Source organism: Staurois parvus, unplaced genomic scaffold, assembly GCF_062004578.1.
Source record: "Staurois parvus isolate SC_StPar_1 unplaced genomic scaffold, SC_StPar_1.0 ptg000468l, whole genome shotgun sequence".
NCBI lineage: Eukaryota > Metazoa > Chordata > Amphibia > Anura > Ranidae > Staurois > Staurois parvus.
Window position 1 is genome coordinate 2,517,222 of NW_028318264.1, and position 72,089 is coordinate 2,589,310.

At 41.4% G+C, this 72,089-nt stretch overlaps 1 protein-coding gene across 1 annotated transcript; it reads left to right on the forward strand.

The window, feature by feature from the left end:
- Positions 1-397: 397 nt before the first annotated feature.
- ZNF830 (zinc finger protein 830) lies at positions 398-55,066 on the forward strand. Its single transcript, XM_089689052.1, has 10 exons — positions 398-793; positions 4,143-4,242; positions 7,164-7,287; positions 8,448-8,487; positions 14,789-15,018; positions 20,759-20,840; positions 42,832-42,895; positions 44,665-44,745; positions 48,165-48,241; positions 53,313-55,066. Exons 1-10 carry the CDS (start codon positions 681-683, stop codon positions 53,485-53,487), a joined length of 1,086 nt encoding a protein of 361 aa, XP_089545178.1. The 5' UTR covers positions 398-680; the 3' UTR covers positions 53,488-55,066.
- Positions 55,067-72,089: the final 17,023 nt, after the last annotated feature.

The following is a 72,089-nucleotide window of genomic DNA, read 5'->3' on the forward strand; positions in this document are numbered from 1 at the left end:
CACACCCACTAGCAGTTGGCGCTGCGTCTGTCGCACTTTCATTTTCTCCCAATCATTTCTATAATGGCAGCTAGGTAGGTAGGTAGTATATTTTACCATTAGACCAATAAGAGGGACAACTAAGGAAAGAAGAGGACGGGGATTTGGCCCCAAGACACAGCTGGAAGCCATTGATGTCTGAAAACAAAGCTCCACATCCGTGTGAATTATCTGCCATTGTGATGACACGCCATCTGCTGGGTGATATGAAGTAGGACAGCTGCCTCCCTGTATAGTCCCAGTCGAGGATTAGTCTTGGCGCATTCGAAACTAGAGACACTGCGCCACCTAGTGACCATGTGAAATATCACACTGCCCGCTGTGAGTTCCCGCAAGCCGCCTCCTGTGGATGACCTCACACAGGACAGTTGACTGTCACTTTTCGAAGCTCATTTCTTTCAGAACTGTTCAGTAGAGCTTAAAAGGAAATCGTGCTAAAAAAGCGAGCGGCATCTCCTGACTTTGGGAACTCTCAGTGAATGCTGCTACCCATAGGACGCGCCTGACTGTCACACATACACAGCAAATGAACAGCGTCCTTCTGCTTCATCCGGAACTCTTCCTTCAGCACGTGTAAACTCCGGGAAGCGCATGTGACGGACAGGAAGTGACGCCTTTGACAGGCGACGTGCTGGGAAAAGATGGCGGCGCCCGGGAAGAAGAAATTGGTCCAGCAAGAGGAGCTGCGGCGGCTGATGAAAGCAAAGCAGAGGGAGACAGCGAGCAAGAGCCGGATCGAGTCCCCTCTGGCTAAATATCCTTTGTGTCCTGTGTGGCCTCCCCACCCTCATCCTCTACACCAGACCTCCATTATGGAGCTTACAGTTTGTTTGGACTGGATGGGACTTTGCCTCCCTCACACCCACATGGATGTATAACCTCTTCCCGCCCATGATGTGGCAGCAGGAAAAGTGGGCTTCAACGCCCAGCCCCTATACATTTGTTTCCATGGTGATGTGAGCGTCTCTCTGACAGCTGTCAGTCATGGCGTAGGATGGGGAACAATTGGCACAGGCTCCTGATCTTGTGATTGATGTGAGTGATAACATGATTGGGAAGCTGCTCTGTGCCCCGGCGTTAAAGTGGTTCTAAAGGCTCATGTGCTTTTTATTTACCTTTGTGACTTCTATGCACGAAGGTAAAGAACTCTCTGTTTGCAGCAACCCCCCCCCCCAATCCTTACGAGCCCCCTCCAGTCCAGTAATGTTCATAATAGCCTCAGCTGTATGGGGACTCTCCCTTCTCATTGGCTGAGACAGCAGTGGGAGCCCGTTGGCTCCCGCTGCTATCAATCACAGCCAGTGAGGCAATGAGGAGAGAGCTGTGGGCGGGGCTGAGTCACGGCTCTATGTGTCTTATGGACGCATAGCACAGCGGCACCCCCAGGGCAAGCAGTTTTCTCTGGGGGCACTGCTCAAGGAGGAGGAGCCAGGAGCACCAGCGGTGGACATAGGGTTGCCACCTCATCCCTTTTAACCCGAACACATATTAATTACACAGGTTCTGCGGCTACTTTATTGCAGACAGGGCATTACGTGAGTTGAAAGTATTATTAAACCCACAATAGTAAAATCAGTCTGTATATGCAGTAAAGCATGCTTGTTGTACTCACTGTGGAACCTAAGGGGTTAATCCTCTGTAATGTGTAAAAAGGCAGTTTGATCCTTTTTTCTGTGTTCCTCCCCTTTTTCAAGCAACCACCTCTTATCTCCTGATAAGACAGACTGAACTGTAGGCATTTTGCACATGCTCAGTTTGGTGAGTGTTGCTAGAGGTTTTTTTTTTTTCTTGGGAGAGTGTATCTGATCCCAGGGACAATCAGCAATGGTTAGACAGAGGTCAGGGGTTCTGTATTCTCTTAGAGCAGAAAGAAAACTCCTCCTACAAGCTTTAGCTAGTGCTTGGCTGAACACTGATAGAAGTCACAAGACTGCTCTAATTTCTGATGAGAAAAGGTATTTAGCAGTTTATATTTACTAAAATAATTTCATTTCCATGTTCTGTGTACTGTGGGAGACCAGATGCAGTGAGTGCAGGGTTCTGGGTTTAGTAACACTTTAATTACCACCTTAATCAGCCACAGAACCTGTGTAATCAATATGTGTTTGGGTTTAAAGGGATGAGGTGGCAACTCTAGGTTGACCTGAAAAGAAGAGGATCGGGGCAGCTGTGTGCAAACCTACTACACAGAGCAGGTAAGTATGACATAGTATACAAAACAAGTATATATATATATAACAAAGCTTTAGTATCACTTTAAAGCCCAATAAACTGGTTGTAAAGGCAGAATGTTTTTCTCCATACATTCTATGCATGAAGGATAATAAACCTGCTGATTGCAGACTCCAGAGGAACGGGAGAGGATGGGAACCACCGCGGGTGTTGCTAGAGGACATACACTTTCAGAGCCCCCCTGATCACTTTTTCTAAGACATGCTGGTAGGTTAATTGGTTCCTGACTAAATTGTCCCTAGTATGTATATGTATGAATGTGAGTTAGGGACCTTAGATTGTACGCCCCTTGAGGGTTAGGGACTGATGTGAATGTACAATATATATGGAAAGCGTTGTGTAAATTGATGGCGCTATATAAGTACCTGAAATAAATAATAAAAGCTCTTCATCAAAAAAAAAAGAGGGTAATCAAATAGGAAGTAGGGGCCGTGGGCTTGTCTTAACCCCTGCACTGTATATTCAGATGCTGACAGGCTCCTGTAGATCTACTGCTATACAGGATTCTGCATTTCTGGGTAGGGAGTGCGTGCATTCCTGCCCTTTCCACCCAGCTATACTTTGATTTGTCACAGCACATACTGATCACCGGGTCCTGGCCAGTGACTGACACCTGCCGATCGGCTCTGAGTCTCATGGAAAACAGCTTTGTGAGTGTAAACAACATAGAGCTGTGTTCAGTGACAGGGGAACTAGTTGGATTTTCATTCTCTGCTAAGAAGGGAATGAAAACAACTAGATACCCAGTTAAATCAGCACAAAGTAAACACAGAAACACGTGTTAGGCTCTTATTTAACCCCTTGATAACCCTAGATGTTAACCCAGGGGTGGGCAAACTTTTTGACTTGAGTGCCGCAATGGGTTCATATATTGGACCCAGGGGCCGGACTAGCTGCTGGCCGGCCCAGCCACTACCATGCCATCCATAGTAAGTATAGTAATATTCCCCCATAGTAAGCATAGTAATTCATCCCCCCTATAGAAATTCATCCCCCCTATAGTAATTCATCCCCCCTATAGTAATTCATCCCCCCTATAGTAATTCATCCCCCCTATAGTAATTCATCCCCCATATAATAATTCATCCCCCATAGTAATTCATCCCCCCTATAGTAATTCATTTCCCCCTATAGTAATTCATTCCCCATATTGTGTCAATTCACTTACCTTTGCTCCGCGCGTTCCTCTCGCCGTGTTCCCGCGCCGTTCTGGTCTTCAGGGCGGACTGTGAGAGGAGAGGAGTTCGTCACGCTGCCCCGCCTACATCCTGACAGCCAATGTTTGCCACGCTCCGCGGGCCGGATTAAAAGGTCCGCCGGGCCGTAGTTTGCCCATTGCTGTGTTAACCCCTTCCTGCCAAGTGCATATTCGCACTGATCACTCTAATAATGGCACTAGTGATATCAGTGGCAGTTAGTTCCCACAAAGTGGCAGTTAGTGTCAGAATGCCCACTGCATTATTGCAGTTCTGTTATAAGTCGCCTGTTATAAGTACTAGTATAAAAAAATAAATAAATGAAAATTCTAGTATATACCCCATAGTCTTTACACGCTATAACTTTCACACAGACCAATCAATATACACTTATTAACTTCAAGGTCAACATTTCCTAAGTCAGATATCATGTAACAGTGAGAGTTTTTTGCTTTCTTTTTTATGTAAGCTTTTGTCTGAATGTTTAGCTGTCTCCAGTAGGAAGAACAGAAGATCCTCAACTGATATAGTAAGGTGTCAAATTCAACCCCCCAGTATATTATTATAGTTGTTGTACTGCTTTGACTTATATATGGTTTTCAAAGTTTCAGCCAGTGTTTTCTGAAAACATCCTTAGATGTACACATATGCATTCCTTAACAATGTGTTTTCTACATATAACAGTCTTGGTCATTTGTCCTGTGCTGTGTGTAATGTACCAATTAAAAGTGAATTACTATGGCAAGCACACATTCTTGGAAAACAACATAAAGAGGTGAGGCTAATATTATTTATTAAAATTCTTTATACTGTGAACATTGTTAGGAAGTATGCCAATGTTGAACATGTTGTACTAGATAACAAAATGGCAATTATAGTTCCCAGGCACTGGATTGAAGTTAATGCAATCACTGTTGCCAGTGGAAAGATTTTGATAATGGACACTGACTGGTGTGTGTGTGTGTATATGTATATGTGTATGTATATGTGTATATATATATATATGACACACACACACACATACACTATGTTGCCAAAAGTATTGGGACGCCCCTCCAAATCGTTGTATTCAGGTCTTCCAATCGCCTCCATTACCAAAGGTGTATAAAATCAAGCACCTAGGCATGCAGACTGTGTCTATAAATATTTGTGAAAGAATAGGTTGCTCTCAGGAGCTCAGTGAATTCAGGCGCGCTACCATGATAGGTTGCCACCTGTGCAATTAGTACATGCGTGAAATTTCTTTGCTACTAAATATTCCACGGTCAACTGTTAGTGGTATTATAGCAAAGTGGAAGCAACTGGTGTGCAGTCATGTTGGAACAGGAAGGGGCCATCCCCAAACTGTTCCCACAAAGTTGGGAGCATGAATTTGTCGAAAATGTCTTGGTATGCTGATAAAGAGTTCCCGACACTGGAATAAAGGGGACAAGCCCAACCCCTGAAAAACAACCCCACACCATAATCCCCCCTCTCCCAAATGTTGCACTTGGCACAATGCAGTCAGGCAAGTACCGTTCTCTTGGCAACCACCAAACCCAGACACGTCCATCGGATTGCCACACAGAGAAGCGTGATTCATCACTCCAGAAAACATGTCTCCACTGCTCTAGAGTCCAGTGGCAGTGTGCTTTACACCACTGCATCCGACGCTGTGCATTGTACTTGGTGATGTAATGCTGGGATGCAGCTGCTCGGTCATGGAAACCCATTCCATGAAGTTCTCTATACAGTTTTTGTGCTAATCTGAAGGCCACATGAAGTTTGGAGGTCTTTAGCTATTGAGTCTACAGACAGTTGGCGACTTCTGCGCGCTTCAGCATGCGCTGACCCCGCTCTGTCATTTTATGTGGCCTACCACTTCCTGGCTGAATTACTGTTGTTCTCAGTTGCTTCCACTTTGTTATAATCCCACTAACAGTTGACTGTGGAATATTTAGTAGCAAGGAAATTTCATGGATGGACTTATTGCACAGTTGGCCACCTATCGCGTTACTGAGCTTGAATTCACTGATCTCCTGAGAGTGACACATTCTTTCACAAATGTTTGTAGAAGTAGTCTGCCTGCCTAGATGCTTGATTTTATACACCTTTGGCCATGGAGGTGATTGGAACACCTGAATCCAGTGATTTGGAGGGGTGTCCCAATACTTTTGGCAATATAGTGTATATGATGCTCTTTGTCTACTCACTGGAATTGTGTGAAGTAACAGAATACTATAGTTTGCATGAATGCAATCAATTCTATATTATTGGTTCTGTTATTGCATACAGCTGGAGTCTCCATGTGTTGATATGCCAGTGAACTCCAGACAAACAGCTTAATATACATACACAGATGATGAAAATATATACAGTAGATTGGATTGTTATACCTAGCAAAGGATTCCAATTTTTGTGTATCCAGTTCTGAGATTTACAAAAGTGCGCCATACATCACAGCCATGTCTGGAAGGATGGGAGACACGCTTTTTCACTTCTGTGATTAAGGTACATTTAAATGTCTTGTCCCTCCTCAGCCTGTGATTGGACAGTGAAAGCACACTTAAGGAAAACTCCAAGAAAAAGAGCCCAAGAGTAAGAGCAGCTTCAGCCCAACTCCTCCAAGGCCATGTCCCCAATGCATTTTTCCCCACATACAGGCCTTAGGCTGGCCATTATACAAGTTTCTTTACAAGTTGTTTACAATTTCCTTTAGATATACCTTCCAGTGTGTAGTGCAAGGGACTGCCTAACTGGATACAATGGAAAGTGTTGTTTAGGTTTGACCTCTTATTATATGATTTTTGGTAAATCTAAAGAAAAATTGTACAAGAAAATTGTATAATCTATGGCCAGCCTTAGTCATAAGGGACTGGGGGTGGGGCAAAACACGGGAGTGTGACCTGGGAAGAGTTGGGCTGAAGCTTCTCTTATTCAATACAACTGGGCTGTTTTCTTGGAGTGCAGTGTCTCATCCTCTTTCCTTAAGTGTGTACACCAGACCAGGACCGGCTCTCTTAGTGCTGGCATCAAGAATCAATGTGAGTCACTGGAGTATCACAGGATGACAGCTTGGAGCAGCACTCATAGTTTGGTCTATGGACAGTGAAAGCAAAAGCAGCACACTGATGAGCTTAAAGTGAAACTTAATGGAGCTGAAACTTACCCTATCCTCCAATGGTTCTGTCACTCGCAAGCGCTGACATTTTCTCCTGTGCTCCAGTTTTCGGCAGTCTTCATTGGCCAGCACAGGATGACATCATTCTAGCACACACAGACCAGACCACTGCTGTAAGCTTAGCTGCGCATGCGTGGCTCAGTTTAAATTGCCAGAGAAGACAGCAAGCAGGCAGATAGGTGCATTTTATTGCAGAAGAGACATTGCACTTCAGTTCCACCTTAACTCTCTTCCACTCTGCTGTCTCCTCCCATCACCTTGATAGCATTTGAGCACTGCAACACAACTGATTGGCTCCTTGTGCTGCTTTTCTCTTTTCTAGTCTGGTTTGTGCTGTGCACAAGATTGATGTCAGGCCAAGTTTAGGTACACTACTTTCAATTAAAAATACATTTATTGATGTATTCTTAAATTGTATGCTGCATTATTGATGTATTCATCTGCATAGAGTTCAGCTTTTATTGTACTAAACAAGTTTCACTATCTTCTAATTTTACATTTAATGGAAAATATATTTTCTCAATATTCATTTTCAGAAAGTTGCACAACTGAAAGGCACAAAAGTAAACACCAGTAGTCCTTCTGTGTCTGCACCGACCTCACAAGTGACTAAAAGGAAAGGGCCAAGTGTAGAGAGTCAGGATATAAAGAGAGTAAGAGGTAAGATTTGAAGCCCAGAAAAGACACTTTACCAAGCCCCTTCCCATCAGACTGGGGCAGTGGGATTATACATTTTAAAGTCTACAGACAGCCTGTTGCCTTGTTTAGATTTTATGACAGATTATAACTGATCCTTTGTTCAGTATAGTAATAAGTGATATGCAGGTTTTAATTTGATTTGGACTTAGCATATTTTGTATGAAATGACAAGGATTGCTCAACTTTACTTTTCCATTATTGTTTAAGTGTTCATATTTACACAATTTATTTTACTTTCACTGCATTTGCTACACTAAGGGGGGCATTTATAACAAATGTCACTATCCACCCTCTGCTATATATCACAATGTATTTTTACACCACACCCTGCATTTTATGACTTGTTCATAAAGTGCAGCCCAAAACCAGGAGCCTGCAGTGTCCTACGGAGTTTTCTTTCACTACCCAAATGCAGGATGTCTTCGGTAGGATTTTTTTTTTTAACTATGCTGTTAGGAAGAATAGCAATCCATATAGATTAAGAGCGAGATCGTGTGAAACGCGTTAACAAGTCCTATATTCATGTCCTGGTGTTTTGTGTGTCCTAAGGATCAATAAATACACACTATATTCATCTATCCTCGGGTGTGCGGCTGACCCCTTTTTCCTATTGCATCGTTTGTGATGGCAAGCCAGAGCCTGCACCTGTTGATCTAGATTGTTTGCCTGAGTGGTATACATCTGTTCTTTGGATTTATACATTAGTACTATGCTTGCTTCAGGACTGCTAAGCACAATTGTACAGCACCTTGCTGTATCTTTTTTTTTTTTTTTTTTTCACACTAGTATGGATGTACCACTGCTTTCATAAGTAGGCCCCTAGGTCTTTTTTTATACACATGATGATAATTTAAATGCATATAGGAAGTATACAGGTGTATATCAGAAGACATTTTTGCTATTCCCTTGTAATTTTCAAACAATTTTATAAAATATTGTTAGATCAGGCTGTGGACACTCTGAAGTTTGTTATATTATTACCTATAAAATGTATTCTACATTTATTTCTGTTTGATGCACTTCTAATGCATTGTTTTCTTTCTGATAAAGTTTCTAAGCTGCGCATTAAAAACAAACTCAAAGCACTTGCATATTCAATTGTTTTTGTGGCCTTTCCCTAGACTCAGAGGAACAGACTTCAGCTTCATCAACCACTTCTGCGTAAGTGTTAGCCACACTGTTGTAGCCGTTGTTAAAATGAATTAGTTCTTAATTAATAGAAATGCACCCAGATAAAGAGAAATCAAATAGAGACTTGGAACTGAAAAACCAAATCCCCAGAAAAATAAGTGATTCTAACCAAATGCAAATTATATCCTGCGGTAGGAGAGGAACACTCTCGTTTGACTCCTTAACCACTTGCCGTCCGCCTGTTGTTTTTAAACGGCAGGGCGGTGGCACTCCAGGGGCGGGTTGCCGTTCATAAACGGCACCCACTATTTCTAGTTGTGCGCGCTCCCTGGGAGCGCGCAGCACCGCGATCCGGTGCCGATCATGTGATCACTGATTGGCCAATCAGTGATCACATGCAAAGTAGTAAGCAAGATGTCACTTGTGACATCATTGCTTACTACGGGTGAAATCTGTGAATGATCACAGAGGTCACATGGTACAAGGCTATTCACAACAGCCTTGTACCATGTGACAAGCTCTGACCAATCACAGCTCACACAGTATTTCTCAATGGCTGCAAGAATGCAGACAGAGAGAAAGAGAAATGATTGCTTTTACATTCTATATGGGTGTAAAAGCAATCACTGTAAAAAAAAAAAAATCTTCATCACCCCCCACAAGTAGTACAGTGTCACCATGGTGAAACTGCACTGCTAGGGTGACGGTATGTAAAAAAAACAAAAAAAAAATAAAATTAAAAATGTAAAAATAAAATGTTTAAAAATTATAATTTTTGGTTATAACTAATTTGGTGTATTTTTTTTTTTTTTTTTACTAAAAAATGGAATAAATTTTGGCCAAGATTTATGATGAAATATTATTTATTTGCAAAATCTTATAAGAAAAACACTTTTTTCAAAATTGTTTGAACTTTTTCATTTATATAGCAAAAAAAATAAAAATCCCAGTGGTGAATAAATACCACCAAAATAAAGGTTTATCTGTCTCAAAAAAATGGTAAAAAATTCATATGGGTACAGTGTTGCATGACCGCACAATTGTCATTCAAAGTGTGATAGCGCTGAAAATTGCCCTGGACAGGAAGGGGGTGAAAGTGTCCGGACAGGAAGTGGTTAACAAAATCCTGTTACAGTTTATAGAAATAACAGTGTCCACTGTGTGAAAGCACATATGGTCTACTTTTTTTCAATTTGCTTTGCAAAATATTTCAACATTCGTGCAAAATGAATGAATAATACTGATAATGTTTGGAATATGTGTGTAATAGCTTCTTTTTTGCTTTTCTCTGGGTGAATGTAACATTCCCTAACATGAGATCCTAGGAGGAAAAAAGACCTAAGAACGCTATAGACTAAGAACATTTAACCAGCAGGAGAAAGAATATGCAAGAGACCTCTGCATTGTGTAGTCTATGGAGATTCCTGTGTGATCAGCCATACAAATGGGTGTTCCACTGAGCGAACCTTCAGCTGCAGTGTGAATTGAAACATTTAGTGGTGGTATTATTACTAATGCTTAATGTGACAGCTTTCTTCTGGTTGTTAGGGAGCTGGCATCCCTAACAACCAGTGACTCATCCCTGCCTGGCACATTCAGCTGTCAGTTGGGTATTCTTGACTGACAGATGAATGTCAATAAACAGAGAGGATAGTTTAAAGAAAAAAAACAGCATGGGGTTCCCCCCAAATTCCCTTTTAGACCCTATGAATCTGATATGGATTTTTAAGGGGGATCCCCCACACAGAAAAAGGGAAAGAAAGCAATGGAGTCTCCCCCAAAATCTATACCAGACACTTATCTGAGCACACAACCTAGGTGGCCAGAAAAGGTGGTGGGGGGAATGGATGTGCACCTCCTTCTCCCTTAACCATGCCAGGCAACATGCCCTCAACATGGGGGTGATACCATAGTAGTGGGGACCCCCTGGCAAAGCACCTTGTTCCTATATTAAGGACAGAACCACATCCATAACCAGCCCAGGGTTGTGGGTAGTTTGTGGGAATGGGGCTTATCAGAATCTGGAAGAAAAATATGGGGGCCCCCAGATACTGCCTCGCTTGCAGTGTACAATTTGCCATAAATCCCATTGTCCAGTGATGCAAATGCTTGTCTGTCACGATGACTGACAGCTGCCAACCTGCCGAATGGAAAAAAAAAATCGCCAAACCCTTTCGAACATTGCTCCCGCAATGTAGGCAGAGGGGTGGGGTCTCCAGGTGAGCCATTGACATGAGCACATTTGGTCATTGACCTCATAGTATTTCTGGCCATTGGGCATCATGATTGACATAGATCTGCATTGCTTGACAATGTAATTAATGGTGAATTTACATGGGACAATTTTCTGGCAGACTTAACTGTGACACAGCTATTGGAGCTGTTAGTGCCTGGGTTGCCATAATACCAGACACGCTGAACCCCCATAATCCACATACATTCTGTGATTACCCTGAAGGACCCTCACTAGGCATTGGAGGATTATAGGTGCTTATGAACAGGAACACATGGGACAGACAGCAGTGTGTCCACTGCAGGCCTGAAGGAAATGCCAAGTTCTTTTCAAGTTGTTAGCAGTGCCATTGTTCAAGAGTAAGGTCTAACACCAACACTGCTCCAGCCCTATCACTCAAGTTCCCTTACAGGCGCTCAACATGCAGCCTTTTTGACTAAGGCAGAGTTTACAGCCACTATGTTTGACTAATTATAGAGGCTATCTCTGCTTCTGGAATCAGAGGGCGCTATCGGCTTTAAGAATTCCTTTGCCTCTCTGTACCCTGACTATAATTCTAGCCTAAAACCAGAATTGCTTAATACACATTATAGTGGAGGCGCCCCAAGATTTTTTTCCACCACAGTTTGTGAAAGTTACATCCTTACCCTCTTGCCTTATGTTGGCTACTGTAAATTCATTGACCTAGTCTTTTGATAGGTGCGGCTAGCGCTGCACAGTCCCTCGTGTTCGAAAACGCTAAACATAAAAAAGAGGGCCTTCTGTAGAAATCCCTTTTCCACTCTGGATCAGGCAAGTTGAGACTTAGGGAATGATTGGCTGAGCTCAGAGAAGTTATTCCCCCAACTTCGAAGCCTTTTATCCTATGGATGCATGCTTTAACAAAAAATGGTTCACCTCACTGTGGATCTGGCAATTCTTTCCCTGATTTGCTCAATCTACCATTCCTGTCAAGGGCACTCTCTCCTGATATAGATAATCTGAATCTTTATTAAAATGTACAGCTCTTGCTCTTGGCCCTACTATTCTGTGTAGATTCTAGGGAGAATGAGATTCATCAGATCTCCAGAATGTCTTTGATTTTTGTGCATATGTGCAGAGTCCTAAGGCTTAAAGCTTGTGTGAATTATCCATTGTGGAAAAGGTGCCTTTTGTCTTGCAAGGGCAAACTTCTTTTAGGCAGTTCTCTTTGGCAATTCTCTTCATGAACACTTTAAAAGAGCTATTGACAGGAGACGGTTCAGACCCCATTATCCAATTTCACAATTTCCCTTGGAATGGGTATCCCCTACTTTATAGATTAGATCTGATTGTCTCCCTCAGGCAAAATTATTATCTATTTTGAGCCCTTCCGGTTATGACAAACTTCTAAGCCCTTTGAAACAGCTTAAAAGCATTCCTCATACAGAAGATTTGCCCCCATTACAGAGCTGAAAGGGTAGTCTACCTACACATATCACAACTTAGGGAAAGGACTTCTGGAGCTTTTCTTTATTTTTCTTTTTACACAGGGTGGCTAATTAACCTTAATTGCTAATTGCCTTCCTTCTAGTTTCTATTTTTTCCTGCTACTTGGGCAAAAACAAGACTTCTCTAATCTCATTCTGACCTTACAGGTCTCTCCTTCCTGCTTGGGAAACTTTTCCCTATTCTATTACCAGCTCTCCTTTTCTAAATGAACTTTATATACCAAGATCCATTGGCATAAAATAATTCAGTAATTGGATTCCCATGAGGGCTCCTCTGACCCAGCCTTTACCCAGCCTGTCTACTCTACAGTTAGGCATTGCCAAAACTTCTGTATACCTGTGGCTAGATCTCTTCTGTCATTCAATTTCTTTCCTTCTTGCAAAGGCAGTGTGATGGGTTATACTTCCCCCTCGTCCATGTATCCCTGTAAGCTTTTTCTTTCTGACAAGATCAAAATGTTCAAATTTTGTGTTGCTGGATTATGTTTCCTCAACTCCTGAGACAACCAGGGGATCACTCTGAGTCTTGTGGTCATAGACCTCCTAAACCTGTTCCCTGGCATCCAGTACCTGACAATTGCTGCTCTCCATACTCCCTTAAGGGCGTGCCAATGCCCTACCATGATTGTTTTCTATCGGTTGCCCAGTTCCTTCCAGACACACTCCTCCAGTACGACTTTCTAGTCTATGCCTGATCCATGCTACAGAAAATTAAACAAAAAGTGTCCTTGTCAGTGCTATGTGCTGTTCAGTTCAGTTCTGATAGGGCACCTCATCCTGAGTTACTTATTAGTCCTTCAGCCTGGCCCAGTTTATAGTGTCTAAATTTGTACTCTGTTAGTCTTGGTTTCCTTTTCTTTTACAGAGTAGCCTGGTAGCTGTTTCCTCCTTGCATCCATTGTGCTTCTTATTGTCATTTGAGAACATCTATTCTTTGTCCACCATGTACTGCAGGACGGCACAGCATTGTAGTTTTTTGTCTCCTTTAGGGGTCAGGCAGGAGTTCTATTGCTAGTTGCCATGTTTCCTTTAGAACCTGCCCCCCTTTTCTGTTAATTCTTTACTGGAAGGGTCTCCTGGGGTTTCCTACCCCTTTCATCTACCTAGATTTTTTTTGCCTTTTAACAGCGCTTATGCCTTTATGAGAATGAGTATTTCCTTCCCAGCCATTCTCCCATTGAGGTCCGGTTTTGAGGCCTATACAGCGTCTAAAAATTCTCCTGTGAGCAGAGCCACTGCCTAAATTCTGTTTCACATGTCTCCCAAACTGTTGGTTACCAGGCGACTGTTGAGTCTCTACTGTAGCTTCCTCTGGCAGCAAAGTGTTCTACAGTTAAGTTTATTTGGGTCTGTTGACCCTTCTTGCTCCTTCCAAATCGGCCTTTTCTGGCTGTTTAAGCTGTATTGTTGTCCATCCCTCAATTACTGCTTGGGGACATTCCATGGTCTATGCATCAATCCCTGTGTCCTCTACTGTATGATGAAAACAAGAGGAATTCTGATGCACCTGTAAATTCCATATTTCTGAGTAATATACAGGATGCAGGTCCCTTCCCTCCCTTTTGTATGTTCTTTATATTGCATGCTAACAAAACTGGAACCTCACGAATTTAGCAGGGTTATATGGAGACACCCCCAGCTAAGTTTTTGCCAGTGCCCATTCACCTGAAGGTAGCAGCATGTAACCCATGGTCTGTGAATCCATTCCTGTGTCTTGTAATGTATTCAATGGGGACACAGCAGTAAAAAGTTGACAGAGGCTGTAACTGTTATCTACTTTTATACAAGAGTGGTCCAGAGTAATCTATAAAAAAAGTGTGGCATTATACTTTAACACATTGCGAGGTTTGGAACTTAAAAGTTGTTTACTAATAATTAAATGCAATAAACGTATGCAGTTGGATAGTTATACATGTAATGAAAAGGTTAATTACCAGCTTTGGGTGACCAATAAAATCATTTAGGTACCTTTCTAGTACTATCCTGGACACAACCAATACAAGAAATCCTTCATGTCACTGTTCTCTGCAGTTTTTGTTTAGGAACCATTCACACCAACAGCAACTGAAAAAAGACAGACAACACTAACATTTCTAAGAAGAATCAAAGTTGCCTTTTTGCCACTGTTGTACAAACATTTTATAAGTGTCCTGAGTATATTTCTATAATTAAGAATGTTTAAAGAAAATTACAATGAGTGTTATGAGCACTTTACTGTCCCTGAGCATAGTTCTCCTGGGTGGTACCTCGGGCTATGAGGCATGACCCGGTCTGCTGACTATGTCTTAAGGGAGCAGGAAGAATACAGTATTAGGAGATACCTTCTGATTGACTTGGGCAGAAGTGGTGTTGGGAGAAACGAAGATCACTGGAAATAGTGTTGCATGAGCAGATAATTAAAAAAACTGTCCTGTTACTGAAGATGGCTAGAGGTAATGCCCTCTGTGCGTTGATGTGGCCTACAGAAACTAAAGCACACAGGTCACTGCCTGGGTTAAATTGTAAAATCCAGCAAGGCATGTGTCTTGCTTGAACGGCATACCAAAGCCCTGACCTGGAGCTTTGTCATGGTCTGCCTGCTGAAAGCACCTGTTGTAGGAAAACCTTGAGCTCTGTCTTTTCATCCTAGGCTTCCAACTGGCTTTTTTGAGAAGTCCGATCAACCATCTCATAAACAGACTACAGTTAATGTTGCAAGTCTTCAGTTGTTGGCAGGGGATTATGATGATGATAATAATGAGGACGAGGCGAAAGATGAGAAGCAAGAGGAAACAAGCTCAGCAGCACCATCCCCTATCATACACAAATCCGCAGAAATCCCATTGCCTCCACCAACAGCACATGATGGCCTCCCACCAGGTGTTTCTTATTTATATGTATATTACTGAAATACAGTTCTAGCCTTTAATATTTGTAATGTTTTGTAGGCAATGTAAGCTTGCAATTATCTGTAGTATTATCTTCTCTCACCTACACAAGTCATGTTTAACTAACATATTAAATGGCATATTGCACTGCTGGGCACAGGTGTTCTCCAGCATTCCTCTTATTCACAAATTTCTAACAAATTGGCTATATGCTAAACTCCTTTACAGTACGATAATATATTGTCATACTTCAAACAACATCAATCCTTGGAAAGAATAAACGTATTTTGTATGCAGCAAGGAAGTCAGCACTTTGACAAGTGTGAGAACTATGGATATTGGCAGATCAGTATATGGCTGTTTACGCTGGTTGATGGGAGTAGAGTGGATGGACACTGGTTTCAATGCCATACACATCATGTTCATCCATCTGCATGACTTCTAATAGAGGTGTGTAGAAGTGAATACGAGTTGAGTAGTGATTTGTCTCAATTCAGATCTATTTTATATGATGCAATAGGGACCTGCCTCTGTAAATCGTACATAGTGAAATTGAGCTGCACTTGATTATAGATGATTCATTTAATGCCATTTGAGGATGGATACTCAAAAAGTTTGTCTAATGTATATTGTGGATTAACAACTGAAATTGTTAGAAGTATGACAACATATTAGAGGGTTGTATTAGGGCTTGGTTTTAAAGGGTATGTGTAGCCAAAGTAAAAAACACAAAAATCGGCACAAGGGACATGACATGATTTACAGTCAGTAGGATTTGTCCCTTGTACCAATATTAGGTGATATTTTCCTCTTTCCATGCTCCTGCCACCCTCATCACCATAATCTTCTGGTGCGGTGGGGGTTAATAGAACTGTGGGCGCTCTCACTGGCTCTCCTCAAGAGTGCCCGACTATGCCCACATTTTATGCTCAGCACCAGCATTCATAGTAGCTTCTATGAATGAAACTTGATCTATGGATGGAGGATGGGTGGATGATAGCCCCACCCCCTCCATACGTAGGTCACACTTCATTCATAGAAGCTGTAGTATGGCTTATATGGATGGAGCAGCTGTGTGGAAAGGCTGGCCATTGTCGGGGACTCTTGATGAAAGCCTGCGACAATGGCTACAGTTTTATTAACCCCCACCACACCAGAAAGATTACAGTGGCATGGGTGGGGGGATTGGACAGATTTAGATTTCACCAAACAGTAGAGGCATCAACACAAGGGACAAATCCTACTGACTGTAAGTTATATTCTTTATGCTGATTTTTGTGTTTTTGGTATTTTGTTTTTCATTTTGGCTACACTTATACTTTTATATATACACAGTGTGTGTGTATGTATTTGTGTGTGATATACAGTTGTGTTCAAAATAATAGCAGTGTGTTGAAAAAAGTGAATAAAGCTCAAAATGTCTAATAGCTTTTATTTCCATCCACACAAATGCATTGGGAACACGACACATTCTATTCCAAATCAAAACGTGAAGAAAATATATCAAATTTGTGTTGTTCCTCTAAAAAAATGGAAGAAAAGTGAACATAAGACTGTTCAAAAAAATTGCCGTGTTTGTATTCTTCTTTACAAACTCAAACATTCACTATATAAACTGAAAAATGTTTGAAGATTTTGCTTTCCTTTGAATCACTTAATGAATATTTGGTTGTAGTCGCACTGTTTCTGAGAACTGCTGTACATCTGTGTTGCATGGAGTCAACCAACTTCTGGCACCTGTGATCAGGTATTCCAGCCCAGGATGATTGGACTACATTCCACAGTTCTTCTCTATTTCTTGGTTTTGCCTCAGAAACTGCATTTTTGATGTCACTCCACAAGTTTTCTATTGGATTAAGATCCGGGGATTTGGCTGGCCACTCCATAACGTCAATCTTGTTGGTCTGGAACCAAGATGTTGCATGTTTCCTGGTGTGTTTGGGGTCGTTGTCTTGTTGGAACACCCATTTCAAGGGCATTTCCTCTTCAGCATAAGGCAGCATGACCTCTTCAAGTATTCTGATGTATTCAAACTGATCCATGATCCCTGGTATGCGATAAATAGGCCCAACACCATAGTATGAGAAACATCCCCATATCATGATGTTTGCACCACCATGCTTCACTGTCTTCACAGTGTACTGTGGCTTGAATTCAGTGTTTGGGGGTCGTCTGACAAACTGTCTGCAGCCACTAGACCCAAAAAGAACAATCTTACTTTCATCAGTCCACAAAATGTTGCGTCATTTCTCTTTAGGCCAGTCAATGTGCTCGTTGGCAAATTGTAACCTCTTCAGCACATGTCTTTTTTTCAACAGTGGGACTTTGCGGGGGCTTCTTGCAGATAGCTTGGCTTCACATAGGCGTCTTCTAATTGTAACAGTACTCACAGGTAACTTTACACCTTCTTTGATCTTCCTGGAGCTGATTGTTGGCTGAGTCCTTGCCATTTTGGCTATTCTTCTATACATTCGAATGGTAGTTTTTCGCTTTCTTCCACGTCTTTCAGGTTTTGGTTGCCATTTTAAAGCATTTGCGATCATTTTAGCTGAGCAGCCTATCATTTTCTGCACTTCTTTATATGTTTTCCCCTCTCCAATCAACTTTTTAATCAAGGTACGCTGTTCTTCTGAACAATGTCTGGAACGACCCATTTTCCTCAGAATTTCAGAGAGAAATGCACTGTAACCAGCATGTACAACATTTGCTGCCTTCCTTCCTTAAATAAGGGCAATAATTGCCACTTGTTTTTCAAAGAATGAATGACCTCACTAATAGAACTCCACACTGCTATTATTTTGAACATGCCCCTTTCAATTAGTGATTCAATTACACAGAATCAGCAGCATGCATGTCATGACTATTGGGTCTGTTGGATTTCTATTACTCTACTACACCTGCTAGTAAATTATTTGCCATGTAGAAATATAATTTCTACCAAAAACAGTGATCAGGTTAGTGATGTCTGACTGCTGTTATTTTGAACACAACTGTATATTACTGATCAACCATAACATTATGACCACTGACAAGTAAACTGAATAACATTGATTATCTTGTTAAAATGGCACTTAAACCATGTGAGGGATATATTAGACAGCAGGTGAACATATTGTCTCTGAAGCGGAAGGATTTGAGTGACTTTGACAAGCACCAAATTGTAATTGCTAGACGACTGGGTCAAAAGCATCTCCAAAATGGTGGTTCTTGTGGACCCTACCAAAAGTGGTCCAAGGAAGGAAAACTGGTGACATGGTCATGGGCAGCTAAGGTTTATTGATGCAGGTAGGTAGCAAAGGCAAGCCTGTGTAGTCTGATCTGATAGAAGAACTACTGTAGCTCAAATTACTGAAAATGTTAATGCTGCTTTCAGTAGAAAGGTGTCAGAACACAGTTTGTTGTGTATGGGGCTGCGTAGTTGCAGAACCTTCAGGGTGCCCATGCTGACCCATGTGCACAGCCAAAAGTGCCTACAATGGGCATGTAAGCATCCAAACTAGACCACAGAGTAATGAAATGTGTCTGGGTTTCATGAATTCGAGAATAGTTTAGGGAACACAACTACAGGTTCAAGGTGTTGACTTAGCCTCCGAAGTCTTCAGATCTCTGTCCAGTCAAGTATCTTTGGGATGCACAGGAAAAACAAGATCCATGGAAGCCCTACCTTGCAACTTGACGGCTTGGTGCAAGATACCACAGCATGCCTTCAGAGGTCTAGTGGAGTACAAGTCTCTACAGGTTATGATGGATGATCATAATGTTATGGCTGATCGATGTATATATTACATATTATCACTCACTTTTTTTTTTTATAGTACATCTTGCCTGAACCAGTAAGGTATCGGTGTATATGTATGCTGGTGTACAGTTTTTAGAGCCACCAAACAGGGCTGCATATGACCTTCTAAATATGTACCCAGGTGAGCTCCTCTAGCAGTGTGTGTGTTTTATTTATTTATATATATATATATATATATATATATATATATATATGTATGTATGTATGTATGTATGTATGTATGTATGTATGTATATATATATATATTATTTATTTATTTATTTTTTTTGTAGCTGCACTTGAGCACTCACATGCAAGCCTATTTACACTGTACTGCACATAGCATGTATTACATTGCAGTACATGGATCACATGTTTTTTTTAAGCATGCTATGGTACGTTGAAAGCCCATTCATTTTGCCTCGATACAGCTCACGTTACCCTTTGTGTTTGACATGTTAATGTAATTTTCAGTCTTTTTAAAATGTAAGTTATCCTTTTAAATAAAACCTGGTGATCCTACCATGAATGTTCTTTCACAGGTACTTTCTGGTGTCTGTGCGCTGTCCCTGCTTTCAGTTGCGCCCCTGTGTTGTCATCTTAACACATGCTCCTCTGGTGCAGGCTATAAGTGACTGCGCTAGTGCTTATTGTGATGGCATGGTCTCCCATTGTAGTCAAGCGTATGTAGACAGAAAAGGACTGAAGGACACTACGGATCATAAATGTCTTCCAGTTAGGGTTTAGAGCTATGTAATACCATTTGCTGTTTTCTATAGATCTTTTTTTATGTTGCGTAGTTTTATTTTTGGTAATAACTTTTTTTTATGTATGTGTCCTAAATCACGCAAGAGTGTTTGCAATAGTAGTTCAGCACAAAATATAGCACTGCTCCTGTTTTAGCCTCCACAGGTCTGTGATGACCTTATCTTGCTGTTAAGCCAAAGATTTACATGCAGCTGTACTTTTCATCTATTTATTGTTTCCTAATTTTTAGTGATTAGTAATAACGGCGAAGAGTACTGTTTTTTAAAATATATTGCTATTGCACCATTGCATCTGGTTTATGTGGATCAAACTACAAACAACGAGAGATTGCTGCATGTTTAGTGTGTTTTTTTTTTTTTAAAGCCCAACTGCAGGAGTTTGAAAACAAATCTACCCTTGCAGTGGGGCCCCCTTGCATTACAAAGGTTAAATGCATTGTTATGTTCAGGGGGTAGGCACTTACCCTATTCTCTACTCTGACCCCCCTGGCATTGCCCTCTTCTTCCGATGCTCTGGGCTGGAGGCCATCTCACTGTCATCACTTACAATTCAGGGCTATTAAACCTGCAAAGGTATTTTTTGGGGGGCCTATTCTCAACACAGTGTTTGTGTGCTGAGATGAAATAACTCCAGATTGACTACCGCAGGATGATGTAACAATCAACATGGCCACAGACCTGACACCAAGAAGAAGTTGGAGAGAAGATGCCGCCAAGGGACCTTATAGACTTTGGATTGTTGGGAAGCGGGGGTTGAATATTTGCAGGGTTTAGGTCCACTTTAAAGCTTTGCCTGCACTATTCAACCTCAGTCCAGAGATTTCCCCAGTAGTACTTTTTCTGCTGCAAGATGTCTTCAGTCCGATTGTCAGAATCATTCAACCTACCTCCTCTGAGCCTCCTAGACCCACCTACGGAGTGACAGGAAAAGCAGCACAATTCTGTCACTCTGCTTTCTCTTCCTATCTGCATATATCTTGCTAGCACATGGACTGATTTGCTCCTTTCATTGCATCTTCGTGCTGTACAGGGACTACAATAGGCTGATACCACGTCAACCAGGCTTACATTTTAAAATACATTTATAAATACATTTAATAACGTATTAATGATTGTAGAGCTTCAGTAATTTGTTTCTTTTACATCTGCCTAGAGTTTGACTTTTACTATCTCCTTTCTCCCTGTAGATTTCTTTGATAGTAAGACACCTGTGGTCTCCCATTCTGGGTCTATTTTGAAAGCTGACATTCAAGAAAAACCGGTAGACAGGTAAGAGTTGTATTTCAATATACTAGCACTTATAATGCAATCATGCAAAACAAATCTCTACCATAATATCAAGGCCAAACTTGGTGGCAAATCCATCAATGTACTATCAATCTAAAACATGGGAAAACCTGTAAATTAAAAGACATGGCAGGTCAAATAAAAAAATGTGTAAACAAGTGAAAGATGGGTTTTATATTTCAATGGTTTTTAATAATTTTAATCAGTATAAAACAGAGGCAACAAAACACGCCCCCACAGGGGCTATCAACTGCACCGATAAGAAAAAACATAATAGAGAAACAGTGCTCTAACTCCAACAAGGCAGAAGGTACGCCCACGCAGGGGCTATCAATGGCACATAAGTTACAACAACATTAATGAAACTCTGACTATAACAACTAAAGGCAGCTGTCCACTGTCACCCAAAAACTAACAGAAAAAGGGAGAAAAAAGAAAGGGAAAAAGAGCAGGGGTCCAAGAGCGCCACCACCGAACGCCAATGCCAAACGCCATTACATCTCCATACTAGCCAGAGGGAGGGTGGGAAAGGCATATTGCAACCACGGTTCCCGTATTTTCGAACATTTACGTTGGGAGTCGTTGCATATACTTGATATCTGTTCATTGAGCATCATAGTGGTCATACGATCCCACACCCCCTGAAGAGGGACAAACGGACTCTTCCAGGCCTTACCAATTGTTCTAGTGGCCGATTAAAAACAAATAGGACGCCAACTTCTGCTGATGAGCCAAGAGGCCCGGTATGGGGCAATGAAGCAAGGCATACCGAGCATCCCGGCGTATAGAGAGATGAAACAAAGTGAAAAGGAGGCCAAACACACGAGACCAAAAACGAACCAGTCTTGGGCATGACCACCAGATATGCAAGACATCGACACGATGGCCACAACCCCGAAAACATCGATCACTACAGGCAGGGTTAGCCTGGGCTAAATGAGCCAGAACCCAATACCAACGAAACAATACCTTATAGGCTGCCTCCAGCGTGGACGTATTAAATGAGAAAGATGGGTTTTGAAAGACCTTGTCTGCAATTGTGGGAATAAAAGTGGGTAATGTTTGTTTGGCCCCTAATGAGCTATTCTGCTAGGCGTATAGTAAACCCCACAATGGGCTAAAAAGTGATGCAGCTTATGAATCCACACAATGCAGACCAACAGGAGTACAGTATATGTAAAGCATCCTTTCTGGTTAACACATGGAATAAACATAGCTTCCTAGGTTGTAGGTAAATATTGAATAACTTTTGCTGCTTAAAGAATTCTACTGTATCTTGCAGGCTAAGTAAAACTTCTGGCAAAAAGGGTATCTGCTTTACTGAACTGCAAACAAAAAAAAAGAAATGTTGGACAAAAGATGCAATATTGTTGAAAGGTTAAGTGTTTTGGGTCAAATGGAGAATTAATCAAAAAGTGTAACAGGCTATTAAAAAGTTGTTTATAAACTAAAATGTGGGTGGTCACAGCAAGCAACAGAATGTGTTTCTTATACTGTTTTGTATATGGATTAGTGACAACTGGTGCAACTTATACAGGTATTCCCTTGTGCTGCTAACTTCTGCTTTAGTTGAAGTCTTCCTCTTCTAATCCCCCCACCCCCAAGGCTGTAATCTTATGGTGAAGGATGAGCAGATGAATGAAAAGTCCAGCTTCTCCATTCATAGAGGTGTTTGTTTGTTTTTTATTTATAGACACTATAGTGCAACTTCTATGAATAGAGGAGGGTGGAATAATTTGTATTATGGATGAGTGCATGACAGGTCCCTCGATTCTGTTAACCCCCGCCACACTGTAAGAATATGAGGATAGGGGAAGAGGGATTGGAGAAGGATACGACGGATCCAGTGCTGGGACGAGGTACCGTACAGGGCAAAGATGCCAAACTGTGCTTCCCCCAAGATGTGTGAGCATCATGTTTTGGAAAAAATCCTTACTAGTATTGATCTCCTCCAGTAAATCCTTTTCTTAGCACGAATCCTCTTCCCTCTCCCTTAATCCTGTCATAGCACAAATTCCCCCTCTTAGCACATATCCCTTCTCTCCCAAATCCCACTTCTAGCACATATCCCCTCCCCCTCCCAAATTTTCCCTCTTAGCACGAGTCTCAACCCCCCCGAATCTCATCTTCTAGAACAAATACTCTCATTCTCAGCACAAAGCTTTGTTACTCCCCCTCTTCCACACTTAAACATACAGACCTCAGATGCAACACGACAGATGACTGGAATGTCCCTCCTCCTAGGCTCCTCCCCGTCCTGACAAAAGCAATCTAGAGAGTAGGTGGCTAAGGATGTAAATTAGCAGAAAGATGCAGATTCGGGGCGGGTAAGCAAACCCTGCACAGTTATGATCTGACAGCATTCTTGTGCTAACTCCTGTATGCAGGAGAGCTACACTGATGGGAGGAGCTGGAGGTGGGAGAGAGCACAGCCGTCACCTCCTTCTGGCTCCCTTGTACTCTCCAAATTTGGCTTGCCATTTCCAGCGCTAAGCTGACAGAAGTAGTGATGCTGCTGTCACTATTATTGTAAGCCTCTCACAGTGAGAATTCAGCATGTGACGCCTCGCCCCTCCCCCCCCCTTTCTCCTTGTTCCAAACCTGCCTGTATTCTTCAGAAGTGCTTAGTGAACTATAGTCGGGAAGTGCATACTGAGCACATTACTTGTTCATGTGCCTTTGGGACTGTATGTCTCAGCATTCCTAGTGCCATGCCCTATCTTCATAGGCTCGGCTTCAGGAGCTACATTTATTCTGCTAGATCAGGGGAGGATCATGGGGGGGCCCTGCTTTGCTATACTTTGGCTTTGGAGCTGCCTGAATGTGCAATGGCAATATAAGGAGGTAGTGCTGTAGCACCAGCCCAGAGCATGCATGCAGGGGTGCTCCATGGAACTCTGCAAGCAAATGGATCCACCCTAATAAAGGAAACCATAAAGGGAGGATTAGAGATGAGCGAATCGAACCAGGCGAACCGGAATTCGAGTCGAATTTCAGGAAATATTCGATTCGCGGCGAAACCGAAATTTTGCCTACTTCGGGTGCGCGAATCGAACATTTCCCGATCAGCCGGCAAAAGTGTCCCTGCAGTGAGCTCCGCTATTTCTGACAGTTCTCTGACAGAAGGAACACATGTTTAGCGGTTGAAACATTGTATCTATTAGTTTACATTTAGGATACAGATGTTTCAACCACTGTACATGTGAAGAAGCTGTGAGAGAACTGTCAGAAATAGAGGAACTCTGCACATACACTTTTTGCCGGCTTGGAATTATTCTTCTTTTCATCCTACTTCTTCCTCTTCCTCTTCTTCATCCTCAGAAGAAGAGGATGAGGATGAAGAAGAAGAAGAAGAAGTAGGATGAAAATAAGAATAATTCCAAGCCGGCAAAAAGTGTATGTGCAGAGTTCCTCTATTCTGCAGATACACTTAGAGGAGCTCTGCAGATACACTTAGAGGAGCTCTGCACATACACTTTTTGCCTGTTTGGAATTAATCTTATTTTCATCCTACTTCTTCTTCTTCTTCTTTATCCTCATCCTCAGAAGAAGAAGAAGAGGATGAAGAAGAAGAAGAAGAAGGATGAAAATAAGAATAATTGCAAGCCGGCAAAAAGTGTATGTGCAGAGTTCCTCTATTCTGCAGATACACTTAGAGGAGCTCTGCACATACACTTTTTGCCGGCTTGGAATTAATCTTATTTTCATCCTACTTCTTCTTCTTCTTCATCCTCATCCTCATCCTCAGAAGAAGAAGAAGAGGATGAGGATGAAGAAGAAGAAGAAGAAGAAGAAGTAGGATGAAAATAAGAATAATTCCAAGCCGGCAAAAAGTGTATCTGCAGAGCTCCTCTAAGTGTATCTGCAGAGCTCCTCTAAGTGTATCTGCAGAATAGAGGAACTCTGCACATACACTTTTTGCCGGAAACCGCTGTATGGAGGGAATGTCCCAGAACTGTCAAATAGTCTATTTCTGACAGTTCTGGGACATTCACTCCATACAGCTGTTTCATCCGCTGTATGGAGGGAATGTCATAGAACTGTCAGAAATAGACTATTAATGACAGTTCTGGGACTGTCCTTCCATACAGCGGTTGAAACATTGTATCTATTTGTTTCCATAAATGGATCCATTTATGGAAACAAATAGATACAATGTTTCAACCGCTGTATGGAAGGACAGTCCCAGAACTGTCATTAATAGTCTATTTCTGACAGTTCTATGACATTCCCTCCATACAGCGGTTGAAACAGCTGTATGGAGTGAATGTCCCAGAACTGTCAGAAATAGACTATTTATGACAGTTCTGGGACATTCACTCCATACAGCGGTTGAAACATTGTATCTATTTTTTTCCATAAATGACATTCTGCAGATACACTTAGAGGAGCGCTGCAGATACACTTTTTGCCGGCTTGGAATTATTCTTATTTTCATCCTACTTCTTCTTTTTCTTCTTATGAGGATGAGGATGAAGAAGAAGAAGTAGGATGAAAATAAGATTAATTCCAAGCCGGCAAAAAGTGTATCTGCAGCGCTCCTCTAAGTGTATTTGCAGAATGTCATTTATGGAAAAAAATAGATACAATGTTTCAACCGCTGTATGGAAGGACAGTCCCAGAACTGTCATAAATAGTCTATTTCTGACAGTTCTGGGCCATTCACTCCATACAGCTGTTTCAACCGTTGTATGGAGGGAATGTCATAGAACTGTCAGAAATAGACTATTAATGACAGTTCTGGGACTGTCCTTCCATACAGTGGTTGAAACATTGTATCTATTTGTTTCCATAAATGTATCCATTTATGGAAACAAATACATACAATGTTTCAACCGCTGCATGGAAGGACAGTCCCAGAACTGTCATTAATAGTCTATTTCTGACAGTTCCATGACATTCCCTCCATACAGCGGTTGAAACAGCTGTATGGAGTGAATGTCCCAGAACTGTCAGAAATAGACAGAAACTGTCACAGAACTGTCCTTCTTCTCATCCTTCTCCTTCTTCTCATCCTTCTCCTTCTTCTCATCCTTCTCCTTCTTCTCATCCTTCTTCTCATCCTTCTTCTCATCCTTCTTCTCATCCTTCTTCTCATCCTTCTTCTCATCCTTCTCCTTCTTCTCATCCTTCTCCTTCTCCTTCTTCTCATCCTTCTCCTTCTTCTCATCCTTCTTCTCATCCTTCTCCTTCTTCTCATCCTTCTCCTTCTCCTTCTTCTCATCCTTCTCCTTCTCCTTCTTCTCATCCTTCTCCTTCTCCATCTTCTCATCCTTCTCCTTCTCCTTCTTCTCATCCTTCTCCTTCTCCTTCTTCTCATCCTTCTCCTTCTCCTTCTTCTCATCCTTCTCCTTCTCCATCTTCTCATCCTTCTCCTTTTCCTTCTTCTCATCCTTCTCCTTCTGCTTCTCCTTCTCCTTCTTCTCATCCTTCTCCTTCTTCTCATCCTTCTCCTTCTTCTCATCCTTCTCCTTCTCCTTCTTCTCATCCTTCTTCTTCTCATCCTTCTCCTTCTTCTCATCCTTCTCCTTCTTCTCATCCTTCTCCTTCTCATCCTTCTCCTTCTCCTTCTTCTCATCCTTCTCCTTCTTCTCATCCTTCTCCTTCTTCTCATCCTTCTCCTTCTTCTCATCCTTCTCCTTCTCCTTCTTCTCATCCTTCTCCTTCTCCTTCTTCTCATCCTTCTCCTTCTCCTTCTTCTCATCCTTCTCCTTCTCCTCATCCTTCTCCTTCTCCTTCTCCTCATCCTTCTCCTTCTCCTTCTTCTCATCCTTCTCCTTCTCCTTCTTCTCATCCTTCTCCTTCTTCTCATCCTTCTCCTTCTCCTCATCCTTCTCCTTCTCCTTCTGCTTCTTCTCATCCTTCTCCTTCTCCTTCTTCTCATCCTTCTCCTTCTCCTTCTTCTCATCCTTCTCCTTCTTCTCATCCTTCTCCTTCTTCTCATCCTTCTCCTTCTTCTCATCCTTCTCCTTCTTCTCATCCTTCTCCTTCTTCTCATCCTTCTCCTTCTCCTTCTTCTCATCCTTCTCCTTCTTCTCATCCTTCTCCTTCTTCTTCTCATCCTTCTCCTTCTTCTTCTCATCCTTCTCCTTCTTCTTCTCATCCTTCTCCTTCTTCTTCTCATCCTTCTCCTTCTTCTTCTCATCCTTCTCCTTCTTCTTCTCATCCTCCTTCTTCTTCTCATCCTTCTCCTTCTTCTCATCCTTCTCCTTCTTCTCATCCTTCTCCTTCTTCTCATCCTTCTCCTTCTCCTTCTTCTCATCCTTCTCCTTCTCCTTCTTCTCATCCTTCTTCTCCTCATCCTTCTCCTTCTCCTTCTTCTCATCCTTCTCCTTCTTCTCATCCTTCTCCTTCTCATCCTTCTCCTTCTCCTTCTTCTCATCCTTCTCCTTCTTCTCATCCTTCTCCTTCTCCTTCTTCTCATCCTTCTCCTTCTTCTCATCCTTCTCCTTCTCCTTCTCCTTCTCTTTCCTCATCTCCAAGGGCATTTAAATTAAAGGTACAGTGTTCTGCACTAATTTAAAGGCTCTCTGAAGCCTAGAAACCCTTTTTATAAGTCATCTTCGTAGCGAAGAAATTCGCATCGAATCGAATTTCACACTGGAATTCGCCGAATCAGCCGAATCGAATTTTTGAGAAATTCGCTCATCTCTAGGGAGGATGTTAGGAGGTCAGAACTATATGTATTTTAATAAAAAATGTTTAGTATTTTGCAATATCTTCCAGGAAGGTTGTGGTGTTTTTCAGTGGCTGCAGCGATGTTTTATAATTCCCGGCTGCGGTATACACTGTTTGTAGCAAAGTCTGAGAAGCAATAAGGCTATGAGAAAACGTGTATGAGCTCTCCCAGCATGTTACTGATCTACTTCCAAGAACTCCTACAGTGTCTCCATATGTCTGTTCAGTTTTACTGTAAAATGTTACAGGGGAGAAAAACAAGGGCAGCAGTTTCTGATACTTATATCATTAGATTTGTTCATAAAATTTAAAGGAAGAAAGAACACAAAAGAATAGAAATGGACTCTAGTGACTATTGCATTCCTTGTGTGCTTTTAAAACATTTTTTTTTACAGAGAATTAAAGATAAAACATTACTCTCTTTTCAGGTTATCCACTTTTTTGGAGAGTTCATTTATTTTTATAAATAGTTTTCAAATAATCACTTTTCCAAAAACTGTGAAGCAGATTAAAAAAACTAGTTAAAAGGAATAATATGAATTAATATGCTTGTATTACACTCCTGCTTCCACCCACAGTGCCTAGACTGTGTGGACAGTTTTTCCTGAACATCTGGTATCAGAGCCAAAACTTTCTCCCATAATGAATGGCTGATTGGGCATAGCCACCAAATGTGAGCATGGGTCACTCTCATCCCACAGGATCTCCAACAAAGAGGGGATACTTTGGGAAACAAGTCTGATTTTTGTTTATAATCAGATATTATGTACAATTAATTTTTTTCAAAGATGAATAGGAATTGATATATTCAATTGGGAAGCTGTCATCATCCATTATAGAACAGTAATATTCCCAAGGGACAGTTCACTCACTTCATTGTAATTGTGTGTTCGAGGATGATTATCATAAACAGGCTGCTATATTGAAAAATAGATTAGTGCAGAAAAGATATTCGGTGTCAATAAACAAGACCATTGAACAGGTGTCGCAGTTGGATCGGGCTACCTTAATAGAATATAAAGAACCAGATGAGAGATGGAATAACAATGCAGAGTGGGCTTTTTTACCAGTTATAATTATCAATATATAGGAGATAGTACATATTTAATGATCATTGGTATATTTTATAGAAAGATAAAGTATTGAGACCTCATCATTCAAAAGACCCCAGTGTATTTATAGGGAGAATATACCGCTTTGCAATATGATTGGGCGTAATATAAAATGTCACAATTTGATGATAAAGTTTTTTTTGATATGTGGACATTTTTCCAGCTAGGAGACGAGCCCAATTCTTTTCTGCTGGTAATAGGAAGTGTGTTTTTTTTTTTTTTAAACTTTTTATGGCATGAGAATTCAGTTGACAGAATACAAAAATTTGCATTGTGAAAAGTATGCAAAGTGACAATATCTCACTATGGAGCAATATAACACATTTATGTATTTCAGGTACTCATAAAGCGCTGTCAATTTATGCAGCGCTGTACATATATGTTGTACATTCACATCAGTCCCTAACCCTCAAGGGGCGTACAATCTAAGGTCCCTAACTTACGTTCATACATACACATAGTAGGGCCAGTTTAGGCAGGATCCAACTGACCTACCAGCATGTCTTATAGTCAATGAACAGAAACACCTTAACAAACTCCTGTCTCCTGTTTGTTCATCTATATGGTGATCAAAGGGTACAGTATAAGAACCAAAAAAGTGCAATCAAACCTCCCACAGATACTTCACTTTTAGACATGTAAACATCAACTATTGAAGGTTATAGTTTGGGCTGAGTTACACCACACGTCCCAGATCTAATAATATTTACGAGGGCAACCCCTATGTTCGTATATATTTTTTTCATAAGGGAGAATTTAGTTAACAGCATTAATCCACTGATTGGGGAAGAGATCTGCATCCACTTAAGTGCAATCTATTTCTGCGTCAAAAATAAGGTTTCTTTAAGAAATATCCTGACAGTTCTAGGCCAGAGTTTTTTGTCATGTAACCCTAAAAGACACGGTTTGGGAGTGAGCAGGACTGGAGCAGTAAGCAGGTTGTTTAGCAAGTTTGTGACTCCTTTCAAGTAATTAGCTCTAATTGGGCATGCCCAAATTAAAAAAAATATACTCAGCTCCTTGTTCTACAAATCGCAATTTCAAGTGGAGGTATGGCCCATAGCAAGTAAGCAAAATGAGGTGAGATATGTTTGATGAATAATATAGAGTTGAATAGGTTTGTTATTGGCTATGGGTGAAACATGACATCCAGAATGTCTGGACATATAGATTGCCATTATGCTTTAGCGGGCAATGGTGCAGCACATATTTTGCCATTCAGTAAATAATACAGTAAAGAAATTAACCCTTTAAGGCTTTAGGGTCTGAGCACTCCTATCAGGATAGTTAGAAAGCTTGTGGTTGTGGATCTTGAATTAGACCCATAGAGCATGCCAAAGCTGCAGATACAGATAGAAGGATGTAAGAGAGAGATCATATTACCTGTGTAAATGGTCAAAGGAATAGATAATCCCATTATTGTATATATCCAACAGTGTTTTTAGGCCCTTCCGTTTCCAAAAAATAGAAATCGAGGAAGGTGAGCAACTGAGTAAAAGCAGGGTTATCCCATAGGGCAGTGGAGTATATGAATAGGAGGTACGTTTTGGAGCTTTACATTCACACAGATCTGGCTAGGGTTAATATAGGCAGTTTGACTCTAGGTAAAGAGGAAAGAGGGTTTCCAAGCCTACAATGAGCCTCTCCACTGTCAGAGCTGAAATAAGATGGACCTCTACAATTTTGGGAGAGTGAAGTGTTACGCAAGTATGTAGATGTGCTAATTGTCCAAATATACTTCCGACAGAGCAATTCCTGGCCGTAAGGTCATCTGTTTTAATTTACATCTGGAATTCTGCCAAATAAATGCAGTGAATAGTGAATTCAAGATTCATATTAAAGGATAAGTGCACTTTTCTGAACATGTTATAGGGTGTAACATGTGCAGCATCAGAACTCCCCCCCCCCCCCGCTCCTTGTGGCAGCGAGCTGGGGATTTTCTTCCCATTCTCGCTGCCACAAATAAGAGAGAGCTTAGCTGGTGCACAACCACATCATCGATTCACAGATCTCTGTAAATCAATGAACTACAAGTACCGACAGTCTTTGCAGCTGTCGGCTAGTAGTTCTCAATTAACTACCATGGCATTCTTGAGTCTGCAAGATGTATGGGCAGACAGATTACACTGACAGTCATCAGGAGACCTGCATGGCACCAGCTATCTGCTCATCGCTGGTGCAATGCTTTCCAGGTGCCCAATACAAGAAATAGTAAATGCACATTTTTTTACCTGCAAAAAAAAGTAGTTATTTTTTGTAAAAGGTGAGGGTCCTGCATGTATAGAACAATATCGTCGGCAAAGAGGCCAATATTGTCTGTCCTGTCCCCAGTGGTTATACTTCTGAAAAGTGAGGACTGCTGAAACCTCAATGCTAAGGGTTCATTCACTATTGATATCTTTTTTGAGGGGCCAATGGAAATCCCTGTCACATCCCTCTATATACACCCTGTTCCAAATGATTATGCAAATTCTATTTAAGTGTCACAAAGATGAAATCTTTTGTTTTTCAGTTTAACTCATGGATGACATTGTGTGTCAGGGCTCTTTTGATCACTGAAAACAATCTCGGACACCTGTAATAATTAGATTGGCAGGTGAGCCCAATTTCAGGAAAAACTACTAAAGGAGGGTGTTCCACATTATTAAGCAGAGCACCATTTTCAAGCAATATGGGGAAGAAAAAGGATCTCTCTGCTGCCGAAAAGAGTGAAATAGTTCAATGCCTTGGACGAGGTATAAAAACATTAGATATTTCACGAAAACGTAAGCGTGATCATCGCACTATTAAGAGATTTGTGGCTAATTCAGAGCACAGACGGGTTCGTGCAGATAAATGCACATTGAGGAAGATTTCTGCCAGATCCATGCATCGGATCAAGAGAGCAGCTGCTAAAATACCATTACATAGCAGCAAACAGATATTTGAAGCTGCTGGTGCCTCTGGAGTCCCACGGACATCAAGGTGTAGAGTCCTCCAGAGTCTTACAACTGTGCATACACCTTCTATTCGGCCACCACTAACCAATGCTCACAAGCAGAAACGGCTGCATTGGGCAGAAAAATACATGAAGACTAATTTTCAAACAGTCCTGTTCACTGATGAGTGCCGTGCAACCCTGGATGGTCCAGATGGATGGCGTAGTGGATGGTTGGTGGACGGCCACCCTGTTCCAACAAGGCGGCGATGTCAGCAAGGCGGTGGTGCAGTCATGTTTTGGGCCGGAATCATGGGAACAGAGCTGGTCGGCCCCTTTAGGGTCCCGGAAGGTGTAAAGATGACCTCTGCAAAGTATGTGGAGTTTATGACTGACCACTTTCTTCCCTGATACAGAAGGAAGAACTATGCTTTCCGTAATAAAATCATCTTCATGCATGACAATGCACCATCTCATGCTGCAAAGCATACCTCTGCATCAATGGCTGCTATGGGGATAAAAGGAGAGAAAGTCATGGTGTGGCCTCCATCCTCCCCTGACCTCAATCCTATTGAGAACCTTTGGAGCATCCTCAAGCAAAAGATCTATGAGGGTGGGAGGCAGTTTACATCCAAACAGCAGCTCTGGGAGGCTATTCTGACATCTTGCAAACAAATTCAAGCAGAAACTTTCCAAAAACTCACAGGTTCAATGGATGCAAGACGTGTGAAGCTGCTATCAAATAAGGGGTCCTATGTTACAATGTAACGTGACCTGTTAAAATGTTTAAAAATTTTAAATGTTGTTAAAAGTTTGATTGAAATATCTTTTGATTTCAGTAAATATGCTGCAAACACAACAAATGACAATTTTCAGTTCTTTACAACCTATAAAGTGTTTTGAAACTTACTGTGCGGAATAACTTGGAACAGTGCATTGTAAGTGTTTTTATGTTTAAAAAAAATCCTGTTATTAGGAGGTTTGTTCAATAAAATGTGATTTGTACTCTTAATAGCTGATAACATGAGAATTATGCTGACTGTTATTTACATCAATTATTTAGGTAAATGAGAAAAATATAATTTGCATAATAATTTGGAACAGGGTGTAGAGTTAACTGGGGGAGATATTATTCCATTTACCAGAAGATTAGAGCAGGCGTATGCATATAGAATGGAAACCTATCTTCTAGAATTCTCCCCAAAGCCAAAATGTCTTTCATAGCTTGTAAGAATATACATAAATAAACATAAATAATCCAGGGGCGCTGTGACCAGCTATTAAGTGAAACACATTCTCCAGTGATAGAATGTAAAATGAAATAATATAAAGTGAAAATAAGGCAATTGTGATATAAATCAATCAATTATTGTGAAGATAAAGTCCATCATAACATGTATATGTCACTTTCAGTGTTGTAATCTTATATTCCCAAATCAAAATCACCACGTGCTCGTGAAACAGCCTTCCCATTTGGATATACACTCACCATACGTGCATGCCTTCCACTCTCATGGTCGGCGTGTGTCGCTTTTTGAAATTTCCAACTGTAGTATCACCATGTAAACTTCATAATATCCATAAATCTCATTACTCTTCTCCGCCAGATATCATGGTCATGTAAAAGTAAGAGATAAACTCCAATGGTACAGTAACTAATATCCTCTATTTTATTAAATAAGTAAAAAGTCACTCACAAAATATACTAGTAACAATGCTTGTTATAATCCAATATAGTAAGATACGTGTGTCATGCTCTCACCACCGCCGGATCCCACAAAATGGTGCTCCTGCGTCCTTTCCGGTTCGCAACATCATTTCCGGTCACCACACAGCCTCACCTTGATGCATTTCATCACTTCTGACTTAGTCATAGGGATGGCTGTACGGCACGGCGACACTCGCTTTATTTGCCCTCCTCATTCCTGCCATTGGTCAATCGCTAACAATGGGCAAAACCACTCACAGTCACCCATTTAAATGGATATCTCACCACACTACTGGTCAGTTGGTATAATACAAAATTAACCCTCAAAGGGAGTTACCATAATGGCCTAAATATTAGTTAGCAACAGTAGAGAGTTACATAAAGTGGTTAAGTTAACCACTTTTCATAACAAGGATTCATTATCAATAGATTAACAAGGTGTGTGTGTGTGTGTGTATATATGTATATATATATATATATATATTATTATTATTACTACGAGTTTATATAGCGCCAAAGGGTTTGCTCAGCGCTGTACAATAGGATATATATATATATATATATATATATATATATCTATCTTGGTAATCTATTGATGATAAGTCGTTGTTATAAAGAGTGGTTAACTTTAAAGTGGTTAACCACTTTATGTAACTCTTTACTGCTGCTAACTAATATTTAGGCCATTATGGTAACTCCCTTTTGAGGGTTAATTTTGTATTATACCAACTGACCAGTAGTGTGGTGAGATATCCGTTTAAATGGGTGACTTTGAGTGGTTTTGCCCATTGTTAGCGATTGACCAATGGCAGGAATGAGGAGGGCAAATAAAGCGAGTGTCGCCGTGCCGTACAGCCATCCCTATGACTAAGTCGGAAGTGACGAAATGCGTCAAGTTGAGGCCTGTAGTGTGGTGAGATATCCGTTTAAATGGGTGACTGTGAGTGGTTTTGCCCATTGTTAGTGATTGACCAATGGCAGCAATGAGGAGGGTACATAAAGACAGTCGCCGCACTGTACAGCCATCCCTATGACTAAGTCAGAAGTGATGAAACGTGTTAGATGAGGCTGTGCGGCAACCGGAAGTGATGCAGGAGTGCCATTTTGTGGGATCCGGAGGTGGTGAGAGCATGACACGCATATCTTACTATATTGGATTATAACAAGCGTTTTTACTAGTATATTTAGTGAGTGGCTTTTTACTTATTTAATAAAAGAGGATACTGGTTACTGTACCATTGGAATTTATCTCTTACTTTTACATGACCATGATATCTGGTGGAGAGGAGTAAGGAGATATATGGAGACTATGAAGTTTATATGGTGATACTACAGTTGGAGATTTCATAAGCGATACATGCTGACCATTCGAGTGGAAGGCACATGGGTATGGTGAGTGCATACCCAAAAGGGAAGGCTGTTTCGTGAGCACGTGGTGATTTTAGTTTGGGAATATTAGAAGATTACAACGCTGAAAGTGACATATACATGTTATGATGAACTTTATTTTCACGTTAATTGATTGATTTATATCACATGATTGCTTTATTTTCACTTTATTTTATATTATTTCATTTTACATTCTATCACTGGAGAATATGTTTCACTTAATAGCTGATCACAGCGCCACTGGATTATTTGTTTATTTATGTATAGTCTATTCATTTAAAGTGGCAGCAGTGGTCATTATTTGTTAATTATTGAGATGATTCATTTGAGCATGCATTCAACGCAAGGGTTTTTGGTTGTGTTTTATAGCTGGTAAGAATGACCATTCTATACAATTGAAAGCCTTGGTAGAGAGGCCAGGGCACTTTGATTCAGGTGCAAACTCACGCATTTGCGCTAGTATTGTCATTCTACGTATTTTTCTAGATGTAAATTTGCCAGGCAATAGGCCAGGTTGATCAACGTGTATAATAGAAAGAATTGTCTAATTGAGCCTCTTAATGAGAACCTTAGATAGTATTTTGTGATCAGTGTTTTTAATAATGACATTGGCCAGTAGAACGCACAGTCTACTGGATCTTTATCCAGTTTAGGCAACAATATTACTGTGGCTGTATATATTGAAGGAGGGAGCTCATTTTGCTGAAAGGCTGTTGCATATACTTTAGTCAGAATTGGAGCGATAATATCTCTGTATCTAATATACTGCAGACCTCTAGAGGGATACCATCTGGACCTGAGGTTTTACCAGTCGCCAAAGAGGAAATGGCATTCCTAATCTCATCATCAGAAATCTCTTTATCAAGGAGGGCAATCGGTTCCTCCGAGAGGGTAGGGAAGGTTAAACCTGAAAGGTAATCATCTATTTAAGCAGTCGTGTGCGTGTCAGGAAAGATGCATACATGGCAGTAAAAAATGATTGAAATCTAGATCGTATTCCGGCTGCTGAATCAACAAGCATCCCCTCTTCATCTTTATTTTTGGGATTGTAATGGTGGAGACTTGTTGTCTTGCAAGGATAGCTAGCAATTCACTAGACTGATTGCCGTGTTCAAAATAGCATTGGTTCTTAAAAAATAACTTACATTTTGCATTTATGTGGAGACGACCATTTTTCCCAGCATAACCTGTACAGATTAGAGATAAAGTTCGCCTTAGCCTGTAGAAAATCTTTAGTGTCCTTCTATCTAGTAACCTGTTTGATAAAGGAAATGGTGGAATTCAATGCCCCTTGCATGAAAACATTGAAAGCATCCCAAAAGCTACCACTTGTGCAGTGATTCCCATGTGCTTCCAGAAATATTGTAAGTTGATCCGATATGGGGTCATTGGATCCGATCTGAGATCCGAAAGGGGTGAATCCTCTATGTGGGTTGGAGTCCAGAAGGGACAATAGGAGCAGCAGAGTTGAGTGGTCAGAGAATCCATGTGGGAGGTAAGTAATGGAATACACCTTAGGCAGAATTTTGTTTTGTCTCAACATTAAGTCGATTTGGGAGAGACTGCCCCTACCCAGTGCTGACTAGGAGTACATTCTGGCCTGGGGAGATTTAAATCTCCATGAGTCCGATTAGCCAATTTCAGCAAGCAGGCATGTAAAGGTATTAGAGCTAGAAACCTGGGAGAGAGGGATCCCCGTGCCTATCCAGAACTGGACCCAACAGCATATTAAAATTTCCCATTCACAGGACATATGCATCTGGGTATTGAGCCACAAATGTCATCGCTTCTCTCAATACATGCGAAGTAGTAGGAGGGGAATTGTAAATACCCAATATCACAATTGGCATAGAGTAAAGCTTAGAATAAACAAAAGTATACCTGCCCTCCAAATCTGTTTTATCTCTGACACAGTCCCAGAGTATGAAGTGAAGCACTAGCAGGGACACTCACCTAGAGAACGAAGCAAGGCATTCATAAAGAATTCAAGTGCTCTTTTGTAAGGTGGGCTTCTTGTAGACAAGTAATTTTGGCCTAGGAATGGCCTATGGTGGCAAAGACTTTTATACATTTAAGTGGTTTACCCAACCCATGGACATTCCATGATGGTATACTGCATTGGTCTGCCATAGTGATATTTGGTTAGCTGTAAGGAGTCTGTGGAGGTAAGTACATGAGGATGCATCACAAACCTGTATTGCAGTGACTGGAGACAATAACCAAATAGGACCATGTGAGGTCCATAACATATTGGCTGTGCAGAACCAACCTCAAGAAGAACAAACCATTTAAGATAAACAATGGGGCATTGTTAGCATAACGCGTATGCATGTTGGCAAAACGCAGGTTCGTCATTCTCTAAAGTTCCAAACTATTGTGAGGTCTCAAAGGAGGAGACAAAGGCAGCAGAATTGTAATACAAGATACAAGTCCCAACATAAAGAGCAGTGGTATAAATTTGCTGGTACAGACCTCTTTCTGAGGAGCACGGTAAAGTAGTACAAAGCCATTGCTTCATGAAGTTGCTGGGGTTTTGGGCTTCTGCTTGTTCAGGAAGCCCGACGCTTCTGATGATGTTGTGCTGCATGTGGTTTTCAAGGTCACCGCTTTCTAGTACCAAAAGGATATTTGCTTTTCACCCGCTGACACCTTGCTAGGGATGGGTGCAAACTCATATTCCAAAGTGGATAATTGTCTCTGTCTCCTGGATCTCCTGGAACTCTGTCTCCTGGATGTTTTGCACCTCTTGCCACAGGAGGCTTATATCCACCTTTTTTTTTCTTCCATCTTCCTTGTCAGCGTCGTATTACAAGCTTGTATGGCTGCCAGCAATTGTGTATTCACTTGTTCTAGTGTGAGTTTGGGTTGCTTATTAGAGTGAGAAGGAGCAGCCTTCTGTGTTTCAGCAGCCACATGTTCTTATCTCCTTGTATGTGGAGGGCTGCAGCCGTCATCTTGTTTCTCGGAACAGGCGAACTTCCTCAACTGCTTCTCTGCATGCTCTTGCCGATTACAGCTCATCATAGCAGTTGGGTACTGAGAGTGTGATCCACTAAGGATGCTCAGGATGCTGGCATGTATGTTGGCAAAATAGGAAGACAACTGAGAATAATATTATTATGCGATCTGAATTTACACTTTGCGCACAATTAGGCAAGTGAATATTTTGACCAAATCATCATTTTTATGCATTTTGTCCAACTCCAAGCTGTATACCAATACCTATTGGATTTAGGCATATCAGGTGATGTGTATTTGTGTAATGAGGGAGGGTGTGACCTAAGGACATCAACACCCTATATCAAGGTGTGTATAATTATTAGGCAGCTTCTTTTCCTCAGGCAAAATGGGCCAAAAAAGAGATTTTACTGACTCTGAAAAGTCAAAAATTGGAAAGTCTTTCAGAGGGATGCAGCACTCTTGAAATTGCTAAGATATTGGGGCTTGATCACAGAACCATCAAACGTTTTGTTGCAAATAGTCAACAGGGTTGCAAGAAACGTGTTGAGAAAAAAAGATGCAAATTAACTGCCAAAGATTTGAAGAGAATCAAACGTGAAGCTGCCAGGAACACATTATCCTCCAATGTTGTCATATTCCAGGACTGCAACCTGCCTGAAATGCCCAGAAGTACAAGGTGTGCAGTGCTCAGAGACATACCCAAGGTAAGGTAGGCTTAAACCTGATCACCACTGAACAAGACACATAAGTTGAAACGTCAAGATTGGGCCAAGAGATATCTAAAAACAGATTTGTAAAAGGTTTCATGGACTGATAAGGTGAGCGTGACTCTTGATCGACCAGATGGATGAGCCTGTGGCTGGATCAGTAACGGGCAAAGAGCTCCACTTCGACTCAGACACCAACAGGATGGAGTTATGGTATGGGCTGGTATTATTAAAGATGAGCTAGTTGGACCTTTTTGGGCTGAAGATGGACTCAAGATCAACTCCCAAACCTACTGCCAGTTTTTAGAAGACACTTACTTCAAGCAGTGGTACAGGAAAAAGTCTGCATCTTTCAAGAAGACCATGATATTTATACAGGGCAATGTTCCATCGCATGCATCGAAATAGTCCACTGCATGGCTAGCCAGTAAAGGCCTCAAAGATGAAAGAATGCCATGGTCCCCTTCCTCACCTGACCTAAACCCTATTGAGAACTTGTGGGTCCTTCTGAAACAGATTTACAGTGACCAGTACACCTCTCTGAACAGTGTCTGGCATGCTGTAGTTGCTGCCGCACAAAAAGTTGATCGTCAACAGAAAAAGCTGAGAGACTCTATGAATAGAAGGCTTATGAATGTTATTGAAAAGAAGGGTGGCTATATTGGTCACTGATTTTTGTTTTTCTATTTTTTACTGTCAGAAATATGTTATTTGTAAATTTTGAGTTGTTTATTATTCTCACTTTAACAGATGAAAATAAAGAAGTGAGATGGGAACATTTTAGTTTTTAATTTAGTTGCATAATAATGCTGCACACTAGTAGTTGCCCAACAATTGCGCACAAATAGATGTTCTCCTAAGAAAGCCGAAACCTCACTTTTTTACTTTCTTAAATATTTAGGTTTGAGGTTTATTAACATTTTGAATTGACCAAGAGCACTGTAGATTTTCAACAATTAAATTAATCCTCAAAAAAGCAACTTACCTAATAATTGTGCACACAGTGTATATGTGAGGACAGCAGTCTGGAGTGGATTATTAACCACTTTCCGACCGGCCATTGTATATAAACGGCCGGACGATGGCACTGCAGGGTCGGGTGGCCGTTTATAAATGGCCTCCCCGCACCCTGCTTGTGCGCGCTCCCTAGGAGCGCGCAGCACTGCGATCCAGTGCCCGCTGTGTCCTCCGGACACAGTGAAACACCGATCGTTGGACGGGACCTCTGTACGAGGTCCCGATCATGTGATCACTGATTGGCCAATCAGTGATCACATGCAAAGTAGTAAGCAAGATGTCACATCATTGCTTACTACGTGTGAAATCTGTGAATGATCACAGAGGTCACATGGTACAATGCTATTCACAACAGCCTTGTACCATGTGACAAGCTGTGACCAATCACAGCTCACTCAGTACTTCTCAATGGCTGCAAGAATGCAGACAGAGAGAGAAATGATTGCTTTTACATCCTATATGGGTGTAAAAGCAATCAGTGTAAAAAAAAAAAAATCATCACCCCCCAAAAGTAGTACAGTGTCTAGTACTGTACATACTGTACTGCTAGGGTGACCGTATGTAAAAAAAAAAAAAAAAAAAAAGTTTAATAATTATAATTTTTGGTTATAAACTAATTTTGGCTTTTTTTTTTTTTTTTACTAAAAAGATAATGGAATACATTTTGGCCAAGATTTATGATGAAATATTATTTATTTGCAAAATTTTATAAGAAAAACACTTTTTTAAAAAAATGTTTGGACATTTACATAGCAAAAAAAATAAAAATCCCAGCGGTGAATAAATACCACCAAAATAAAGTTTTATCTGTCTCAAAAAAATGGTAAAAAATTCATATGGGTACAGCGCTGCATGACCGCGCAATTGTCATTCAAAGTGTGATAGCGATGAAAGCTGAAAATTGCCCTGGACAGGAAGGTGGTAAAAGTGTCCGGACTGGAAGTGGTTAAAAAACACTTCTAGACCTTCCAATAATTTGGGGGTCTGTTGTGGCTGTGAGCTGCTTTTGTGGGACTTATCACTGGGTGTTTTGACCTTCATTTTGTCAGCACAATGGTGGCTGATAAAATGAAGTGATGGTTTGACATCTTAGGTGTTTTGTGGACTTTAGCTTTACTTATGATTGATGTTTTGTATTTTCTTTAGTTGGTTATTCTCATTAATATCATGTTTAGGTAGGCACTCCTTTGCTATTAGTTGGATATTGCTAATACAAAGCTAATCTTTAGTTTACTTAGACTGTATGTTTTGTGGATAGAAGTATTGCTTTAACAGTAGTGGAGCAGATTATGAATGTACTATGATGTTTACATATTTGGGGAATGGTAATGTTCACAGCGTGATCAGCTAGTTCTGGGAGGGCGTCCATGGACACCCTCCCGGAATCACACTTCCTGCAAACCCCCTGGGGCGCGCACTGCACACATTCTGTGATCGCTGTCTCCTTCGGACACAGCTGATCACATGACTAAGGAACAGGCCAATCACAGCTGTTTTTACCATGTGACGAGCTGTGCCCCTGTGCTGATCACTGGGTAAATAGGAAATGCTGATTATCGGCATTTCGCAGGGGGACATCTACACTGATCATCAGGGTACTGATAATCGGTGCATACAAAAAATTGAAGAATGCCACAAAATAGGTGGATCACCCTATGTAATTACTCTCTGACTCATCAATCATATAGATGTGGGTTAATACTGAAAATTGCAAGCATATAAAGAAACAAACAGCCCCAAAGAAAGGCTGTAAAGTAACGGTATAAATTAAACCCAAGCAGAGTAATTAATGGTACAAAAATTGCTTTATTGTGAATCTCGCATGAAAAATGTAATTCATTTACCTAGATATGTGGTATTTACCACTTCTATGGATAATGGATTAAAGTTGTGGAGTGTATCCATGATGCTGGGTATATTTATCAGCTTCAGACTTCTGCAATCCGGATTGCGTAAGTTTTTATTATTTTGATCTGTATTTTTCAACTTGCAAGGTTTCATACATTTTTTTATGCTAGCTTCCCAATAAAGCAATTTTTATACCATATTTAACGATTCTGCTTGGGTTTAATTTAAACCGCTACTTTACAGCTTTTCTTTAAGGCTGTTTATTTCTTTATACTGATAATCAGTTCCCTGATAATCAGTGTAGCCCCATCAGTGCTGCCTATAGTGCCCGTCAGTGCTGACAATCAATGCCGCCGATCAGTGCCACCTAACAGTACCCATCAGTGCCACCTATCAGTGCTGCCCATCAGTGACTCCTCATCAGTGCCCATCAGTGCAGCCTATCAATGCCCATCAGTGAAGGACAAAAATTACTTATTTACAAAACTTTAAAACAGAAACTAAGAAAAACTTTTTTCAAGATTTTTGGCCTTTTAGTTTATTTAGCAAACAAATAAAAACCCCAGTTGTGATTAAATACCACCAAAAAAGCTCTATTTGTCTAACAAAAAAAATGATAAAAATGTAGTTTGGATACAGTGTTGCATGACTTCACAATTGTCATTCAATGTATGAGAGCTCTGAAAGCTGCTCATCTTTAAGATTTTAGATTTCTTTCCAGGTCCCATGGGCAAAAAGACATTATGTGAGAACACATGTATTTGGCTTGTAGTGTATGAATCCATTTCAAAAGAATAAGGCTTTGGTATTTTTGTGTTCCCTATCCTGGTATGTTTGACAAGGAGAAGGAAAACATGGCACCTGCCCCAGTCTATGACTGGCTATAATGCAAGGATTACGTGAACTGGGCAACGCATGTCAATAAAGAAAAAATGTTTAAAAAATGTTCATAAATCAACTCGCGAGCCAGCTTGCCAACAACCAAATTAACCTGTCTAACAGTATGCATTAAAAGCAGGGGTTTACTTAGCACAGATTTGCAAATACATACGTAAGCCACAGAGCCACATCAAGGCACCCCAGTAATCTGTGGTTCCTAACTCAACAAATTTGAGTCCCCATAGTAGGGAACCACAGATTACCGGGGTACCTTGATGTGGCTCTGTGGCTTACGTATGTATTTGCAAATGTGTGCTAACTAAACCCCTGATTTTAACGCATACTGATAAACAGGTTAGTTTGGTCGTTGGCAAGCTGGCTCGTGAGTTGATTTAGGAACATTTTTTTTTTTTTTTGTCTTTATTGACATGTTTGACAAGGACACATTGCATTTAAAATTGTTACTGACTGTAGAACGTGGTAAAATACCCAGGATTCTGCCTAGGGTCTGTTGACTTCCTTGGAAATTAGCTGGCTAATCATACTTTTGAGCCTTGACATATACATGTATGAATGTGTGTTTGTATGAGCATAAGTAGATAGATGTTTTTGTTTTTTTACACAAAGACTGGATGTTTCTGCTTCGACAGTGAAAACCCAGCAGTGTGTTCTTACCTGCTTTATATGCAATAGCAGGTCCACAGTCCTAATTTCACATATAGAGTGTTATTTCACAATGTGTTTCTTTCCAATTCAGGAAAGAGAATACAGCAGAAGCCTTACCTGAGGGATTCTTTGATGACCCAGAAGTGGATGCAAAGGCAAGTGTTCCTTCTTTTGCATGCAGTGCTACTTCAAGTGCCATGATGGGATCATTAACACATTTAGAACAAAAATGGTCCATTTCATTTTAATCGTTAGTAGCTCCCCTGGCAGTGTTCCTCACATACGCAACATATGGAGCCTATCACGAGCCATATCTTTTCTGATGAAAGAGGCTGCAGTGGAGTATATTTTAAGTCCAATGTCTTTTAGAAAAGTAAATGTGAAGTATACTTTGAACAGGGTATAATCACTACATACTTGCAACCATATAACTGTAACCTGCTAAGGATTTGCCTCATGGATCAGTACAATTTGTAAAGTAGAATTGAAATACTAAAATGCAGTGTTTAGTCTTTTGCCTATAAAACTGACCACATTAACATGTACTTATTCCATTATGAGCCACCATATTCACAATACCTCTTTCATTATAGATTACGGAATGAAACTGAATGTCCACATGTAAAAGAGCATCTTGCCTTTGCTATACTAGATGTGTAGAAAATTTGCAACACTTTGCAGAAGGAAACTGTAATTTAAAAAACATGTTCAACATTCTTTCATGGCCTGCAAGGACCGCTCTGATTGTTGTTCTTACCAGCAAATCCCATCCCCATCAAAATGAAACCAGGGTCTTGCTCTATTTACACAGCAGAGGCAGGAGGAGTTTGGAACATTGTTTATTCGGAGATACCATGTAACAATTTTAGATTTTACTTTATTTAGTTTCCTCTGTAAATCAAATTTATGACTCTTGATAAGCATTTGCTGATCACATACTGCATATATACAGCATGAAAAGGGGGCTTTTAACACCAAGCTGCCCCACATGTACATCCATGACAGCCTGAGTTTTTGTGCTGTTAGCACGCTCATTGCTTGCTCCGATTACACTGACTGAGCTGTCACCAATAGCTGTCAGTCATGCCTTCTGATCTGGATCCATCTAGACAGGCTCCCAATCATGTGACCCCTATGGGAGCCAATCATAGTGGTCACATGAAATAGAAGTTAGGGGTTAAAGCAACTCTACCAGAAAGAAAAATAAATAATATTTATTCCTATTTAACTTATTAACCCTAATTAGCCAACATTTTTAAATTTATTTCTAATTTTTCTTACTATTTAAATAATAACTTTTAAAAATTGTAATACATTTTGGTCTTAAATTTTTTTAGCGTCTCAGTAAAGTATTAACAAAAAAAGCGTTTTTTTTTAGTTGGTAAAAACCTTTGCCATGTTTTTACCAGTGCCAAAGTGTAATTTTAATGTACAAATGACAGAATACCTTTTGTTTTATTGCATCTTTGTGTTTATAGATTTCAAATAAAATTCCCAAAAAATAAAGATTTTCCACCTAAAACGAAAAATGGACTGTAGCTTTAAACCACCTTAGATATATTCATTTGTATGGTCTTTAGGTATGACAGAAGGTGCACATGAATAAACTACCCTGTCCAGCTGATCTGGTGTACAGAACAGTGGTGTCCAACTTAACAGGACTAAAGGGTCAAATTTGTAGCCACAAGAAAAGTAAAGGGCTTCATCTAAATTAAGGGAGTAAAACATATCATTAGAGAGCAAATATGGAACTGTGACTTCCTGAAATGAGCACAGATCTAGCACATTGAAATGTCAAGTTTTTAACTCGTTATTTATACAGGATTTTTGCCTCTGTTTTTTTCAATGCCTTATTATAATATTTGATTACAACTGTGGTCTATCTGTTCAAGGCAACTTTCTACTGACTGTGTTTCTTGTAAAGGTGAGAAAAGTAGATGCTCCCAAAGATCACATGGCTAAAGAGTGGGAAGAATTTCAGAAGGAAATACGTCAAGTTAATACTGTGAGTATTTGTGTTACCTTTTTATTGCTTATTTTGTATTTATTGACTAAACAAATAATTACCTCATTGACAAATTATCAGGCAGAGATGCTGGGAGTGAGCATCGCCAAGCCCAGCTTTTGCAGAACAAGCCCATATGGATCTACTGATCACTAAGACATGCAATGTTTACAGAAAGAAACCTCTGTTTCTGTACTGTTTCGTTATTTGTTGTTTACTTGAATAAAAAAGGTTAGCAGCTCCCTTTTTCTATTCAAGTCCTGCAAAACATCTTCAACTAGTCCAACAATTTGTAACTAGATCAGCTCAATGTGTATAGTTCTCTTTTAAAAGGTGATCTATATTTTATTCCACAGATTAAGACCACCAAAAAGAGCGTAACATATATATTCAAGCATTGCCCAAATTTAACCCCAGACTCCCTCTTTGCCCTCTAAATCATGGTACTGTATTATTTTAAATGCTTCCCTTACTGTCATGAGAAAGTTTTTAATACTCTTTCTGACATCATCACTTGGCTTGTAAAATTCTTGCAGGCGCAGCAGCTGCAGGGAGTTCAGTTCCTATTGATGTTGGCATGCCCCCTGACCTATATCTCCCAAGAGGCATTTCTCTACACTATATGGACAGACTGTTGGTAGTCAAAGTAGTCTCATTGTTTTGTTGGGAAAGAAATCAACTTATGCATTTGAAGAGGGACAAATATGAGTGGGGAGCAGTCCAGCAGGCTGACAGTGCTGCTTGAGACTTTAGTTTAGCAAAGCCATAGCTATTTTTCTGTATTTGTAGAGTGCGCAAAGGGCTTAAATGTTGGTTATATACAGTTGTATTCAAAATAATAGCAGTCAGACATCACTAACCTGATCAATCACTGTTTTTGGTAGAAATGATATTTCTACATGGCAAATAATTTACTAGCAGGTGTAGTAGAGTAATAGAAATCCAACAGACCCAACAGTCATGACATGTATGCTGCTGATTCTGTGTAATTGAATCACTCATTGAAAGGGGCATGTTCAAAATAATAGCAGTGTGGAGTTCTATTAGTGAGGTCATTCATTCTTTGAAAAACAGGTGGCAATTATTGCCCTTATTTAAGGAAGGAAGGCAGCAAATGTTGTACATGCTGGTTACAGTGCATTTCTCTCTGCAATTCTGAGGAAAATGGGTCATTCCAGACATTGTTCAGAAGAACAGCGTACCTTGATTAAAAAGTTGACTGGAGAGGGGAAAACATATAAAGAAGTGCAGAAAATGATAGGCTGCTCAGCTAAAATGATCGCAAATGCTTTAAAATGGCAACCAAAACCTGAAAGACGTGGAAGAAAGCGAAAAACTACCATTCGAATAGATAGAAGAATAGCCAAAATGGCAAGGACTCAGCCAACAATCAGCTCCAGGAAGATCAAAGAAGGTGTAAAGTTCCCTGTGAGGACTGTTACAATTAGAAGACGCCTATGTAAAGCCAAGCTATCTGCAAGAAGCCCCCGCAAAGTCCCACTGTTGAAAAAAAGACGTGCTGAAGAGGTTACAATTTGCCAAATAGCACATTGACTGGCCTAAAGAGAAATGGCGCAACATTTTGTGGACTGATGAAAGTAAGATTGTGCTTTTTGGGTCTACTGGCCGGAGACAGTTTGTCAGACGACCCCCAAACACTGAATTCAAGCCACAGTACACTGTGAAGACAGTGAAGCATGGTTGCCCAAGCATCATGATATGGGGATGTTTCTCATACTACGGTGTTGGGCCTATTTATCGCATACCAGGGATCATGGATCAGTTTGAATACATCAGAATACTTGAAGAGGTCATGCTGCCTTATGCTGAAGAGGAAATGCCCTTGAAATGGGTGTTCCAACAAGACAACGACCCCAAACACACCAGTAAACGTGCAACATCTTGGTTCCAGACCAACAAGATTGACGTCATGGAGTGGCCAGCCCAATCCCCGGATCTTAATCCAATAGAAAACTTGAGGGGTGACATCAAAAATGCAGTTTCTGAGGCAAAACCAAGAAATAGAGAAGAACTGTGGAATGTAGTCCAATCATCCTGGGCTGGAATACCTGTTCACAGGTGGCAGAAGTTAATGAAGTTGACTCCATGCAACACAGATGTACAGCAGTTCTCAGAAACAGTGCGACTACAACCAAATATTCATTAAGTGATTCAAAGGAAAGCAAAATCTTCAAACATTTTTCAGTTTATATAGTGAATGTTTGAGTTTGTAAAGAAGAATACAAACACTGCTATTTTTTTGAACAGTCTAATATTCACTTTTCTTCAATTTTTTTTAGAGGAACAACACAAATTTGATCTATTTTTTTCATGTTTTGATTTGAAATAGAATGTGTCGTGTTCCCAATGCATTTGTGAGTATGGAAATAAATGCTATTAGAAGGATTTTGAGCTTTATTCACTTTTTTGAACACACTGCTATTATTGTGAACACAACTGTATGGCAGAGATGTACTGAATGTTTGTTTTTTTTTGTTTTTTTGTTTTTTGTTTTCATAGCCTTCTAATAGAAACTCCATGAGATTTTTCTTGGTTTACTCGTTAATGGATTTTATGAGCTAATCTTTATTAGGGAATATCTACATTGCATGCAGGAAGTGTGCATTAATAACTCAGAAAAACAGGTACGCAGCACCTGCTGCGGTTGTTGGCAGCCATGTGGCTGTAAAGCCTGTGGGGAACCCATTGGTTCATGGAATAGGTTTCTTATAACTCCTATATAAGCCAGCCCCCTAAATAACCCTAAGATCAACAATCCTGCTACAGGTAGTCCTCTGGTAGCGGTGCACATTGTCCACTTCCCAAGATGTTGGACAGCCTAAGGCACACCACTGACTGTGTTGATGGGGGAATCCCTCCTGCAGCACTATCATGTTCTGGTGGTGGGGAGTGCAGGGAGCCTTCCCTGCTGGCAGAACACAATGGTTAGTGTTTCTGGCTATAACCAGCAACACTAATCGTTCAGGGAAAAAAAAAAAGACGGAAAAAGTAAATTGATAGATCGACTTGTGTACAGCCTGCTGAACTGGCCAAATTTGAATCCATGTATGGCCTGCTTAACACTAGATTTCTACCATTTGGGATGTATTGTAAGCTCTAACAAGCAGGGACCTCTGATGCCTCTTGTATTAAATTGTATTGTAATTGTACTGTCTGCCCTTAAGTTGTAAAGCGCTGCGTAATCTATTGGCACTAAAAAATCCTGTGTAATAATAATAATAGACAATGCCATCGGAAGAAGTAAACACCTGTGGTTTTGTGGTTGGGGAACGGCTCACCTTAGGGTAGTTTGTTCTTGATGTTTTTTTCCAATTATGTAAATGTGCCATAAAATGAATATCTAATATAAAATTCTGTTTATGTGAACTACTTTCCCATTGCAACACTTTATGTTAAAGGTGTCTGAAGCCATTGTGGCAGAAGAAGATGAGGAAGGTCGGCTGGATCGGCAGATTGAGGAAATTGATGAACAGATGTACGCAGATTTGTTTGGCATTATAGGGATAAAGTTTTTTGTTTCTTACATTTTTAAAATGTGTGATTTTGGCCATTTGCAGAAGTGGAACTTCTGTTTGACCTCATTTCACCCATGTTGCAATTTGGTTCATTGAAAGCTGCAATTAACTAAGGTCTCACTTGACAGGTTTCTTGTTAGAGGTTTTTCAGACAATCATACAGACAAATTAATTTCACAGGCATCTCTCTGGGCCAAATATTAATTAATGCAATATGATGGACTTTATTTTCACAAAACTTTTTTTGATAGAGCCACATACTGTCTACTCAGATGCTGCAGTCTTGAATTTAAAAGTTTTAGGCTGTCCTAGGCAGTTTTTTTTCACAGAAGTAACTACAATGTTAACATTCCTCATATCCTTACAGTATGCGTAGGTGGAAAGATTATATAATCCTAAGCAGCATTAATGTCATGGTGTGTATTAATATGCACATGATGACACGTCGTGGAAGATTTCTAAGAGAAGATGCAGAGAACCTAGTACAGAATAGGAAGGATGAAGAATGAGGTAACAGGTTCTCCTTACCTTTGTGGTCCACAGTTGTGCTGTGCAAGTATAATTTGATTTTATACTGTTATTTGCTTTTTTTAAAATAAAAAATGTTGCAGCTTTCAATTTGGTGCCAACCAATGCCGAAATGTTAATTATAGTTCTTTTTAGATGTATAGCTAAAAAAAAGCAAAGAAAAGGTACAGCTTTGTTCTGCAACATTTATTCAGATATATTCAATTGAGTATGCTGATTTGTAAAGTACCGTATTTTTTGCTCCATAAGACGCACCTGACCATAAGACGCACCTAGGGGAGAAAAACAAGAAAAAAAATATTCTGAACCAATGGACTGCAGACATAGTACAGGAGATGACCAGAGACTGCGGACACAGTACAGGAGATGACCAGAGACTGCGGACACAGTACAGGAGATGACCAGAGACTGCGGACATAGTACAGGAGATGACCAGAGACTGCGGACACAGTACAGGAGATGACCAGAGACTGCGGACATAGTACAGGAGATGACCAGAGACTGCAGACACAGTACAGGAGATGACCAGAGACTGCAGACATAGTACAGGAGATGACCAGAGACTGCAGACATAGTACAGGAGATGACCAGAGACTGCGGACACAGTACAGGAGATGACCAGAGACTGCAGACATACTACAGGAGATGACCAGAGACTGCGGACACAGTACAGGAGATGACCAGAGACTGCAGACATACTACAGGAGATGACCAGAGACTGCGGACACAGTACAGGAGATTACCAGAGACTGCGGACACAGTACAGGGGATGACCAGAGTCTGCGGACACAGTACAGGGGATGACCAGAGACTGTGGACACAGTACAGGGGATGACCAGAGACTGTGGACACAGTACAGGAGATGACCAGAGACTGCGGACACAGTACAGGAGATGACCAGAGACTGCTCACGGTACAGGGGATGATCAAGGGACTGCAGACGGTACAGGGGATGATCAAGAGACTGCAGACAGTACAGGAGATGACCAGAGACTGCAGATGGTACAGGAGATGACCAGAGACTGCAGACGGTACAGGGGATGACCAAGAGACTGCAGACAGTACAGTAGATGACCAGAGACTGCAGACAGTACAGGGGATGACCAAGAGACTGCAGACAGTACAGGAGATGACCAAGAGACTGCAGACAGTACAGGAGATGACCAGATACTGCAGACGGTACAGGGGATGACCAAGAGACTGCAGACAGTACAGGGAATGACCAAGAGACTGGAGACAGTACAGGGGATGACCAAGAGACTGGAGACGGTACAGGGGATGATCAAGAGACTGCAGACAGTACAGGAGATGACCAGAGACTGCAGACGGTACAGGAGATGACCAAGAGACTGCAGACGGTACAGGAGATGACCAAGAGACTGCAGACGGTACAGGGGATGACCAAGAGACTGCAGACAGTACAGTAGATGACCAAGAGACTGCAGACAGTACAGGGAATGACCAAGAGACTGGAGACAGTACAGGGGATGACCAGAGACTGCGGACCTTTAGGGAGGGAGGGGGAGCAGGTATCTGAATTTGACAGGTACCCGAATTTGACAGGTACCCGCTCCCACCTTGTCCTCCATTTACTGTGGGCACCCGGCTGTGACAGCTGGGTGCCCAGTGCACATGCGCGAGAAGCGCTGGACTTTGTGAATGGCCCGGTGTCTTCTGGGACCTGTCATGTGTCCCAGAAGACGCCGGACCATTCACAAAGCGCAGCGCTTCTTGCGCATGCGCAGTGGGCACCCGGCTGTCACAGATGCCGTCGCGGGAAGACTGCACAGCGCTGGACCGAGGAACAGGTAAGGTCCTGCAGCAAAGAACAGCTGAGCGGCCAGCCCATTATTCTGACATGGTGGCGGCAGAAATACCGGTTTTTACACTACATAGACAGTAATATACCGTAACGTGCGGATTGTTCCGATTGGTGTGCTATTACTTTGTGGAACGTTTCGCTGAATGGTTCACAAAATATCGGCATTTTGTGGTGAAATTGGTCCCATAGGAATGAATGGCGGAATGTTCAAAACTAGAGTGGGAGCTGACAAAAGCTAGAGTGTGAGCTGAAAAATCAGGTCATGATTTGTAAACTGCCATCACTCTGTCATTTTCAAGCCCACCTACACAAATCTTATATCAAAACGTTCAGCTATCCCTGCTGCCACTAAAAATGTCCACGGCTAAGCCATAGTCCTGATAGTTTTCACAATATGACCATTTGTTTGCAACTCACGCTGCCCATTGACATTCATTGAAACTCCACTCTAGCCACCTCAAATTTGAAGGGCAATTTCTAAACTGCGACTGTGCCTTCATTTTTAATATTTCAGAGACATACTATACATCAAAATGTAGGTCTGGGTCTTGTAATTCTCACAATATAAAGCTCTTCAGTGTAGGATTTATAATTTTTAAACTACAACCGTTTGAAGATGGCAACAGCCAGTTTTTAACTGCTCATCTCTGCCCTTGCGGTAGAGTGAGTTGCCATAGGAACCCAGGTGTGTGAGCAGGCAGCAGAGTGACAAAAGCTAGAGTGTGAGTTGTAGACTAATGGTGGAGGCAAGAACACTTCACACAATTTCCCCAGAAATTGTAGCTTTTCTAGTTAAGATAGTTACAGTGCCATCATCTACATACAAAAAGAGAAGGAACAATGGAAATTAAACAGTGTGTGTTTAGTACCACTTTAAGATTTTCACTTTTATATGTTTATGCAAACAAAAATTAAAGCTGAACTCCAGACAGGTCTACTATACACAGATTAATGCAGATCTGTATTCATGAATACATTACTGTATTTGTTTTAAATGCAACTAGTTTTAAGCACCTCTCTTTGACCTATCTGCCTCATTATCCCTTCTGCAACATTTACACTGAGAGTGGGAATGGCACTATTGAGAGCCAGTCAGCGGTGATGCATGTGGATGTGCTAATAAGGAACTTACTAATAGGAGAAAGAAGTGTAAGCAGAATGACCTCATCATTCTGTTGCTGTTCTTTCATTATCTAGCAAGCAGGGGTAGAATGAAGACACCATTATATTCCCTACCTGCCTCATTCACACAGGATCTTACACTATCTAACCTAATCAACTCCTTCCTCCTCCTCTTCTTAACTACACTTTCATGTTTATTCCATTTTATTTTATTTTTTTAAATGAACCATTAAAAAAATGTTCAAAAGTGAAGAAAGGGGTTTTTTTTCATTTGTATATTTTATAATAGAAACACAATGTTGGCGTCATTATACTCAGGATAAATTATAGAATAAAATCTGCACTCTTTATTGACAGAAACACTTGTTTTAAAATTAACACTTGTCAGACTAAAAAAGCTCTTTTTTGTTTGTTACATCTTCTTTGTTACATATTGCATAGAAAATACCATATTTTTTCAATACAGCATTGGCAAGAAAGCATTGTCTGCAATGAAAAACAATATATGTACAGTATTACTTTGTATTAGTGACAATTTTTTTTTTGCAGAGCAACAAGCCCTTAGTATAAATGCAAAAATTGCTCTGGTCCTTAACCACTTGGCCTCCAGAAGACTTACCCCCCTGACATCCAAATTAAATTTATGTCCTTTCTTTTTCCCCACAAATGAAGCTTTCTTTTGGTGGTATTTTATCTCCTCTGCGGTTTTTATTTTTTGTGCTATAAACAAAAAAAGACAGACAATTTTGAGAAAAAAGCGATATTTTTTACTTTTTGCTATTGAATATGTCAAGTAAAAAAAATTTTAAAAATCAAATTTCGTCATAAATTTAGGCCAAAATGTATTCTGCTAACAAAAATCTCAATACGTGTAAATTATCTGGTTTACATGAAAGTTATAGCATTTACATATGGCGGTATATATACTGGGGTTTTTTTTTATACTAGTAATGGCGGTGGTCAGCGACACTGGGGGGAACTGACTAACTATCACTGACATCCCCAGTGACACTAATACAGTGATCAGTGCTAATAAAAAGTACTGACTCTGTACTAATGACACTAGGCAGGAAGGGGTTAACATCTGGGGCGATCAAAGGGTTAACTGTGTGCCGTTTTACTGTGTGCTGTGTTTCACTGTGTAAGCACATTGCTTTGAATTGCTCTGCTATGCAGAGCAATATAAAGCAGTATGCAGGAACTGACAGGGGAGAGATCTGTATTGTTTACATAGAGACATCTCCCCTGTCAGTGATACTCTGCGATCGCCGGGTGCTGGCGGGAAATCATCGGCTGGGACCCGGTGATTGACATCTGAGGCCGCCAATGGCTGCGTACGCCCCCTATCCGGAAATCCAAAATCATGTATATATACATGATTTCGCGCAGCCCTGCCGCCCTGTAGCAGTATTTCTGCTATAGGGCGGCGGGACAGCAGTTAAACAGGTATACAGATTTGAGAGCTGAAATGGTTAAAAAAAAAGAGTCTGTTACCACAACCTAGAACATTTATATAATTGTATCTTTGTATGTATTTACTCTTTTGTTCTGTGTTGCAGCGAATGCTTCAGGCGAATCGAACATTTAAGAGACCGCAAAGATGTCTTTAATGAGTCATTGAAAGAAGTTATGAATTCAAAAGCAGGCAAAAAGGAAGAGAATGCCGAAAGTGATGAAGAGGTTTTATCAGTCATGATTGGTCAGAATTGGCGAGAAAAAGGAGCTTTTCTATAGCTTAGAGATTTTGTGAAAAAAAATATTTCCTTTTGACCAAAGACTCATACAAACTGGTTTACTGTGTTTTTCTGCATGGTCTGATCAGATGTTCCTATGCAAGAATCCAATATGCCTGAAATATATCATCTTTTTACTAGGAGGATAAATAAATGACATCAACGTACAGTATGTGAACTGGAACCGAGTGCTATTGTAAATTGATGTTTTTAGTAAATTTCCTGTGGCACCTCCTTTTTTTTTTTTGTCTAATACTTTGTTATCCTGTCGCTATTCCAAACAAACTTTTAATGCACCCTGTAAATAAATAGGCTGAAAACTTATTGTCCAGTAGATGGCAAGGTAAACCTCTGGATGCTGCTGTAATCCTACTGTTATAGTTGTGTTGGATAGCATGTCCCTATCTGGGTGCTGTGGTGCCTCCATCTGACCCCTACATTACTACTGTGTCATATCCAGGGGTGGACTGACCATTTGGAAACTCGGGCACTGCCCGAGGGCCCGGGGTCAGTAGGGGGCCCCATGAGATGCCCCTGGTACCTTTTTCATAGGCTTTTTTGAGTTTGGGCAAGGACACAGGGGCCCCATGATCCCCTATTGCCCAGGGGCCCCATGAGTTGTCAGTCTCCCCCCCTGGTCATGTCACATAGTTACTCTGGCTGAAAAGAGACAAAAGTCTATCCAGTTCAACCATAGAAAAAAAAAAGTTATCCTATACCCACAGTTGATCCAGAGGAAGGCAAAAATAAAAAAAAAAACAAGCAAAGCATGATCTAATTTGCTTCTGCTGGGAAAAAAATACTTCCTGATCCTCCGAGAGGCAATCGGATATTCCCTGGATCAACTATACCTATAAATGTTAGCATCCAGTTATATTCTGTGTATCTAAGAAACAATCCAGGACTTTTTTGAAGCAATCCACTGAGCTGGCCAGAACCAACTCTTGAGGGAGTCTATCCCACATTTTCACAGCTCTTACTGTGAAGAAACCTTTCCGTATTTGGAGATTACATTTCTTTTCCTCCAGACTTAAAGAGTGCCCTCTTGTCCTCTGTGATGACCTCAGGGTGAATAGCTCTACACTGAGTTCACAATATGAACCACTGATGTATTTATACATGTTGTGATCATATCCCCCCTTAATCTCCTCTTCTCAAGAGAGAATAAATTCAGTTCCTCTAATCTTTCCTCATAGCTGATCTCCTCCATGCCTCTTATCAGTTTGGTTGCCCTTCTCTGTACTTTCTCCAGTTCCCCAATGTTCTTTTAGTGAATTGGTGCCCAAAACTGAACTGCATATTCCAGTAGTGACGTAGGAATTTGGCTGGTGGAACCACAGAGCAAGACAGGGTCCACTATCCGATACAAAGACAAATATTTCTCTCACTCCCTGCTGAACTGGTAAGTATTTATCCTGTAATATTTACAGGGTGTGTCTTGTTGAGCTTATTTTAGGACAGCGTCAGGGTTACTTTAAGTGTCATAATTTTGTGGTGTGTTTTTTGCTATCAATATTTTGTAACATTTTGTACAGTTATATATTTTGAAACTATAAAACTTAATGTGTTGTAACGATTGATACATTCTGCTTGGGTGTATTTTAAAGTTTGTGAAAGTTTTGTATTTGAACACTTCATCTCTTGAATTCATCTTTTTCAGTTGCTGTAACTGTAAAAATAGATTCAAACTTTGTGTGCAGCTCAAGACAAAATATTAATTTGTGTTCGCGTAAGTAAAGGCAAAACCTTTTTTTTTTGATAGAGTGGAGAGGAATGTGGATCACCATTGCACTTGGTGCAGTGTGTTGAGTTGTGTTAAGCCACAGGGTGCTATACAGGTCCAGGACCATGGTTCATCATTATGGAATCAAGTCCCTGAAGACCCCTTGGAGGGTATGCTATCCATTATGAGAGAGCCCTGGACATTATTTACAGTTCAGCATTGCAGACAAGACAAGGTCAACCTGTATCGCTGACCATTACTGTAAAAATGGGGTTCGTTCATATATATGACCATTCAATTCACAAACAAAGCACATACATTTTTTATTTTGCAGTATTCAACGTGTTTTTTTGCGCCTTATTGTAACGCAGACAAGACCTGAATCTGTAATGGAAAGTTATACATTTAGCAGTGGTATTCCTACCACTGCTAAATGTAACATTTCAGCTCAGGACTGCTGGTTATTAAGGACCCGACACCCACTGCTTCTTTAACCACTTCCACACAGGGCACTTTTACCCCCTTCCTGCCCAGGCCAGTTTTCAGCTTTTAGTGCTGTTGCACTGTGAATGACAATTGCGTGGTTATGCAACATTGTACCCATATGAAATTTTTATCATTTTTTTCACACAAATAGAGCTTTCCTTTGGTGGTAATTAGTCACCACTGGGTTTTTTATTTTTTGCACTATAAACTAAAAGACTGAAAATTTTGGGGGAAAAAAAGGTTTTTTTTTGTTTCTATTATTTCACTTTGCAAATAAGGAATTTTTTTCTTAAAATTTAGGCAAACATTTATACTGCTACATAACTTTGGTAAAAATAACCCAAATCCGTGTATATCATGTAGTCTGTGTGAAAGTTATAGCGTCTACAAGCTATGGCACCAATCATTGAAAATTGATCACACCTTAAGCACTGAGGGCCTATTTCATTTCTTGAGGCCCTAACATGCTAAGAAAGTACAAATAGCCCCCCCAAAAAAACCTTTTTGGGAAATAGACAGTCCAAGGTATTTAGTAAAAGACATGGTGAATTTTTTGAAGTTGTACATTTTTCCCACAACTCTTTGGAAAATGAAGAAATATTTTTTTTTCACACAATTTTTTTCACACATAATTGTCAGTTATTTCTCACACCTGGCATAGACATACTTGCAAATGCACCCCAAAACACATTCTGCTACGCCTGAGTATGGCGATACCACGTGTGAGAGACTTTTCCATAGCTTGGCCACATACAGAGACCCAACATCTAAGTACAACCTTCACGCATTCTACGACCATAAAAGGGGAATAAATTACACATCTAATTTCCTGACTACCTATCACAGTTTTGAAGGGTCTGGAGCACCAGGATGATGGAAACACCCACAGAATAACCCCATTTTGGAAAGCAAACATCCCAAGGTATATTCTATCAGGCCTAATGAGTCTTTTGAACGTAATTTTTTTTTTCAAACGTTTTTCAAAAATGTGGAAAGAAAATGAAAACATTTTTTTTCGCACAAAGTTGTCAATTTATAATGTATTTTTAAGACACATCATATACATACCAAGAATTATGCTACAAAATGCATTCTTTTTTTATTCATTATATCTATTAAATTTTCTTTTAAGAAAAAATACATTACAAAACAACCATAAAATTTATTACATCATCCACATAAACTTTATCCGCATTCCCTCCCCAAAACACCCCTGTCCAATTTCGTCTTATCCTCTTTCCCCTCCTATTGATCTAGTCATGTATATAGATCTCTTTAACCATTTAAATTCTCTGGTTCTGCTACTGGGGGACCTTTCACTTTTAAGTATTTTTCTGATGTTTTAAACTCATACCATCTACCCCAAATCTTTCTACATTTTTCAATTTCACCTTCCTCCATGTAACAAAGTTCCTCCATCCTGCTAACATATTCAATTCTGTCTATCCAATCCCTCATTGTTGGAGGATTAAACCCTTTGCCACACTAATCAGATGGTATAATAAACTATTTTTATATTGTTTTACTGACAACTCTGTTTTATAGAAAAGACACACCCCCGGATCCTTCTGGATAGATGTCCCCAAAATCTCCTGTATATGATGAATTATCTCCTGCCAAAATAACTGAATTGTTAGGTATTCCCACCATATGTGAGCCATTGTCCCTATTGCCTCACTTAATAAACACAATCATTGTACAATAACACACAAACACACCTTAGAAGGAAGAACATGCAAAACATTTACAGCCCACATCAAAACACAGCGTGAGTGTGGCCTGGGGCAATTCACCACAATATCTCTTCCTCCCCAAACCACCACACACAAGGACATGCAAAAATAATGTGCCTATACCAGGCAAAAATCAGCCACTACTGCATCTCTATATATAAGGTAGGCCACACCCACCACTGTCATTCATTTGGTCAGAGAAAGTGTTTGCACCTGATTAATTCTCTTCCCACCTGCGTTAACCCTCGGTATACAGGCCCCACAAATCAGAGTCAGAAAGAAAGCCACAGTGAACTGTACCTGTGCAGCATACAACAGAACATTGAACAGGGATGTGAAAGGGAACCCTATTGGCAATATTTCTTGGCCCTATGGGCACAATTCACTCCAGATTATTGCATGAGTTAAGGCAGTCACATGACCACATCTCGCATGCAATACTGAAAATGTCAATTCACTTTTGCTAGTATGCGGGATTTCCCATAAATCGGAAAACACTCAGGAACTCAAACATAAAAAGGCCTTACACCGCGGTCACATCAAAGCCGATTTAGAAATTGTGCGACGTACAGTGAAGATGCCGATTTCCTTGTGATTTGCAAGACATCTGACACAGATATCTATGCAAATCGTCACAACAGTAGTACATGTACTACTTTAGAAATCAGTGTCGGAAACGCACCCATGTGACTGCTCTAATAGCAGACAATAGGGTGCGACTTGGCATACGATTTGCAAGTCGCATGTCATGCAAATCACATGCCAAGTCGCACTCAATGTGACCGCTATTAGAGCGTTCATATTGGTGTGGTTCCAACTTGGTTGGAGCCGCAACAATTTCTAAAGTAATGAATACACTACTTTTCATGCGTTTTGCAGAGAGATCTGTGTCAGATGTCTTGCAAATTGCACTTTAAATCAGCATGTCCCCCGACTTTGAAATCATGTGACTTCACTGTAAGTCACATGATGTGACTGTAGTGTAAATAACACCACTTAGAAATCTGCTTTAATGTGACCGGGGTAGCCCCCAGTAACATTGTTTGCGATTTGGTATGCAATCGGCATGACAGGCGACTTGCAAATCGTAGACCAAGTTGCACCCTATTGTCCACTGTAGGCTCTGTTCACATCCAATTGGATTGTGAACTCGTGCAACTTCACTGTAAGTTGGGCAATTGCCACATCGGATTAGATGTGACAGTGGCGTTAGCCCCAAGTAACGTGTGCAATTTGCCATGCAAATGGAAAGGTGCTGGCCATGCCAATCGCATGACAATTTGCATCCAGGGTGTGCAATTTCAGGTGCGATTTGTGAATTGGCATCGTACTTGATATTGGATATAATGAATGTGAATGTGAGTGTATTAACATACGCCATTTGTTGAACTTACGATTTCAAAGGTAGTTCTTGTCGAACTTTTGGGCCATTTAGTAGCAATTTCACATCTAGACTCCAATAGAAATTACAATGCTAAACACAATTGAAATCACAACTAGTTTGAAAATCTCTAGAAAACTGTGAAATTGGCAACTTAAAGCGCAATTTTCAATTGCATATAGTGTGAACGAAGCAGGTAAATCAACAAAGGAAATAAATCTTTGAAGGCATGTGGTACCTGCCTGCTCGGATAAGGGTCTGCTATGCATTTGGGGGAAAAATCCACGCCAGTATTTGTAACAATTTTGATGTGTGGATTCCCCATCCAAGCCTTTTCTCTCTCACTCTTCTGTATGTATCTCTCACTCTTCTTTCTCTCACTCTTCTGTATGTCTCTCTTTATCACTCTTCTGTATGTATCTCTTGCTCACTGTTCTCTCTCTCAGCTCTTTGCTTGACAAATCCTTCACAAAAGGGGGTGGGGTGTAAACCAGCATTATCAAATCTATTAGTAGTCCAGGCCCTTATCTCATCCCATTGTATGACATTCACATTAGGTGCAGCTTTGAAGGTGTTTAAACAGACAAGGCCTCATTCTAGGGATCATTTAGACAGAAAGCAAAGATATTGCCAGAACATCTATTTGAAGACAGCCACACACATAGATCATGCTACTTTCTTGCCATGGTTGGGATTCAAACCGACAACCCTAGAGCTGTGAGGCAGCAGTGCTAACCACTAATCCACAGAGCTGCAATGCTAATCTGCCTGTATTTCTGTGCTGTGAATCAACCCTAAGTCCCTGGGCAAGGTCAGTGTAACTAGCCAGATATCTCCAATGTGACACGAATGTGCTATGTTGCTAATTCCGATGTATGTTGGTTCTATGTATCCCAATACAAAGGATTGCAATACTAATACATACGTACCTCGGTTTACCAACGCCTCGGGGAACGTCATATTTGGTGTACAAATACCAAACCATTAAAATGAATTGGTCGGTTTACAAATGTTCGAATAATTTGGTTCACAATACGAAGTGTATGTCGGTGCTGATTTTTCAATGCTAATGGCGTGCCTTTTTTTGTCCTTCATTATAGTTCACAAGCTTAGCTGTCACTTTCCCCGAAGTTACAGAACAATTTCTTCATTTTAATTAACTAAAAGTCAACCTTGTTACCTTTAAGGAAATAAACTCAAACAAAACTTACTCTTTGAGCCGGGGGGAAGTGACAGCTGAATTTCTGAGCCATAGTGAAGACCAAAAAAGCCAGAATTACATTTAAAAACCAGCACTATAATAAAAACAAAACAGCGTGGCGTCCTCCCTCCCATCCATACCAAGCCATTCGGGTCTGGTATGGATATTAAGAGGTAACTTCACGCCGAAATAAAAAAAAAAAACAGCATGGGTTTCTCCCCAAATTTCATACCAGACCCTTATGCGAGCATGCAGCCCGGCAGGTCAGGAAAGGGGGGGACGAGCGAGCACCCCCCCGATCCATACCAGGCCACATGCCCTGAACATGGGGGGTGCTTTGGGGCAGGGGGGCTTGATGGGGACAAGGGCCTCTTTCCCACAACCCTGGCCGGTGGTTGTGAGGGTCTGCGGGTGGGGGGCTTTAACAAGGGGGCCTCCAGATCCCCCCCCCCACATCACCCTGGCTCACTGCATAAGGCTGGTGAGCCTCCGTCAGGAGCGTAACGGTTTTTTTTTTTTCGGCTCACTGGCGCCTGATACCGTTATTGACGTTGGATCTACTTCAGGGGACATTGTTTTATTAAAGGACTTGTCAAAGACCCTGTACTGTGGTTTTTTACACTACACTTTGTTTTTTGTGAATTAGTAGCGGGACCATGTACTGCATACTCATTCACGCAGGGGGGGGGCTGGGATCTGGGGGCCCCCTTGTTAAAGGGGGCTTCCAGATTCTGGGTTCTGATGAGCCCCCTGCCCAACATGGGGACAAGGTGCTTTGGGGGGAGCCCCTCTGCCCCAAAGCACCCCCCCATGTTGAGGGCATGTGGCCTGGTATGGTTCGGGGGGGGGGGGGGGCGCTTGCTTGTCTACCCCCCCGTTTCCTGACCTGCCGGGCTGCATGCTCGGATAAGGGTCTGGTATGGATTTTTGGGGGAACCCCACACTGTTTTTTTATTTCGGCGTGGAGTTACCCCTTAATATACATACCAGACCGAAGGGTTTGGTATGGATGGGAGAAGGGACCCCACGCAGTTTTTTTTTTTTTATTTTTTTATTGCAGACCTTTATTTTTACATTTAGCTGTCAAAATAAATATTATCTAGACCTTCAAAATAAGTAAAATCATTACAGAAATAATTATAAAGGATAAGAAAAGAAAATAGAATCACTAGAACTAAGGAAATCAAATTAAAATAGGACACAGCTGATCACATGGTAAACAAACAATTTAATTGGCTGTTTACCAGCATCAGTGAAGCGCTGTGTCCATGGGACACAGCAGACGAAAGATCGTTGTGCTGTGCACCGTCGGGGGTGCACTCTAGTGGCGTGACTGGGAGGATGTCATATGACGCCCTCCCAAAGGGATGAGAGGCCCTCCCGGCCTATGGTAAAATGGCGGTTGGGCGGGCCTCTCGTGCCGCCTAGAGGGCGTCATGTGAACAGATTAACAACAAGTGACTCATCTGCTGTCAGATGGGGATTCTCTGCTGACAGCAGAATGTTAACAAAGGCCCACACAGTAAAAAAATAAAAAGGCACACGGTTCTCCCTACAATCTATACCACGCCAATTTTTTTTAAATCGCATGAGGTATTCTATGCATCCCCCTTTCTCCCCAAACCTTACGAGGTTACATGACCTTAACATGGAGGGGGACCTTCCCCTCCAGGCAAATCACCATGTCCCCATGTTTAGGACAAGGGCCTCTTCCCCACAACCCTGGCCTGGAAGGTGACTTGCTGGAATCCGGATGCCCCCTTTAACAGTAAGGGGGCACCCAGAATCCTGTCCCCCCATGCAAATGAGTAAGGGGTACATAGTACTCCTACTCATTCACAAAAAACTCTACCAAATAAAAAACACAAAGACCGTTTTTGAAATGTCCTTTTTTTACAACAAAAACATTCCCTCCCACTTGTACATCCATCATCAATCACATCGTCCAGCAATGGTTCACATCAATCATGATGAATGACCACCTCCGACCTGTAGTCCCCCAAAGGGTCCCAATGCTAAACTGGACTCTGATGCTGGACTCTATCCAGTGGAAAAAAAGGTTACAAATAACATGTCATGAGACCAACTTCCAGAATGGCTCTAAATTCCATTCACATGCACAGAATCTTATGGCTAAAAGGTTAGACAGCTGAAGGTGCCTGCAAACGGTACCTCACATGTATGCTTTACCAAAGGATACATCTGTTTGGGGTGGCACTTGACTTATTCATCAAATAGGTCACAGATGGGAAGGTTTTACTTCCTCAGCAGAAGTTCCCAATACCACCCTCCTTAGGAGCCCCTAGCTCCTCTAAACCCAAACTACCTGTTTGCTCTAACTAGTCTTTGACTTCAAAATATAACTTCAGCCTTTACATTTAGTGCAAGACTTGGCCCACCAAGTGTTCCCTTAAATCCTACACACAATGAAGGAGTACCCTCATTCCTAAGAGTGGGGGATGTCTGTTACAGTTTATCTCTGGGTCTCAGACATCCAAGACCTGTTGGTTTAATCACTGGCTTCATTGGGGTCCAAAGTATAGTTCAAAACGACCACCTCACAGCTTTCTTCTTTCAAATCAATTAAAAACTGCCTGAGGCTACTTGCAGAATGCCCTGAACCACCTTTTATCCCAGGCAGTCATTGTGCCAGCACTGCCACAAGACAGGTTCAAAGGATTCAAACCAAACCTGTTCATAGTACCAAAGCCTAATGGGGGTGTTCATGCTATACTGGATTTAAAATCCCTCAACAAATTCACAAATTCTGCAAAGAATCCATAAGGTCAGTAATTACTTCTGAGAGACAAAGTCTGTGGATATTCAAGATGCCTATCTACCATTTACCCACCTCATCAGTGCTTTCTGTGCTTTTCATTGCCAGACAACCACTTCCAGTTTGTTGCACTGCCCTTTGACCTATCCTCTGTTCCCAAAATATTCAAAAAGGTCTTTACTACTCTGCTTGTCCTTCCCTGAACTCAAGGCATTCGAGTCACAAGCTATTTAGACAGCCTTCTTCTGGAAGACTCATCCAGCTGTCAGAAAATATCCACATGTCAATTCAGATGCCTCAGGCCTTTGGCTGGGCGACAGTGTTAATTTTATCGATTAAAATATTTTCATCATAGTTTTCGTTAGGTGCATGATTTCAGTGATGAAAACGAAACATAAATAAAATTAGAATTAAGTCAATTGGCGAAAGCTATGATGAAAACCAATTCCAATTTTCACCAATGAATGGAAACGGAAGAAAAATGATAGGGAGGGACGTTTACCCACTTGAACTGCCACTTTCCTCAGAGCTCCACCTGTCTCTTAAAGCCCTAGCCTTGACTCTATCAGTAAGCTGTATTGGCTGAGAGACGCAGGCTCCCTCTGTCTACCTGCTGCCTGGAGATTACCAGAATTTACTGGAGGTTTTAGTCAACTAAAATGTACTAGCAAAAGTATATTTCCCAGAAAATAAAGCACTTTCTCTAAGAGCACATGCTCGAAAATTGAGAGCCAAAAGACATCCCACTTAGAGATGCTCCATCAAAGGCAGTACCATTCACCCAATTCCATTCAAGAACTCTCCAATTGATTATCTTGTTCACCTGGAAAAATAGGCTCTTCTTGATTTGCCCATGTTCCTGTCCAGCCAAGCAAAGAAACCTATGTTGATGGATCAGCACCCCAGCCCCAACAGTGGGGAAGTCCTTTGTTTAAGGAACATGGTCATTGAGGGAAGTCAAGCTCCCCATCGAGCTCAGAATAGTCAGGTTGTCCCTGCAGCACTAGGCCCTCCCCTTCTGAAATGTCATCCTATCAAGGTGCAATCAAGCAATGCTGTGGTAGTAATCTACACCAACCATCAAGGGGGCACCAGGAGTCTGTCTGCCTTGAACGAAGCAAGCCAGATCATCTCTTGGAGAGAAACTCACTTGCCAGTGATCTATGTGGTCCACATCCCAGGAGTGGACAGTTAGAAAGTAGATTACCTCAACTGCCATCGCCTAGAGCAAGGGGAACGGACAATTCATCCAGATGTCTTCAATCTGATATGCCAAAATAGGAGTTTCTGAATGTGGACATCCTCATCATCAGTTTCAACAACAAAGTACCTCTATTGTCAGATCTTCTACTTCTAGCCTCAGATGCCTTGATAATCCCCTTGACTCAGTTCAAGCACAACAAAATAGAGCAAGAAAGAAAGATAGTGTTGCACTAAACTGTTCAAGAAGAACCTGGTACACAGACACACTCAGACTTCTAGCAGACGACTCCTGGACTCCTGGCTTCTTCCCAACAGGCTAGATCTGCTATCTCAGGGCCTTCTATTCCATCCTGCTTCTCATTCTCTGGCTTAGCTGTTAAAACCCAGGGATTAAAAGATAGGGGGGTTTCTGAGTCTGTGATTCCTACCACGCTAAAGGCAAGAAAATCCTCCTCCAGCAAGATACCATATATTATAGCACCTGGATATTGGCTGGTATGAAAACATGTACTTTAATCCCAAAGATTATTCTGTACCTTGCATTCTGGCTTTCCTAAAAACATGATTTCACCAGAAATTGGCCTTAAGTACTTTTAAAGAACACGCCTTTGACTTCACTTTCGCTGTTAAGAACCTTTCTACAAAGGTGTATTTCATATTAAGGCTCCCTTGGAGCACCCTGAGCTTCCTTGGGATCTCGGTTTGGTTCTCTCTGTCCTGCAGAAGCCACCCTTTGAACCTATATCTGCGGTATCGCCCTAGAGGATCTGTCATGCAAATTAACCTTTTTTGGTTCAAAGTCCACAATTGCAAAATGGATACGAAATCTGATTGCAATAACTTACATTCTGAAAGAGAAAACCCTTCCTGTGCTTTTGTGCACCCATTCCACCCCATCTGTGGGAGTTTCTAGGGCATTTTGACATAAAGTATCTCTATTCAAGTTGTGTAAGCTCTTGCAATCAAATCTTCCATTAATACTTTTTTAAAGTCTTTTCCAGTGAACCTGTCCAGTCTTCTGCTGATGCAATGTTTAGCTGCAAGGTTCTCGTAGAATACCCTGACCCTTGTTTCGGCCTGTTGGCACAGTTCTGTTTGCCTGATTGTTGCCCACTGATCTTATTCATTGCAGAATTCATTTCACTGGGGACATCCCATGGACATCCCATCCCATACTCTTCCTGTGTCCTGTACTGTACAATTTAGATATGAGTTGTGGATGGCCTGTAAATTCCATGTATTAGAGCAGTCTTTTTCAACCAGGGTGCCTTGAGGTTTCTGCAGGGGTGCCTTGGCAAAATGTCTACAAATTGCCCAAAACTTGTATACAAACCAGCGGGTGGAACAAGCCTACTTTTTAGTTACACAAAGCCACAGATTTTCATTGTGCACCATTACGACCTTCTAGCCACCAGTATCCTGACAACTAATGACATCATAAGTTGATAAGGAGGATGTCAACTGGCTGCACAGCATCCTAGTATGACCCTCTCCTGCCCCTCTCCATCAGTGTTGGGGTCACATTACCTCAGTGATGGAGAAAAACTGAAATACTGCTCAGTACTAGTGTGCAAAAGTGTATTTGCTTTTTAAGAATAAATCACCTCTAGAGCTGGATTTCCTACATGTGTGGATGTTGCTGTGTTATATAAAACTATTCGAATAGTTTTTCACATTTTAGAATGGGGTGCCTCAAAAATGTCCAGAATTTTAAAGAGTGTCTCAGGACTGTCCGGAATTTTAAAGGGTGCCTTGACTGAAAAAAAGGTTGAGAAACACTGTATTAGAGTATCGTACAGGACACAGTGGATCCTTTCTTCCATTCCTTGGTTTACTGTCCATTGCTTGCTACAAAACTGAGGACTCACTGAGTGGGGTAGGGTTATAGGGAAGGTGCCTGGGCCTCTAATGCTTTGCCAGGGTCCAGTCATCTAATTGTACATGCCTATAACCATGGTGTATCAATACTCTGCCTGTGTCCTGTACTATACCCCAGGTTATGGCTTTTACAAGTAAGTCAAAATTCCCTTTTTTTTTTACATGTTAGTCAACATGCTTTTTTCAGAATAAAAATGGAAAGAAAGGCTCTGCTTTAAACTGGAGGTACATAAAATGATTTGAAACAAGCTCAATAATTGCAGGTTAAATGTCAAATTTTCCCCATAATGTAATCCAGGGCCCTGAACATAAGTTTGAGTATAATATATGTAGAATTATGTATTTAATATAGCCTATTTGAATATTTTCTAAGAAATAATTTCTTGGCTCTCAGGCTATTCCATGTCTTTTTTTTTGGGGGGGGGGGGGGGGGGGGGGCTATGAAATGCATGTGCTCAGTGAACTGTTGTTGAGCCCTGAATTTAAGTATTCCTACAGTATATAACTTGGCGGGGGGGCGGGGGACATGGCTTGGGGTTTGAGCCGCATGGCAGCACACTGAGTGAGCTCTAGGGAGAAGTCAGCTTTTGAGCTATTTAAGCTGTACACAGCAGGACGATCATGGGCAGGATTGTTACGCCCACTTCACACAATAGCCCGCACCGCTCGCACTCCAGGACTTCAGCACAACAGATCCAGGATCTTTTCCAGAATAGAGGCACATAGAGGAGCGGCCCTGCTGGGAGCAAGATGGTGCCTATACAGCATGAGGAGGTTCATAGTGAGGAGTCTCTGCCAGCATCTGAGGATAGGTTAAGAGAGGACACTCGCCCCGCTCCACCACTCACATATTCTGAGATGACACAGATCACTACAGATCAGGGGCAGACTGACAACTCATGGGGCCCCCAGGCAATAGGGGATCATGGGGCCCCTTTGTATTGCCCAAACTCAACAAAGCCTATGAAAAAGGTACCAGGGGCATCTCATGGGGCCACCTACTGACCCCAGGCCTTCGGGCAGTGCCCGAGTTTCTAGATGGTCAGTCCACCCCTGCTGCAGATCTGAAGAGATCGTTCACAGCTGCCATAACCGATTTGAAGGAAGATCTCCTATCTCTCTCTGAGCAATTGATAACTGTGCAGAAGTCTGGTGCTTACAGGGGCAGGGTGATCTCTAGGCTGGAGAAACCTTCTGAAACACATGCCATACACCTGATTAATATGTATCGCCACCTAGAAGATCTAGATAACAGAGGGAGACAACATAACATTAGAGTCAGAGGCATCCCTGAATCTGTGTCTGCTGACCAGCTCATGTCAGCTTTACAATCTATCTTCAATAATCTTTTAGAGTGGCCTGCAGATGCTGCCATTGATTTTGAGAGAGCACACAGAGCCCTTAGGCCAAAAGGGATGGATAGCTCCCCTCCCAGAGACATTATTTTCTGTATTGCTAATTTTACACTGAAAGAAGAAATCTTTAAAAAAAGCCCGGCAAAATGAGCTCATTCATTTTAACAGTGATGAACTTGCCCTCTTTCAGGATCTCTCCCCTATTTCGCTGAAAAATAAAAGAGCATTACGCCCCCTACTGGCCGTTATGCAGGAGAAGGGGATTCTTTACAGATGGCGGTTTCCTTTTGCCTTACAAGTGACTGAACGTCAAACACTATCTGCTCAGACTGCCTGCTGACCTTCGGGGTTTCTGTGGTGACCTCCAACTTCCACAAGTGGAACTTCCTGAATGGTATGAGGAATTTTGACTTCCATCATCAGTGCCTGTCACTGCACTCACGCCTCCACAAACCCCTTCCAAAGCATTGTTCAGGAAGACCAGGCACCAGAAGCAGGTCAGTCCGGGCTCCAGTTTGTCCTCTCCAAAGTCCAAACAGCGCAGAGCTAGAGAGGATTTTGTTGAAACCTGACTGTGCTTAGTCAATTTTGTCCTCTCTTTTCTTTTGTCCTTACTGTCCTCTTCCGGAAGGATGAGGCGTTGGGGGTTCACGTGTCCGGGGGGGAGTCTTTCATGCGGCTAACCACTGCGGTCTGTCCTCCCTGGATGCATGTTCGTCCTACCATCCTGTGTACTGACTGATATAGGTAGCCTAATTATTGGATGTGTGTTTAATCAGCCAGGTGCAGCTATTTTATATTGTTTATGGCCTGATGGTCGGGCTGCTATCTATAAATGGCCAGCAGGGCCCATATGGTCCAGTAGTTTTGTGCCCATTGGCTTTTTGTTTGAAATTGTTGCACTTATAAAAGGGTTATTTCTACTGTTTGCAACTGATTCTTGGATATATGCTGACCCCTATGATACAGTCCATGCAAATACCTGAAACCTGCATTTAATATTTGTTTTGTTGGCTCTGAGCTCAGACCTCCCTTCATGTTTTGACATCTTTGCCATCCTTAGGGTGGACGTTACAATAGGCACTATTTTTTCTTAGTGACTGATGGCTTTGCTAGTGCGATAGCCCTTCCTATTAGCCCCGCAATTTGGCAGAGTACCACTTTATGTTGCACATTACAACATTTAACATTCCTGCTTACTTCTGCTGATACTTATTTAACCTTGCCATACGGTACTTTATCCCTACAACATTTTTCACTGGCTTTTATTGGTATGCAGTATTCTATAGGTTAGCGATAAACAAGATATTTATTTCTTTTTGCACGTCTGTTTGGAGCAGGCCCACTCCTGCATTCTCTGTGGTTTCTTCTTGTCATCTCTCTTTTCCCCCCTTTTTTTTTTCTCTTCTTCTCAATGGCATGGCCTACTCAAATTTAGGAAACAAGCCCCTGCTTATCTCTCACAATGTCAGGGGCTAAAATGTTCCCGAGAAGCGATCTCAACTGTTACTAGAACTTGACAAAGTCAAGCTTTCCATAGTGTTCCTGCAGGAAACGTATGCAGTCTCTTGGTCATCTCCTGTACTGTATCCGCAGTCTCTGGTCATCCCCTGTATTGTCTGCAGTCTCTTGGGTCATCCCCTGTACTGTCTGCAGTCTCTTGGGTCATCCCCTGTACTGTCTGCAGTCTCTTGGTCATCCCCTGTACTGTCTGCAGTCTCTTGGTCATCCCCTGTACTGTCTGCAGTCTCTTGGTCATCCCCTGTACTGTCTGCAGTCTCTTGGTCATCCCCTGTACTGTCTGCAGTCTCTGGTCATCCCCCATACTGTCTGCAGTCTCTGCTCATCTCCTGTACTGTCTGCAGTCTCTTGGTCATCTCCTGTACTATGTACGCATTCTCTGGTCATCTCCTGTACTGTGTTAGCAGTCTGATCATCTCTTGTACTCTGTCCGCAGCCTCTGGTCATCCCCTGTACTGTGTCCGCAGTCTATGGTCATCTCCTGTAGTATGTCCTCAGTCTCTGGTCATCCCCTGTACTGTGTCCGCAGTCTATGGTCATCTCCTGTAGTATGTCCTCAGTCTCTGGTCATCCCCTGTACTGTGTCTGCAGTCTCTGGTCATCTCCTGTACTATGTCGGCAGTCTCTGGTCATCTCCTGTACTATGTCGGCAGTCTCTGGTCATCTCCTGTACTGTCCGCAGTCTCTGGTCATCTCCTGTACTATGTCTGCAGTCTCTGGTCATCTCCTGTACTATGTCTGTAGTCCATTGGTTCAGAATATTTTTGTTCTTATTTTTCTCCTCCAAAACCTAGGTGTGTATTATGGTCAGGTGCGTCTTATGGAGCGAAAAATAGGGTACTATATGAAAGCATACCATTCTAATAATGCCTTGGCTAATACTAAGGGGATCACCATATTGCTCAGTAAGGAGGCACAGATTTCGATCACAGACCAATCAATTGACCCAGAGGGTAGATATGTCTTCTTAAAAGGCTCATGAGTGGGTATGGCGATCACCTTGGCCAGTGTCTACTTCCCCAATTCAGCCCACATCTCCTTTTGTCAGCAATTTGTTGATGAGCTTAAAGGGTTTGCATCTGGTTGCTTAATTCTAGGTGGAGACTTTAACATTCCATTTGACCCTGCTTTAGATACGTCTACCGGGACAACTTGCATTGCATATAAAAATCTTAAAAAGATCAAGCTACTCCTGAGATCTTTGCAGCTAATTGGCGTTTGGAGACCATTTAACCCCACTGGCCGTGATTACACGTGCTACTCTCCATCGCACAATCGTTATGCTAGGATGGATTATCTTTTGATCTCACAGAGAGACCTCCCTCTGCTGCTTGATGCTAAGATTGGGATCCAATCCTTGTTAGACCACATCCCAATAACACTTTGACTCTCCCCAGCCGGGTAGCCAAGGCGTTTAACTGGAGACTTAAGCCTGCCTTGTTGACTGATATGGAAATTCTGACCGATGACACCACTATTATTAAGCATCAGGGGCGGACTGACAACTCATGGGGCCCCCGGGCAATAGCGGGTCATGGGGCCCCTGTGTCCTTGCCCGCACTCAAAGCACACCCAAAAAAAGCCTAAAAAAGGAACCAGTGGCATTTCATGGGGCCCCCTACTGACCCCGGGCCCTCGGGCAGTGCCCTGTTAAGCATTATTTTGAGGCCAACAAGGTGATGTACACTTCGCCTATTAACATGTGGGAGGCACACAAATGCATTTTTCACTGAGTGCTTATTAAATGGGGTGCTAGGCGGAAATGTAAAAGACCAGAAGAATTGCGGAAATTTCCGCAAACATTGCAAAACTTGAATCCCAGCATAAACTATCCCTTGCTAATTCTATGGCAGTTGTACTTCAGAAGGCAAGTTGGAATTACAGGCTACTCTAGACACTAATTACAAGCATTCCTTATTCTTCAAAAAACAAGTTTATTATGAGGGAGCAAATAAAGGTGGGCAATTCTTGTCTAGGGCCTTGCGTGAGGCTAAGCTAAATGAAAATATCCATGGAGTCAGGAACTCGAAAGGTAACCTGGAACAAGATAGTAAAGTAATATGATAGAGACCCTGCTGAATGCACGAGCTACAAACCTATTTCCTTACTCAACACTGACATTAAACTGGTTGCAAAAATACTGGCTAACCGGCTTAGGCTTTATCTCTTTGATATCATTGGCCTGGAACAAGTCAGTTTAATGCCGGGTAGGGAAGCGCGCGACAATATTGTCAAGGCTCTTAACCTAATCTATAGGGTGCGTGTTGAGGGCCTTCTCTTCTCTACTGATGCGGAGAAGGCCTTCGATCGTGTGTCTTGGGACTTCATGTTTGCTACGTGTGCTCATATCAGACTGGCACCTAACATGCTGAATTGGATCGCTGCTCTGTATCAAAACCCCACAGCTAAGATCAAGGTCAATGGCACGCTCTCTGACACAATCACTATTAAGAATGGAATGAGACAGGGTTGCCCTCTGTCTCCCCTCCTGTTCATCCTCACCCTTGAACCCTTCATTCGGCTGATTCAGCAAAATGAGGCGATTCATGGATTTCGCATTAACAATGAGACTTACAAAACTGCAGCATACACGGATGACTTGTTATTTTTCATATCCCAACCCCACATATCCGTGCCTAACCTTTTGAGCTTATTTGACCTCTACCATTTCCTCTCGAATTTGAAAATTATTTACACTAAGTCAGAGGCCTTGAATTTAACTGTACTCTCTTCCTCCTTAACCCTCATTAAGCGAAATTGCTCTTTCAAGTGGGTCCCTCTAGCCCTTAAATATTTTGGCATTTGTCTTACTTTAAATTTGGAGGATTAGTACAAGCAAAACTTTGTCCCCTTATTACGCAAGATTTGGAACGATCTTAAAATCCGACATGCGAAAACCTTCTCCTGGTTTGGCAGAGCAGTGATCATCAAAATGAATATTCTACCTCTGATACTGTACTGTATGAATGCTCTCCCTATTAGGCTCCCCTCCATCTTTTTTAAGCAATTACAACAGGCTCAGAAAGCCTTTGTGTGGGCCAATAAAAAACCATGGATTCGATTTCAACTAATCACGCGCACTAAAAGTTCTAGTTGTATGGGGTTGCCAGAGTTTAAAAAGTAATTTTATGCTACTCACATTATCAGAATCATAGACTGGAACTGTCATTCCATACATAAACACTGGGTTTCCCTCGAAAGCTCCTATTCTTCAGCTCCTTTAAGATTTTCACCATGGTTGTCAAAGCCTACCTACTCGAAGCATCTAATGGCTCATCCCTTAATTGGTGCAACTTTAGATGTGTATCATGATCTTGTGAAGGTTGAGGGTTTTGCTAGTGCTCCA

Excerpts from the sequence above, each read along its gene's own strand:
- ZNF830 (XM_089689052.1), top strand. The coding sequence starts at position 681 with ATGGCGGCGCCCGGGAAGAAGAAATTGGTCCAGCAAGAGGAGCTGCGG. Across the intron at positions 20,841-42,831 it reads CAAGAAAAACCGGTAGACAG|GAAAGAGAATACAGCAGAAG; the intron begins GTAAGAGTTGTA and ends TTTCCAATTCAG. Across the intron at positions 48,242-53,312 it reads GAGGAAATTGATGAACAGAT|CGAATGCTTCAGGCGAATCG; the intron begins GTACGCAGATTT and ends TCTGTGTTGCAG.